Source organism: Miscanthus floridulus, chromosome 3 (assembly GCF_019320115.1).
Source record: "Miscanthus floridulus cultivar M001 chromosome 3, ASM1932011v1, whole genome shotgun sequence".
In the NCBI taxonomy this organism is placed as follows: Eukaryota; Viridiplantae; Streptophyta; class Magnoliopsida; order Poales; family Poaceae; genus Miscanthus; species Miscanthus floridulus.
The window spans coordinates 36718502-36789748 of NC_089582.1; the positions used below are offsets into that span (position 1 = coordinate 36718502).

Here is a 71247-nt window from a genome sequence, read left to right on the forward strand (position 1 = left end):
AAGCCATTAATCAATTTTCAGGAAATAGACATTTACCGGAAAAAGGAAAAGCATGAAAAAATTCATTATCTATTTTTCAGAAGCTTTTCTGGTTCATATCTACTTTTTGGAAAAATAACACGTTGGTGTAATTTTACCAGAAATTTTAAACCATTGAAATTCATTCGAATCAGCTTCTGAAATTAAATAAAACTTTTCTATACTCTTCTATTCATTTTGGCCTGGCCTGTAGGAACAGTACATAGCCCATCAGCTACAGTACACGCCCCGGCCTGCTAGAACAGTGCACTCGCACGCGCTCGCAGCACTTCCTCCCGCGCCCAGGCCGTAACCTAGGCCTGGGCCAGGAAAGTGGCCTAGCGCTCGCGCCCGCCTGGGCTGAAAACCGGCCCATGCATCTGGCGCCGTTAGATCCGATCGGACGGCTACGCGGCGTCTTTGGGAGAACAAAAATGCCCCCCCCGGCCGCGTCATCACGAACCCTAATTTCATTCGGCGCCTTCCCTTTCTCTCTCTTCGCTAGCTTCTGACTCAGCGCAGCGCAACCGTGAGCGACCGAGAGCGAGCGAAGGCAGTGGAGCGGGCAGCCATGGCGCCGTCGCTGGCCCCCTCGCCGGCGCGTGTGCTCCCCAACGGGTGAGTGCGCCGCTGTCGAGCGGCCTGGCCACAGCGCCCCCTTGGCCAAAGCCCGGCGAGCAGCACCCCGGCTTGGCCTTCTTCTCCCCGCGCGCCGGCGAGGCCAATAGCGCTGCGCAGCGGGAGCGAGGTAGGCCACCCCTTCCCCCTTCTTCCCATTTCCCCTTCTTCTTTTGGGATTAACCCAATTTGGGATGGGGTTAAAATTAGGGTTAGGGTTTCGGGATTTGCACTTTTCTTTTGATTTCTTTTCTTTTTGGAGTTCATCCGAATCGGTTCCCTTCCCCTTCTTCAGCGAGTTAGGGTTAGGGTTCGGTTGAACCTTTTCTTTTGATTTCTTTTCACGGTTTTGATTCCGATTGGGATGAGGATGGGTTAGTTCATCCGAATCGGGTTCACTGTTGTTCTTCCCGACGGTCTGTTCTTCTTCCTCACGGTTTTTCGTGGGTTAGGGTTCGGCTTCATGAGCCGAGGGCCCTTCCTCTTCACCCAGTTAGGGTTAGGGTTGGGGAACCTTCTATGTTCTCAGATCCGTACTGGATTAGTTCTTTTCTATTCTTTGCTTGCCGTGCGCCTACGAGGACGGCGGTGCGGCACTTTTCCCCGCGCGGTGGCGATGGTGACCAGGTTTCCAGTGACGTCCGCCACCCCCGGTCTCTTTTCAGTTTCTTTTACCCGGTTAGGGTTAGAGTTTCAATCCGAAATGGATTTAACCCATGTTCTTTCTTTTCTATGCTCTACCCGATACCGTCCTTGGCTCTGATACCATTGTTAGAATGTGGTGGGGCATCCAGTCGCTGGCAGCACACTGTAGATCGGATTAGGGTTTCTATCGGTGAGAGCATGGCGGTTCAGACCAACCTCATGACTCGAGCCGTGATCCCCACCTATCTTTATATGTGCTGTGCGACAGGGGCCCACCAACCTATTAGGGTTGGGTGCCCCCGATCAGGACGTAGAGGTAAGGGCCCAATAGGCTGTTGGGCCTATTGGTGGAGATCAACTAACAGATGTGTCATAAAACAACTTGGAAGGGCCTCTTCCAATAGGACATCTATTCCACAATGCCTCAGCAAAATGGTTCCTCCACAACAAAGGACTCTGTGGTAATATCTCTGGCCTGCCCACATGCTCTTCAACTCCAATAAAGGAATACCATAAAGCTAGAATTCACCACTTGGCCCTAGTTGCTTCTATCCCAGTGTGCGTAGTTATTATTCTCCCAATTGTTGTGTTAGTAATGATCCTTCGCAAAAGGAAAAGACCACAAATTACAGCAGTTACAGATACAAGAGATGTTCTCTCGCTATGGAATTTTGATGGGAAACTAGTGTTTGAGGACATCACTAGGGTAACAGAAAATTACAGCGATAGGTACATCATTGGATCAGGGAGTTTCGGCACAGTCTACAAGGCACAGCTTCAAGGAGGGAGATTAGTTGCGGTGAAAAAGCTTCACCCAACTGAAGAAGGGATTAGTGATGAGAAGAGATTCCTTAGTGAAATTGAAGTGATGACAAAGATACGGCATAGAAACATCGTCAAGTTGTATGGATTTTGCTCCCATCCAAGGTACAAATTTTTAGTGTACGATTACATTGAGAGAGGAAACCTTCACATTATCTTGGAAACTGAGGATCTTGCAAAGGAGTTGGACTGGCAGAAGCGAGTTGCCATTGCAAGAGATGTGGCTCAAGTTATCTACTACTTGCACCATGAATGCAACCCACCAATAATCCATCGTGATATAACAAGCAACAACATCTTGCTGAATGCAGCTTTCAAGGCTTATGTTTCAGATTTTGGAATAGCAAGGATGCTCAAACCTGATCCATCCAACTGGAGCAAACTAGCTGGAACATATGGATAGATAGCACCTGGTATGTAGTCAGTTAGCTTTTTCTTGCATATAGCAAATATATTCATGTGACCATTTGCAAATATGAAAATTTCACTTTGGTTTGTCACCATGTTTGACTGTTGTCAGTTGCTTTATTTTGATGCAGAGCTTTCTTACACATCAGTGGGGAGATACCCCAGAGAGCTACAGTCCATTGCTTCCATGGAACAGCATCATGAACTTGCAATAGAGGATATGTTGGACCAACGCTTGTCATCACCAACAACGATGGAGAAGAAAGAAATCTCTTTGCTTGTCGAAGTTGCATTTGCTTATTGCCTGCAAACTTCTCCTCAGTTCAGGCCAGAAATGTTGGACGTCTATCAGAAATTGTCTCTCCACAAACCACCTTCTGTCTCACCTTCTCATGCACATACACGTGAATAAAACAATTGATGGATAAGTGTAAGTTCATCTATGTTGTGTCAAGTATTTCAAAGTGTCTACGTACTGTATAGTGGAAGATATAATAAAAGCACCTGTATTGAGTAATAGCCCCAAAGGTAGGATATATCAGTATATAATATCTCCTATATAAATGCGAGGGTGCAATAGTGTTACATTTCAAAGAGTTGACAATCAGTACTCAGCTTAGAACTGTAAAACTGATAAATCCTACTGTACAATTATTGATGTTGTCGGCATATAATAAAGCCTTTGTAAATGTGTCTCCTTCCACCTAGCTTCGTGCGGTATCCCAATAAGCACAAAAATGCCCATGATGGATCAGGTTTTATAAGGTGAGTCGTGTGGTTGTGAGCTATATGACATGATACCCCAAAGCAAGATTACGACATGGCCCCAGAAATTTCCTGCAAGCTGCTCAGATCAACTTCCACCCAATGTCATTTGCTCTTTCTGTTCTTTCCCTTTCAGTATAATTTACCAATACGCATGAAGCAATAGACATGATGCCTGTCATGTAGTCTATAAATATGTGAAAATACATTGTTGTATGTGCTGAACCTAGAATAAAATGCAGGCAGCCAATGAGTTTGTTCGTCCTCTGTTTCTCAAATGTTCTGAGAGTAAAATGCTTTGTTTCTCTTGCTTTGTTTCTCCAATGTTCTGAGAGTAAAATGCAGGCAGCCAATAAGTTGCAACACTTAGCTCCATTATAGCTCAGACGTCCGTTGGTTGCCCTGTTCCTATGCAGCAGGTGACAGATGTTGAGGGACCTGTCAATCCGGAGCCACTCATGTTGAACGCCAGGACTTTGTTCAGATCCTTCTGACTAACCCTGCAATCTAATCACGCATGACCGGATAAAGTTAACAGTGAGCAGAGTCCGACATAGAGTGAACTCTTTCTTTGGTGGCAATCTCCAGTTGGTTCTTCTGTGGTAGGAGTAGTTACCAGTTGTTTCTTGAATCTTTAACCGTACCTGGCAAAAACAAACACTGTGAAAGTGATAGGTCTTATGGAATAGAGGGCAAAGAAGATGTGGAAACCAATTAAGAAAGGAGAGAAGACTCTTTAAGCCTCAAGTCTATTTAACTGTGCTGAAAAAGTTTGGTCCTGATCAAAGAATCCATACCAATCTCTTGTGAGGCACCGTCTCGTGAACGAATCTTTCTTGCCAACTGCTCGTGCGTAGGCTCCTCCTAGCTGATTCCCTCTCATGGTCATGGTTTATTGAACTTGAAGGTCGGGCGCTAATCGTAGGAATTTGCTGGTCGGCAACATAAGAGGTGGGTTTTCCTCTAATGATCTCGGAATTCAATCGTCTCCTAGGCTCAACCGTGGTTGCTTTGTTGGTTCTTTCGGGATTGCAGGGACGGTGTTCGTTGAATTGCCTCTGGGGGGTGGTGGGGCGGGGACCGGCCTGCATCCTCGACATGGTGTGGGCGGTGCTCGCCGGCTGGGTGTCCACCTGCTTGATGATCATCGCCAACGAGGTCGGCCGCGGCATGCGCAGCGGTGAGATCGGTCCATTCGTTGTCGGCTGAGCTATTCGGCCGGCTTATTAGCTGATCTGTTGTTTATATATCCTGACATTTCAAATGTTTTCGTTAGTTGGTATTATCGTATAGTACTAATATACAAAGTACTTGGAAGGGGGGAAGCAAATATCTATGGGGAAATATTCATAGGTGCTTAATTTTTTTATCTGCATTGGATGCAAACTAAATTTTGGTTTTCATTTGCAATGGTAACGAGCTGTCCAAATTATTCACAAAGCTAATAATAGTTAGCTACTCCTACTAAGCTTCCGTGGCTAAACAATGCCAAATTTTTTTGTTCCTTGAAAAAAGCAAACATTTTCTATTTAATGTCTCTTTTTTTTGAGAAAACAGGAGGGATCGAAGGCTGATCCCTAAAAGAACAAAAAAAGGAACAGAGAAACAAAGTTACAAAGAGGCAAAAGAAGAGGCAAATTTAATGTCTCTTGAATCCTGATTGACCTCAATGAACACTTACTTCCTCTGACTTTCAGTGGAAGAAGCTGAAATAGCTACTCCTGAATATAAACTAGTTTTCAACATTTGTGCTGAGCGCCAGAGCCCATCTTTATATTTGAATATTTGATACAGCATCAGTTGTGAATTTTATGGTTTTTGCTACTGTCGAGGGCATTCTGTATGGTTGTATGAAAAGAAGTCTTCATTATAGCTTGAGCATTCTTTAACAACAAATTTCGTTTCACTGTGCTGTTTGCATGTCAATAATGTCAACACGAAGGCACTATGTTTCTTTCAACATGTTGCTAGTTAAGTCTTCTTTACAACTTTATCTAATGATCTATCCCTTGTTGCAGTCTCGCAGATAGCCAGATAGTATATTTTTCTTTCCAGTACATGTACATTCATACACGGCATTATGTTGTACAGAGAGTCAGAGACCATAGATTGCATGGTGGCTTCAGCCTTCAGAAGTTGAGGATGACTTTCTTTTGTTTCTAGGAATTTGGAGTGTGTGGCAATGCTGAAAGTGTTTGTGCAATCACCCAAGAACAAATATGTGATGCACTTTCAGTGGCATAGATAGTCCTGTAAAATAATTTCAAAATTGACTTTTTCATATTTAATATTTTTTATTCTTGAAAATGGTGTGACGACATCTTTTCCTGGAGCCGCCACACTGGCTCCAATTCTCCAAATGCCATTGCTTGTTAGCAGTAACAACAAACGCTCTGGATTCCCCGAACTGTTGCTGAAGAAGACACTACATATAAACGCCTACCTGAATTCTGAAAGATTGGTTCAAAAATTGGAAAAGGCAGAAGTTTCAAAAAGCCTATAAGTAATTGGTTTATGTTGATGAACAATATGCAGCCTGTTCGGTTGGCGGTTCATATCGTTGCTGGTTTGTGAAGAAGTATTGCTGGCTGGTTTGTGTGAGAGAAAAATACTGTTCCAGTTGAAAATTTACGATCGTTTACGACAAGCCACAGTCAAACGAACAGGCTATGAATTCTTGGGTTTAAACAAATTCAATGGAGAATGGCCCATGTTGTGAATTTTAGGTCCATTTTGGTCGGAACTATAAGATATCATAATAATTTGTCTTTCAGCTCAGTCATCGATGCTCGATGGCTGACAACTCCTTGAAAATGTGCACTAATGTCTATAAGCTATTGATGGTCTACTCATTCACATACAGGTTTATTCAGCTACATACCCCAACGGTAAAAGTCTACATAACCCCCCAACTATCCATGGTCGACTACTTCACCCCCCAAACTATAAAACCATATATTCTGCCCCCTGAACTTTCCAAAACTATTCAAATAACCCCCAAAGTTGTTTTCGATAGTGGTTTTGCCACCGTGGCTGCTGACATGGATGACGACGTGGCGATGGCCCACATGTCAGCCACCCCTCTCTCTTCTCTCCTCTCCTCTATCCTTTGTGCCCATGCCATTATAGGGCACGGTGGCGTACCGGCCGCTCCGGCGCTCGGACGGCCTAGCTAGGGTTATGGTTTGCTCAGCGGAGCTCACAGCAACTTGCTCGACTACATGGTTGAGGCAGAGACGAAGCGAAGAGGGCTGCCGATGTTGAGGGAGAAGACGGCGACGCAAACCAGTGCTCGAGGCGGCATTCCAGCGTGTCCTGGGCTCCAGCGACCAAACGGACAAGCCTATGAGCAACACAGAATCGAGACGAAACCAAAACTAAAGATGAGAGGGCGAAACGTTCACTGGAGAGAGCTGGCCACGGTGAGGAGATTGCGGCGGCCATGGCGAACCGCGGCGGCGGGAACCGGCGACGAGGACGACTCCAGCAACAAGAGACGACGCAACCGAGCTCAAACGAGACGCAAGGACGAGGCGAAGCTAGAGACGCAAGCAATTGGGCATAGGTGGAGCAACCGTGGCGAATTTCACCAACGAGCTGGAGCGGTCGGTGGCGGCGCAGAGAGGGACGACAGTGAAGGAGCCAGCGCCACCGGTGGAGGAGCTCGGGGGAAGAGGCGCCACCGCCCCGCTCGGGCCCGCGCCCGCGCCGCCGCCTCGGCCTCGGGCGCACCCGCCTTGCTCGCACCGCCCGCCGCCAGACTGCCGCGCCCACGAGACCGCGCCGCCAGGTCGCCGCGCCCGCGAGCTCTTCCAGATTGAACCCGGTTTTTTCCCCTAAGGGCACGTGCCCTGCTATTTTGGACCACAAGATTTGCACTGAGATTCGTGCCCAGCAGGAGAGATGGGCACGATATTGTCTCTCTCCTGCTGGGCACGAATCTTAGTGTGAATCTTGTGGTCCACAGCAATACGACATGTGCCCTTAGGGGCAAATTTTACTTTACCCCTCCAGATCGGCAGTTGGTGAGGGAGAGGGAGATTGAGAGGGAGGCATGGGAGAGTGGGGGAGAGGTGAGGGGAGGGGGCACTGGCAGGAGGGAGTGGGGAGAGAAGAGAGAGGGGTGGCTGACATGTAGGCCATCGCCACGTCGTCGTCCATGTCAGCAACCACAGTGGCCCAGTTCGCTGGTCTGAAACTTGGCTGAAACTGGCTGAAAAACACTGTTCCGGCTGAATTGTTGTGAGAGAAAAATACTGTTTCGGCTGAAAAAAAGAAGCCGAACAAGTCAAATATGGGGTAAGCCGAACAGGACCAGTGGTAAAACCACCATAAAAAACCGCTTATTTGACCGGTTTTAGAAAGTTCAGAGGACAGAATATCTGGTTTTATAGTTTGAGATGAAGTAGTCAACCCTGGATAGCTGGGGGTTATGTAGACTTTTTTCTACCCCAACTGACAGACTGCCCTGCTTGAAGAGCAGGCTCCTCCAACTCCAATACTAGACGCCCAATGTTAGTAGGAAAAAGAAAAAAAAACAACTCTTGTTGCAGATGTTAATCATGCTACTTCAAAGTGACAAAAATCTTTAACAAACGATGTGACATCACAACATTGTATTATAAGAACCATAGTCCATTCTACACAATATCAAGTTTTCCATACAATACAGGTTTCAAGTTACAGCAACAGTCGGCAAGCTTATCTCAGGGCAGAAGCATTGTCTACATTTTTCTGTTCTGCTAACAGGCAACATCACTCGTTCACTCCTGCTGCTTCTGTGATGGTGGTGGAGGCGATGTTTGGATTTCTTCTTGTCCTTTTCCTTCTTTTTCTTTTTCTTATCTTTTTTCTCCGACTTCCTTTTCTTTTCTTTTTTGCTCTGTGGTTCAGAGCTTGATGGCCTCCCATCCAAAGTGTCCTTGTGCCAAAGATCATCAAGAGACTTACATCCCAAAAATGAAGGCTTCTCTGGGCCTTGTACTCTGCGTTCCCATTTTTCTTCCACACGTATGTCAGGACTAGGTCCGTTGTCCTGATGACGGGACAAAGAATCAAGGTATGGACCAGGCTCGTCCATCCTAGAACCAACAGCCCCACGTCCTCGCTTCGCCCTAACAGAACAGCAACAGTAAATATATTAGCAACAATTGCTGATATGTTAACACCAGGGAAATAGTTAACAGATGGAAAGGTTTGTAGCATAAACAAATTTCAATATGCCACATAATAGGATACCAGCACTTATCGATAGAATAATGTGGTACTATCGAAGAGATACACAGATCATGTGATTTTTCATATAAGAACTGGAGTAAAGATAATATTTAGTTATATATTCCAGGTGTTACAAGAAGAAAGAAATGGCTATTTCTCACATAAAAGAATAAATGAATGAATATTCTAACTAACCTTGAATGAAGAAATCTTTTAATTTCATCATCTCTGAGACCATCCTCCAGGTCTGAGTGTGAATTATTATGTGGTCCCTTCTTGTTCAACCCTTGAGCTGGAGCTATGGTTTCTCACTTCACTTTTGCGCTTCTCACCTCTAAAATCATCACAATCTTTACTTCTGCCTTACATTTTTTACTCCAACTACAGTTCCTTTTCCCTGGCACGCCACATTTCATTGACCTCCACAACACGATTTGCTGCAGGACAAACAGTGTATTTCAATTCAGAACAAAATATGAAAGTGCTACTTGATGTCATTAAAAAAATAGTGACATAGGGCCAGTATACTTTTTCCAAAGAATGTAAGGTCAATAGTCACAAGAAGGATTAAACGGCTTAACATGTTTTTCTAACATTGATTAGTTATGTCATTAAAAACTTAGTGACATGAGACCAGTATACCTTTTACATAAGAACGTAGGTCAATATACTCACAAGAGCCAAGTTTATACAGGATTACATGGCTCAACTGTTTTTCAATGTTGATTTGTTCTACAAGATCTACTCAAAGAAAATAGAAAATATAGAAAACAAGTGACAAGTGACGACAATGATGCACTGGCAGCACTGCACATCGCTAACCTTGCTGAACTCCACGATCTGTGGCTGTGAGGAACCGTGAGTTTGGACGATGCCTAACATTAGGTTTTCGCAGATATGCATGAACACCTTCCCTGTTAGCCTCTAATTGTAATCTCCGGGCCTCTTCAAGTAGTAAAGAAGCAAGACGATTCTCTGTCTCCAAATCCATTGTTTAACTCCAAGCTCAATAGCTGGCAATCCAGAAATGAAATCTTTAGTAATTGGAAACATAAGATAACATCAAAAGCAATAAACAAAAAAATTTGTCATACCACTCCACTCCATTAATGTTTGATAGAGCAAAAATAAAGGAACATTAACATTCTAGATTTCCATCATATAATCGATAATAATGTGCTTACCTCTATTATTTTGCTCAGCCATATGCGGCTAGGGCAATAAAAGAGCGTATACTATAATGCAAAGCCCAATGATTTCGTAGACCATGCAAAAGTATTGGATATCATTCACAGCCATTATCGAGGTGCGAAGGTGAAGGATTCAAACAGTCTCATTCACCATAGTGATGTGACAAGGTTGATGCACAGATCTGGACCATGCACAAACACAGAGGAACAGTACAGAATATTGTTTGGAGTATGCCACATCAGTTATCAGGTTATGTACTAATGTGAACACCACAAATATAGTTACAAATGATCCAAACATACATGGATCCAATACAACTCACCAAAAAAATATTATAACATGGACACTAAAAAATAGATATTCCAGAAACAGTTCATTAATGAGTAATTACAAACAATAATAGAGTAGAGGTGCCTCATATATATGCTTCCATCCCGATAAAAAAGATTATTAAAGCATTATTAGCCAAAAAGATTACTGTTCATCAATAAGTCAACAGTCAAGAGTGAAAGTATCAAATGTGGCACAGGGGCTTAATTTGAAACCCCCAAATTTTGGGAAATAACTAATACTGGTGGTGCTAGTTGTGATGAAAGAAGACTTGTGATCAGCAATGAATTAATAAAGCAATTTGTCACGAAATAGGTCAATTTGCATGGACGAATTAATAAGCAATTTGTCATGAAATAGGTCAATTTGCATGGATGAATCAATAAGCAAAAATAGGTCAATTTACATATGAATCAATAAGCAATTTGTCACAAAATAGGTCAACAACAGGCATGGACAACTAGACACATTCCACTTAACATAAACCTAGAATTCGTCGCATTCTGCAATAAAGCATAAACTGATCCTTTCAGCCTTTTAACTGTGTACCAAACTAGTAACGTCCACATATAGAGCAACTCTGTCATATACTACATAAGACGAAGATGCTGCCGCACCGCAAGAACAATATATCACGAGCACAGCCAAGAACGTGTAGCCGTGGGGGATCCAGTTCAGCCCCTAACTTCAATTGGCATGCAAATTTTAATTTCTTCGCAAAAATTTACTAAGCTTCTGGATTTGATTCTCACCGGTCGCAGCATAGGGAAAAAAAATCAATCCATACAAGCAACAAGCCAAGTTAGGGTTCTTTAGTCCTTACCCGGCGGAGAACCAACCGATCGAAGCCCGGACGGATCCCCTCCCAGCGCCGAGGAGGCGAGGAGGGCGATACGAGGACGCCCGCCCGCGCCCCAGCGAGAGAGGAATCGCTTCGACGGTCGACGGCCAGGCGTCCTGTTCCGCTGCGGCGGAAGTAGGCGCGGATCACCTAGGGCCAGATGCGGATCGATTCGTCGAGTCGGGAAGGAAGAGGCGCGGCTTCTCTCTTCCTCGGCGCCGGCGCCGGCGAGGGGAGCGGAGGGGGGATAGAAGGACTTTTTTTTGGGGTACAGCTGGGGAGCCTTGTGACCAGAATTGCCGTGTGGCGTCAGTAGCGTGCAAAATATCCTATCCTCTTTCTCTCCCACTTGGACTCACCTGATTCTCTCACTCCTCCATGGCCGCACCCAGGGGCAAATGCAGGGGCAGCACGGGCGGCGCTCCTCCATGGTCGCGCGCACCGGTGAGCTGGGGCGGCGCACGGGCATGCGGGGCGAGCTCGACAAGCCGCACGACTAGGCTGCGGGCCGGCAACGGGCCAACGGGCGGTGCGGTGGCGATGGCAGTGGAAGGGCGCTGTTTGGAACCATTTTTTTTATTTTTAACACTTTGTTTAAACTATTATCAAATCAGACATTGTTTAATTTTTTTTAAATCTAACACTTTTGGCAGCGACTATTCGCATGACGTGGCAAAATCACACTGCCGCACCATGCATGGCGGCGCGGCGAGGGTGCCACCGTGGCAGTCAGCCGCAACGATGACCGCTGACGTTGACGGGCTGCCGCGCCACCGATCAGAGCGCGCCACGCCGCACAGCACGGCAGGGCCGACTTAACGCCGCGCCACAAGCTCCTTCCCTCTCTCGGCCTTACTTCGAAAAGTCCTGGACGCCGGTCCAGGCGCCCCCGCCGCCACCTCCCGCCTCCTCCGAGGCCGCCCGCCGCTCGGCCCTCCCTTCTCGCCTCCCTCCCTACCTGCCCCAAGTTTCTCCTCGGCCTTGGTCAAGGTAACGATGGTCTTATTTGTTGTTTGAATGGTGAATTCAAATATTAGGATTGGTAGCTACGGTTTGGAGGAAAAGTATATTTGGGAACTATGGGTAGCTAGGGTTTGGAGAAAAATATTAGTTCCATTTTGTCAATGTTAAGGTTAATTAGTTAGTTAGAATATTGTTTGCCATGTTTAGTGTTTGGTAAAAAAAATTCGTAAGTGTAGGTTATATTTTTGGGAGAATTGGTTCTGTAGCATCAAAAAATCACAAGAATCGGAAAATACCACCGAAAAAGCTCCGTCATGTGAAATGCCATCGAAAGATGTAAGCGTTAACCGAAATTAGCATTCCGTCACGTTCAGTCAATTTTGGGGTAACCGCCGTCATCTCCGGGCATGCGCTGTGATGCGCCCTCCTTCCTCCTCCGTCCATTTGCTGCCCATGCTCGCCAGCTATGAGCAGTGTCACCTTCTTCCTCCTCCGGCAACCAGCACCAGAGGCTCCATCCGCTAGCCGCCCTATCCCCAGCTACTTCCCGTTCCACCCTGCCACTCACCCACGCGCCTGACCATGACGAAGATGGCGCCTCCGATGACGCCCTCTTGGCGCTCCTCCGCACCCATGACACCGATGCCGCCTACAGCCTCTTCTCCTCGAAGCCTTCTGCCCTCCCTTCCTCCCCCGCCACGGCCTCTCGCCTCCTCGCGCAGCTCTCCTTCAATTCCAAAGGCCCCGCGCCCGCCTCCTCCAGAGCCTCCGCGCCCGCGGCGCCCTCGACCTCCTTGACGCCAACTCCCTCTCCCTCGTGGCCGTGGCCGCCGCCCGCTCCCACCACGCCCGCCTCGCCCACTCCCTCCTCCTCTACATGCTCCGTCAGGGCCTCCTCCCCGACCGACGCGCGTACACCACCGCCGTCGCCCGCCTCACGCCGTCCACTAAGGCGCTCTGCCTCTTCGACGCCGTCCTCCGCCACCTCCACCGCGCGCCACCAGAGCTCGTCTACCCCTCCTGCCTCCCCGACGCGGCCGCATTCAACGCAGCGCTCAGCGCCTGCGCCGACGCCGGGGACTGCCGCCGATTCCGGCAGCTGTTCGACGCAATGAGCGAATGGAGCGCCGCCGCCGATGCGCTCACCTACAACGTCGTCATCAAGATGTGCGCGCGCCGGCCGCAAGGACCTCGTCGCGCGCGTGCTTGAGCGCATGCTCTCCTTTGGCCTCGCCCCCTGCGCCACCACTTTCCACTCCCTCGTCGCCTCGTTCGTCGGCTTCGGTGACATCACCACGGCGGAGAGGATCGTGCAGGCGATGCGGGAAGAGCGCAAAGACATATGCTCACTGCTCAGGGCTGTCGCTATGGATTGTGACGGTGCGACTAACGTCGAGGAGGGTGCCGTGCTGCTGGACGACATTGTTGCCGGGCCCAAACAGGGACAGGGCTCAGATGAGGTGCCGCTGCTCCCCAAGGCTTATCCGCCCAATGCCAGGGTGTACACCACGTTGATGAAGGGATACATGAACACAGGCCGCGTCGACGATGTCGTGGCCGTGCTGCGCGCGATGCGGCAAGAGGCGTTGACGGTACCCGCAAGCCGGCCGGACCATGTGACTTACACGACGGTGATATCAGCGCTTGTCGGTGCGGGCGATGTGGCGTGCGCGCATGCGCGTGCTGGGCGAGATGGACGTGGTCGGAGTTCCAGCCAACCGTGTCACCTACAACGTCCTGCTCAAGGGGTACTGCCAGCAGCTGCAGATCGGCAAGGCTAGAGAGCTCTTTGAGGAGATGGTGATGGACGCCGGCATCCAGCCCGGCGTAGTGACATACAACACCCTCATGGACGGGTGCATGCTCAACGACGACAGCGCTGGCGCGCTAGCCTTCTTCAATGAGATGCGGTCATGGGGCATCGCGCCGTCCACGATGAGCTACACGACGCTGATGAAGGCGTTCGCTGTGTCGGGGCAGCCCAAGGTGGCGCACAAGGTGTTTGAGGAGATGGAGCGGGACCCCAGGGTGACAGTGGATAGGGCAGCGTGGAACATGCTCGTGGAGGGGTACTGCCAGCTGGGGCTGGTGGAGATGGCGAAGCAGGTGGTAGAGAGGATGAAGGAACGTGGCGTGCAGCCGGATGTGGCGACGTACGGCAGCCTGGCGAAGGGCATCGCAATGGCGCGCAAGCCAGGGGAGGCGCTGGTGCTCTGGAACGAGGTGAAGGAGCGGTGCCTGGAGGAGGTTGATGAGGAGCTGCTGGGGGCGCTGGCGGACGTGTGCGTGAGGGCGGCCTTCTTCAAGAAGGCGCTGGAGACTCAGGGAAGGAGGGATGGGGTTGGAGGAGCTAGAGCGAGTAGCGCGTGCAGCATACCACGTGGTTCCTCGACTCCGGTGACCTCTAGCTCCTCGCGGACGACATGTGGATGGCGGTGCGGCACGGTGCTCGTGGGCGTGCGGACGGCGGCGTGGTGAGGTGACACTGCTCACAGCTAGAGAGCATGGGGCAGCAAATGGACAGAGGAGGAAGAAGGGCGCATCACAGCGCATGCTCATGCAGGTGGGAGATGACGGCCGTTACCCCAAAATTGACCGAACGTGACGAAATGCTAATTTTGGTTAACGCTTACATCTTTCGATGGTATTTCACGTGACGGAGCTTTTTCAGTGGTATTTTCCGATTCTTGTGATCTTTTGATGCTACAGAACCAATTCTCCCTATATTTTTTTTAGTTTTATTGCAAATGGTTCTCCTTTGCATTAATTTGTGATATTTTGATTGGTATTAAACTACAACTGTTTTGTTAGATGTAAGACATGTATCGGGAGGAGTTTTGATGAAAACGGGGTAAAAGGACCTAGGATGCCACCTACAGGGGGTGAATAGGAGTTTCTGAAAATTAACACCTTTAAAAGAGAAAACGATTTAGTAATGAGAGTTTCCGAGGGGAAACTCTAAATCAAAGTAATACAACCCCTCACAAGTTAGCCAACGAGTGAATAAACAATATTAAATAATCCTAGGAGCCTAGAACCTGCAACACAAGAGTTAGAACATGGATCAAATAAATTCAGCACTGAGCTCTAATACCAGACGTGTCCAGTAGGTATACACGTGTTCTGCAAAACAGCCCCAAACTTGCTCCTTTTTATTTCAATCTTCAGACCAACCTGTAGGCACCCACTTGAAAGGATCAAGATGCCCAAGAGGAGGGTGAATTGGGTTAATTCTAAAAAAATTTACAATAATTAAACCATATACTTAGCCCACTTTACCCCTTGTGCCTAGAATATGATTCTATTGATCTACCGCATAAAAGTTTAGCACCCTAAGTTCCAATCCTACTATAGCATGGCAATTATAAGAATGTAAATACAAGAATTGAATTGCTCAAATGTAAATGCTTTAAAGTAAAGAGAGGAAAAGAAACACGGTGATGTTTTGCCAAGGTAGCAGAGAGTCGTCACTCCCTACTAGTCCTCGTTGGAGCACCTACGCGAGGGTGTAGCTCCCCCTTGATCTGTGCAAGGATCAGTGCTCTCTACGAGCTGATTCTTTGATACTCCATCATGATGAATCGCCCACAACCGCTAACAAATTAAGTTGGGTCATCCACAAGCTCCGTCGGATGATCACCAAACTTCCGATCACCACCAAGCCGTTTAGGTGATGGCGATCACCAAGAGTAACAAACACAAACTCTCACTTGACCACAACAAGCCTAATGAGAAGGGTGGATGCACATTTGCTACTCTCCTTACACTAATGAGGCCTTAATCTTGGATTCTCAAATCTCAATTACCTCACTAGGCTCTTGCTCTTCAAAGCACTCTCAAGGGTGTTTCTCAGCTGATCAAATGGGCAAGAGACCTTCCTTGGATGAATAGAGGAAGTATTTATACCCCTAAATTCAAAACGAACTATTAGGAGATGGCGTCAGCACTCTGCAGGGTGGCCAGATGCTCTGGTCAAGGTGACAGGACGCTCTGATCAGTTCTCCCACCACAGAGCCATTAAGTTGTGACCAGACTCTGACCTACGTCAGGTCAGCACTGACCGGACATGTCCAGTCATGAAAATTGCTCTCTGGAACCTTACTGATGTTGACCGGACGCTAGAGCCTAGAGTCCGGTCATTTTGCTATGCAGCGTCTGGTCAGTAACCGGAACCTGACCAGCGTCCAATTAGCACTGACCGAACGCGTCTGATCAGGATTGTCCCTCTCTAGAACCTAACTGAAGTTGACCGGACTCTGGCACCCAGCGTCCGGTCACTTTTTACTCAGCGTCCGATCACAACCAGACGACTTCTCCTTGATCAAATGAACTAACCGAACTCTACTGCCTGCGTCCGATCACAATCGGATCAGCGTCCGATCAGCATTTGACCCTCCATTCACTTCCAACTCGATATCATATGTGAATGAAGTTTGCTCCAATTGATCTTAGGGCTACTCCTAAGCTACCTAGTGCTAGATTTGACAAATGTGCATCACACCTAACCCACTAGACTCACCTAGGTCAAGCTACTAGTCCATACCCCCTTAATAGTATGGCCAAAGGAAAAACAAAGTGCTAAACTACTATAAGTGTCTCTTCAACGCCAAACGACACTTAGAACTAGTCTGTCCTTAACCTTATCATCCATCCTTTGAAAACCAAAATGATTTCCATCATAGGGGCATGACAACCATGATTGCCCAATCAATTGCCATTACCATGACCTAACTTAATTGCCTCTACAAAACACACATTAGTCATAGTAATCACGTATTGTCATTAATCACCGAAACCTAACTAGGGGCCTAGATGCTTTCAATCTCCCCCTTTTTGGTGATTGATGACAATACAACCTCGAGTATATAGAAGAGATGTGGTTTTCAATGTGCTTGGTTCATATAAGCTTTTGACGATAAGAGCAATGAAGTTAGACAAGCTTATATGACCCAAGCCAACATGGTGTACTCAATAGATATGAAATAAGCATGAGTACAAGAAATAAAGCTCATTTGAATCAGAGTAAAACGTGGAAGCAAAGCAAATAAGCATAACCAAGTAACATGACATATAAATAGATCAAAGTAGAGAGCACACATGTCACATATCACATAAATATCATAATCACACATATGTAGTTCAATGCATGAAAGTAAACATGAATGCATAGTAATCTATCACACATAAAAAGCCAAATGTAATAAATAAGCTCCCCCTAGATCTAACATACTCGATCCATCTCCCCTTTTGGCATCAAGCACCAAAATCTAAGGGTCGGTCGATGGGGCTAGAGCAGATGAGTCGGGCACTGAGGTGCGGTGAGCGATCTGAAACGGGGTAGCATCATCCTCTGATCCAGAGCTCTGAGCTATCTGACCCTCTATCGTTGGAACTAAAGCTAAAGCGATCTGGGTCAGATCTGGGACTGGTGCGGCCTATGACTCTGTAGGTATCACTAAAGCAGGTAGCTCTGATGATGCAATAGATGAGGGGAGCATCTCTGTAGTCCTAGTGACTGGAGCAATGGTGGTAGGAGCAGGGATACATAGCTCTAGCGGTGTAGGCTGCCCTATCAACTCACTGAATGTAGCACTAAGGCTCCTAGAAACTGGGGTGTTAGTCATAAGCACTAAGGAGCTCTAAGCCGTTGTGAAGCTCATAACAATAGGTGTGAAATGCGGGGCTATCACTGGCGAAGCAAACCACTAGGACACCTTCTCTGTTGGTGAAGCAAACTGTGTAGCTGGCTATCCCTGACTCTGAAGCCCACTGGGCTATAAAGCTGGAGACACTAAAGTGGTGACAGGTTGGCCGAGCTGAGGTGTAGACGGTGGCGGTGCAACCCCAATAGAAGTGACAACGTGCTACATAAATCCAAGTAACTGTTGCTATTGCTGCTGTATGGTCTGCTGTTGTCGCTGAAACTCATCCTGTCTGGCCTGAACCTGTGCAAGGGCAGCTGCAGTCTCCTAGGCCTGGCAAGCCTGATCCTGCCTCATCTGCTCAAGAATAGCAAGAAGAGCGGGGTATGCCTGTGGTGGCTGGGGTGGAGCTAAGCTGGAGCCACCGGCCTCACTATCATATCGTCGAGGAGGCATCTGAGGGATATCCTAGTAGTCATCATCTAAACTATCACTGGGGTCGCTCTCGACCATACCCTCCCACTGAGCATCTAGCTCCTCCTCCTCTGTCGCTACAATGCCCCTGATGATCTCATCCTGCTAGGCTATAGTCTCTAGCACCTCTAGGCGACAGCGCGGCTGGCTAGGTGTCCTCGCTGCACTATGGCGGAGCATCTAAGTCATGTTATGTGGTGGAAACTCTATAGTAGCTCCTATGTACTCAGCCATAGTCTCTAGGGACTTCACTGTAACTGCCTTGTGAATCAAGAATGTAATCTAGTGAGCATAAGGCAGCTGACGATGGCCTCTGAACCCCTCTACAAGAGTGTCCTCCATCTCTAATAGAATAACATCCCAAATGTCAAATATTGTCTGCTGAATCAGGGAGTTCACTAACCATAGCTGGATGCGAGTTAATCCCTCGCGATAACCCATCCTCGGGAGCAGGGTCCTCCTCATGATAGCATCAAGTAGCCTCGCTATAGGAGTAAGATCTCTCGGTGTCCTGCTTGACCCCTCGCCAAAAGGCTCTGTGAAGTAGGGTCGGACCAGATCTGTAGGAGGCACAAGACCATCGTGAGGGCATCTGGGAGGCTCTGTCTGACCATAGCAAACCTCATGCAAGTGAATGGGTGCCTCTAGAATCCTGAGAATCTCTCTGACCCTGAAGCTCATTAGCCTATAGTCACGGCCTCTGAATGAAAAGTGTATGAACCTGTGCCCCGGGTCAATCCAAAGTATAGCGTAGAACTCATGGACCCATGATGGTATATATCAATCAGTCTATCCAAGTAAGTCTGTCAACCCTAGTAGATAAGATAGGTGAGGGCGAATATACTCTCCTCCTGCTGCAATAACTGACTCAATAGAGCTAACCCTCTGAGATCTGAATGCAACCCCACTGTTAAGATATGCAGTGGTGTATAGAATCCGTCTGAAGCACGCTCATCCCGCCTCGCCAGGAACCAGTCCTCAAACTGCATGAACCTAAGCTGATGCACTTGCTTGGCTATGGCTGCCCTCAAATCAAGGTGAGTCACTGCCTCACTGAAGGTGGACCCTATGGTCAGGGAGGCAGACGAGAACCCCTCTGCTGTGTCTCTAGCCTCAGTGTAACCTAAGCACGAGTACGACTAGAGCGTTGTAACTGTGGCTGAGGTGCCTGCTCTGTCTCCTTGGCCTGCTCTACCTCCTAAGTCTGCTCTATCTGCTAGGTGCCTTCTAACTACTATGCTGGTTGTGCCTACTGCTATGGCTCCTCCTGAGGCTGACTCTCCTCTAAAGTGACCCACCGTCCTTCAAGCATGACAGTCCTAGCTGCACTACCATGACGACGCTCAACCTGCTCGACGGCGGCCCTCTAAGCTAGTGAAAGCTGATCTACAATGTGAACACCACTACGGGCCCCTCCTCTCTCTACACGCTCTATGGCGGCTGCCACTGCTACTGCTCTCTCAGTATCAGCATCTACAAACTTTCGCTTCTTTGTCGTGGTCTTCTTTGCCTTGCCTTTCACCTTAGCAGACAGGCGAGGCAGAGGCCTTGGATCCTCATCACCTGGACCACCTCCAACATTCTTGACATGAGCCATTGATGGAGCTGAAAATAACAACTGTCATGAACAAGAATCAACTATCACTGACACTCGTGAGTCTTGGCCTCGATCCGTACTCGCGGGCTTGGCCCCGAGAAGACTAAGACACCGACTCGCTGCACGATAGAATAGATCAGATATATGAATAATTACATTATACATCTAGAGATAGGAAACCCTAAGAAGCAAGTAGTAGATACAAAATTAGAATCGAGGGCTTGCTATCTAACGAACTGGCGAACCAAAGAGAAGAGGAACGAATTGTAGGGAACCACCAGGTCGACAATTGGACGTCTAGGGTTAGGGTTGTGATGCGATGGCCGATCAATGCAAGGTAGGCACAGCGATGGAGGCACTGGTGATGGCAGTAGGGGCTCTAGCGTGGATTAGGTAGCGGCGCTGACAAAGGCACGGCGGCGCTATTGCAGGCACGGCGACGTGGAGTAGAGGCACGGGCATGGCGACGCTAGGGTACAATAGTGCGAGATTAGCGTGGGTGCGGCCATGCGGGATTGGCGCAGGCGGTGCAGTGCAGGACGTGCGGCGGTGCGTGGGCACGGGGAGGTGTAGTGCGGTGTGAGATAGCAACACTGAAGGCGGCGGCTAGGGCATGGGAGCGCGACGCGGGTGAGGACGGCGAAGTCGGCGCAGGTGGTTGCGATGGATGCGGGATAGGTCAAACACTGGCATAGTTATATGGTGTCCCCCACATGACAGATAAGGAAAGGAGAAAGAGTTGGAGACCCACACGATTTCTACTAACCGGACGCTCCGGTGGCAACGACTGGACGCTGCCACCTAGAGTCTGGTTGACTACAGAGAGGTCCAAAACCTCCTAAGTCGCGACCAGACGCGTCTGGTTAACCCTGACCAGACGCAGCCAGAGTCCGGTTGATCCTGTATTCATCTCCTTTGCTTGATCGAACATAGGACCACCGTCGGACCGGACACGAGGAGAACACTGTTTCGGTGTCCGGTCACCCCTTTGCGCTTCTGTTCACCTCTTGTAAACTGACCGGACGCTGGAATCCAGAGTCTAGTGCAGCGTCCGATCACCCTTTTTCAGCAAATCTTCAAAGTTCCTTTGTGTTGCCTGTTCCCAATCAAGTCCCAACTTCAATAAGACCCAAATAAATACCAATTGGGACTGATGTGAGTGACCTCTCTCAAACCCTTAAAATTTTCAAAATATTTTGCCTTAGGCTATACTTCTTTTTAAGAAAATAGGCAATAAAAGGGTAATCAAAAGGAAATGACAAAACAACACACATGCATATGAAATGCAATACTTGAAAGTAATTCTAGTTTCTTATCAAGTTTGATCCAAGGTTAAGCTTCTTCACACGCTTTTCGGCAGTTACCTTAACCATGTTTGACAAGCCCTAAATGCATTACCAAAAATTAAACATGTTGTATATTACAATGCAATACAAGGGACAACACAAGCTTATTTTCTAGTGAAGTTACTAAAATTAAGCACATTGAGCTCATTCCTTAACCAACAAAATGTCGCCTCATCTAGTGGTTTAGAGAAGATATCCACCAATTGATCCTCGGTCCTTACACCTTCTAGTGATATATCATTCTTAGCAACATGATCTTTAAGAAAGTGATGGCGGATATCTATGTGCTTGGTGCGAGAGTGTTGAACAAAATTATTAGCAAGCTTTACCGCACCCTCATTATTGTCACAAAAAATAGGTACCTTTTCTAGAACTACACCATAGTCTAGCAAAGTTTGCTTCATATAAAGTATTTATGCACAACAAGCACCCGCGGCAATGTATTCCGCTTCAGCGGTGTACAAAGCCACACTATTTTGCTTCTTGGAGGACCAAGACACAAGAGATCTACCAAGCAAATGGCACCCTCCAGATGTGCTTTTCCTATCAACTTTGCAAATGGCATAATCCAAATCGGAATAGCCAACTAATTCAAATCTAGCTTCTTTGGGATACCAAAGGCCAATGTTTGGTGTGTGCTTAAGGTACCTAAGGATTCTTTTAACGGCAACCAAATGAGCTTCCTTAGGATTGCTTGAAATCTAGCACACATACACACACTAAACATGATGTCGGGCCTAGATGCGGTTAAATATAACAAGCTACAAATCATAGAGCGGTAGAGAGTTTGATCAACCATTTTACCTTCCTCATCTAGGTCAAGATGTCTATTAGATGGCATTGGTGTCTTGATTGGATTACATTCATCCATATTGAACCTCTTGAGAAGATCCTTGGTATACTTTTATTGAGAGATGAAAATCCCTTCTCTCATTTGCTTGACTTGAAAACCAAGAAAGAATGTAAGCTCTCCAATCATTGATATCTCAAACTCCTTCGACATCAATTCACCAAACTCTTTGCAATAATCTTCATTTGATGATACAAAGATGATATCATCAATATATACTTGACAAATAAAGATTTCTTCATCAAGCTTCTGAATAGTGTGGTATCGACCTTCCCAATGGTGAAGCCCTTCTCAATAAGGAAATCCCAAAGGCGTTCATACCAAGCTCTTGGGGCTTGCTTAAGCCCATATAGTGCATTGGACAACCTATAAACATGATTATGATATCTAGGGTCTTCAAACCTGGGAGGTTGATCAACATAGACTAGTTCATTTATGAAGCCATTTAAAAATGCACTTTTAACATCCATTTGATATAATTTTATTTCATGATACGATGCATATGCAAGGAGGATACGAATGGCTTCAAGTCTTGCAATCGGTGCAAAGGTCTCTCCAAAATCCAACCCTTCAACTTGAGAGAACCCCTTTGCAACTAGTCTTGCCTTATTCCTCACTACAATGTCTTGATCATCTTGCTTGTTATGGAACACCCACTTTATTCCAATGACTCTTGCACCTTGTGGTCGCTCTTCAAGAGTCCAAAATTCATTGCGAGTGAAGTTGTTCAACTCTTCATCCATGGCATTTATCCAATCTGAATCTTGAAGAGCTTCTTCAATATTCTTAGGTTCAACACAAGAGACAAAAGAGTGATGTTCAATAAATAAAGCAAGTTTTTGAGATCGAGTCATTACACCCTTTGAAGGACTCCCTATGATGAGATCTTGTGAATGAGCTTGTAGTAGAGGTGAATTTCTTCTATCAACCACTTGAGGGGGAGGTTCTAGAGCATCAACATCTTGGCTTGTGCCACCATTTGATCATGAGAGACATGAGTATCTTCATTTTCTACTCTCTCATCTTTGTCACCATCTTGTGACACATTTGATGAAGAAGGTGGATCAATTACTTGTACATCATCTTCATCATCTTTGGGCTTGATGTCTCCAACCAGAATGTTCTTCATGGCCTCCCTCAATGGTTCATCACCTACATCATCAAGATTCTCATGTGCTCCTTGGGAGCTGTTAGATTCATTAAATTCCACATTATATGTTTCTTCAACTAAGCCGGTGGCATGATTAAATACTCTATATGCTTTGGACTTTGATGAGTAACCAATAAGAAAGCCAATATCACAATGTCTTTGAAACTTTCCTAGGTGTTGCCGCTTCTTATAGATGTAGCATTTACAACCAAACACTCGAAAGAATGAGACGTCTGGCTTCTTCCCATTGAGTAACTCATAAGGTGTCTTGCCAAGAAACTTTTGAAGGAATAGGCAGTTTGATGCATAACATGCGGTGTTCATAGCTTCCGCCCATAGAGCTTCGGGTGTGTTGTACTCATCAAGCATTGTTCTTGCAAGTGTAATGAGTGTCCAGTTCTTTCTCTCAACTACACCATTTTGTTGAGGAGTGTATGTTGCAGAGATATCATGCTTGATTCCAACTTTATCACAATAGATTTCAATGTTTGTGTTGTCAAACTCTTTTTCATTATCACTTCTTATCTTCTTGAGCTTCACTTCAAACTCATTTTGTGCTCTCTTAGAAAACTTCTTGAAACATGATGCAACTTTGGTCTTGTCATGAAGGAAGAACACCCATGTATATCTAGAGTAGTCATCAACAATAACAAGACAATAGAGATTGCCTCCCAAGCTCTTGTAAGTTGTTGGTCCAAATAAGTCCATGTGAAGGAGCTCTTGCACTCTTGTTATTGACATGAAAGCTTTTATAGGATGAGTGTTTGCAACTTGTTTGTCGGCTTGACATGCACTACAAAGCTTGTCCATCTCAAATTTTACATCCTTCAACCCTCTCACCAATTCATTCTTCATAAGCTTCTTGAGTGAACCCATCCCAATATGAGCATGTCTTCTATGCCATAGCCACCCAAGTGATGTTTTGGTGAATAGCCATGTCTTCAAGTTAGTATCTTAGGAGGTGAAATCCACTAGATATAGGTTATTGTATCTAAATCCACTAGATATAGGCATTGGAAGCCAAGATCACACAATTGTCCAATGGATAGCAAGTTGAAGCTCAATGAAGCAACATATAGGACATTTGAGATTGAATGCTCATTTGATATTGCCACTTTGCCCAATCCTTTAACTTTGCCCTTTGAGTTATCACCAAATGTTATCCTTTCTTGGCCATCAACTTCTTCATCTAGTGAGGTGAACATACGAGGATCACCAGTCATATGTTGAGTGCAGCCACTATCAATTACCCAATGACTTCCATTGGTCTTGTAGTTCACCTACACACAAGAGATCAAGCTTATTTAGGGACCCAAACTTGTTGAGGGCCCTTGACTTTCTCAACAAGTGACTTTGCAACCCAAATTTTCTTAGGCCTATTCTTGTTGGGAGGTCCTAAGAACATGACTTTCATTTTACCACTAGAGTCTTTTCTAAGCATGTAATGAGCATTGAAAGCAAAGGGTCTAGCATCCTTAGGCAAGGGTTGTGGTGGTAGAGTTTGACACTCATGGGCAAAGTGACCTTCTTGTCCACACTCAAAACACCTCTTTGGGTTTGGCTTTGGCTTTGACTTGTGTTGTTGTTGGTGTTGAGCTTGAGCCTTCTTCTCTTGATGTGCCAAGTATCCAATTCCACTTCTATCTATCTTTATGATAGTGTTCATTAGTAGCTCACTTTGAAGATGTTGACCTAAGCCAACATGGTGTACTCAATAGATATGAAATAAGCATTAGTACAAGAAATAAAGCTCATTTGAATCAGAGTAAAACACGGAAGCAAAGCAAATGAGCATAACCAAGTGACATGACATATAAATAGATCAAAGTAGAGAGCACCCATGTCACATATCACATAAATATCATAATCACATATATGTAGTTCAATGCATGAAAGTAAACATGAATGCATAGTAATATATCACACATAAAAAGCCAAATGTAATAAATAAGCTCCCCCTAGATCTAACATACTCGATCCCTCTCCCCTTTTGGCGTCAAGCACCAAAATCTAAGGGTCGATCGGCGGGGCTGGAATAGATGAGTCGGGCACTGAGGTGTGGTGAGCGATCTGAAACTGGGTAGCATCATCCTCTGATCCAGAGCTCTGAGCTATCTGACCCTCTATTGCTGGAACTGAAGCTGAAGTGATCTAGGTTGGATCTGGGACTGATGCGGCCTATGACTCTGCAGGTATCACTAAAGTAGGCAGCTCTGATGATGCAATAGATGAGGGGAGCATCTCTGTAGTCCCAGTGACTAGAGCAATGATGGTAGGAGGAGGGATATGTAGCTCTGGTGGTGTAGGCTGCCCTATCAACTCACTGAATGTAGCACTAAGGCTCCTAGAAACTAGGGTGTTAGTCATAAGCATTGAGGAGCTCTGAGCCGGTGTGAAGCTCATAACAATAGGTGTGAAATGCAGGGCTATCACTGGCGAAGCAAACCACTAGGACACCTGCTCTATCGGTGAAGCAAACTGTGTAGCTGGCTGTCCCTAACTCTGAAGCCCACTGGGCTATAAAGCTAGAGTCACTGAACTGGTGATAGGCTGGCCAGGCTGAGGTGTAGACGATGGTGGTGCAACCCTGTCGATAGAATATCGTCGACAGTCCACCTAGGGGTATCCCGCGATGGTAGATTTGTTGGTGGGGGTGTGCGTAATCAGGAACCAAATGGTGACACAAGGCACAGAGACAACGATTTAGATAGGTTCGGGCCGTCTGATCGACGTAATACCCTACATCCTATGTCTTTGGTGTATTGTATTGAGATGTAGTAGATAGATCTATGTATCCTGTCCGCTAGGGGACCCCTACCTCTCCTTATATAGTCTGGAGGGATAGGGTTACAAGTCGGTTAGATCTAAGAGATAACTAGAAAGTAATAACTGATTACACGAATCTAGGTATCATACATATCCTAACAGATCTCGCAGTATCTTCAGGATATCCTCCAGATGTCTTGCGGGAGGCGCCGAGCAGAGCTATGCCCCGTAAGGCTTCGTCTTGTGGGCTGGGCCACCCCTAGGGACGCAGCCCATGTGGTCTACCATGGGTATCCGGAGTCATACCCCCCACAAACCCCAATAGAAGTGACAACATGCTGTATAAATCCAAGTAACTGCTGTTATTGCATGGCCTGCTGCTGCTCCTATATGGCTTGCTGCTGTTGCTTAAACTCATCCTATCTGGCCTAAACCTGTGCAAGGGCAGCTACGGTCTCCTAGGCCTAGCGAGCCTGATTCTACCTCATCCACTCAAGAATAGCAAGAAGAGTGGGGTTTGTCTGTGGTGGCTGGGGTGGAGCTGAGCTGGAGCAACCGACCTCACTGTCATGTTGTCGAGGAGGCATCTAAGGGATATCCTAGTAGTCATCATCTGAATTGTCACTAGGGTCACTCTCGACCATACCCTCCTGCTGAGCATCTAGCTGCTCCTCCTCTATCGCTACAATGCCCCTAATGATCTCATCCTACTGGGCTACAGTCTCTGGCACCTCTAGGTGATAGCGCGGCTACCTAGGTGTCCTTGCTGCACTGTGGCGGAGCATCTAAGTCATGTTATATGGTGGAAACTATGTAGTAGCTCCTATGTACTCAGCCATAGTCTCTAGGGACTTCACTATAACTGCCTTGTGAATCAAGAATGTAATCTAGTGAGCATAAGGTAGCTGACGATGGCCGCTGAACCCCTCTACAAGAGTGTCCTCCATCTCTAATAGAATAACATCCCAAATGTCAAATATTGTCTGCTGAATCAGGGAGTTCACTAACCATAGCTGGATGCGATTCAATCCCTCGTGATAACCCATCCTCAGGAGCAAGGTCCTCCTCATGATAGCATCAAGTAGCCTCGCTATAGGAGTAAGATCTCTCGATGTCCTGCTTGACCCCTCACCAAAAAGCTCTATGAAGTAGGGTTAGACTAGATCTGTAGGAGGCACAAGACCACTGTGAGGGTGTCTAGGAGGCTGTGTCTGACCATAGCAAACCTCAAGCAAGCGAATGGGTGCCTCTGGAATCCTGAGAATCTCTCTAACCCTGAAGCTCATCAGCCTATAGTCACGACCTCTGAATGAAAAGTGTATGAACATGTGCCCTCTAACTGCTCTGCTAGCTATGCCTGCTGTTGTGGCTCCCCCTGAAGCTGACTCTCCTATAAAGCGACCCATCATCCTTCAAGGATGATAGTCCTAGCTAGACTACCATGACGACGCTCAACTTGCTCGACGGCGGCCCTCTGAGCTGGTGAAAGTTGGTCTATAATGCGAACACCACTCCAAGCCCCTCCTCTCTCTACATGCTCTATGGCGGCTGCCACTACTGCTGCTCTCTCAGTATCAGCATCTAAAAACTTCCGCTTCTTTGTCATGGTCTTCTTCACCTTGCCTTTCACCTTAGTAGACAAGTGAGGCAGAGGCCTTGGATCCTCATCACCTGGACCACCTCCGACATTCTTGACATAAGCCATTGATGGAGCTAAAAAGAACATCTATCACGGACAAGAATCAACTATCACTAACACTCGCGAGGCTTGGCCTCGATCCGTACTCGCGGGCTTGGCCCCGAGTTGACTAGCAACTAACAAAGTGACCTCAAAGACACTGACTCGCTGCACGATAGAATAGATCGGATATATGAATAATTACAATATACATCTAGAGATACAAAACCCTAAGAAGCAAGCAGTAGATACAAAATTAGAATCGATGGCTTGGTACCTGATGAACCAGCGAACCAAAGAGAAGAGGAATGAATCACGGGGAACCACTAGGTTGGCAATTAGACGTCTAGTGTTAGGGTTGTGATGTGATGGCCAATCAATGCAAGGTAGGCGTGGCGATGGAGGCACTAGTGATGGCAGCAGGGGCTCCGACAAGGATCAGGCAGCGACGCTGACGTAGGCACGGTGGCGCTGTTACGGGCATGGCAATGTGGAGCAGAGGCACAGGCACGGTGGCGCTAGGGTACAGCAGTGCAAGATTGGCGTGGGTGCGGCCATGTGGGATTGGTGTAGGTGGTGCAGTGCAGGACGTATGACGGCGCGCGGGTGCAGGAGGTGCAGTGCGGTGCGAGACAGCAGCGCTGAAGGCGACGGCTAGGGCACGGGAGCACAGCGCGGGCAAGGACAGTGAAGTCAGTTTGGGTGGTTGCGGTGGATGCGGGATAGGTCAAACACCGGCACAGTTATATGGTGGCCCCCATATGATGGATAAGGAAAGGAGAAAGAGTTGGAGACCCACATAATTTCTACTGACCGGATGCTCTAGTGGCAATGACTGGACGCTGCTACCCAGAGTCCGGTCGACTATAGAGAGGTCCAAAACCTCTTGAGCCATGATCGGACGCAGCCAGAGTCTGGTTGATCCTGTATTCATCTCCTTTGCTTGACCGAACGTAGGACCACCATCTGACCGGACGTAGGGAGAACACTGTTTTGGCGTCCAGTCACTCCTTTGCGCTTCTGTTCACCTCCTGTGAACTGATCGGACGCTGGAATCCAGAGTCCGATGCAACATCTAGTCACCCTTTTTCAGCAAATCTTCAAAGTTCCTTTGTGTTGCCTGTTCCCAATCAAGTCCCAACTTCAATAAGACCCAAATAAATACCAATTGTGACTGATGTGAGTGACCTCCCTCAAACCCTCAAAATTTTCAAAATATTTTGCCTAAGGCTATACTTCTTTTTAAGAAAATAAGCAATAAATGGGTAATCAAAAGGAAATGACAAAACAACACACATGCATATGCAATGCAATACTTGAAAGTAATTCTAGTTTCTTGCCAAGTTTGATCCAAGGTTAATCTTCTTCACACGCTTTTCGACGGTTATCTTAACCATGTTAGACAAGCCCTAAATGCATTACCAAAATCTAAACATGTTATATATTACAATGCAATGCAAGGGACAACACAAGCTCATTTTCTAGTGAAGTTACTAAAATCAAGCACATTTAGCTCATTCCTCAACCGACAAAATGTCACCTCATCTAGCGGTTTAGTGAAGATATCCGCCAATTGATCCTTGGTCCTTAAACCTTCTAGTGATATATTATTCTTAGCAACATGATCTCTAAGAAAGTGATGGCGGATATCTATGTGCTTGGTGTGAGAGTATTGAACCGGATTATTAGCAAGCTTTACCGCACTCTCATTGTCACACAAAAGAGGTACCTTTTTTAGAACTACACCATAGTCTAACAAAGTTTGCTTCATGTAAAGTATTTGTGCACAACAAGCACCCACGGCAATGTATTCCGCTTCGGCGGTGGACAAAGCCACACTATTTTGCTTCTTGTAGGACCAAGACACAAGTGATCTACCAAGCAAATGGCACCCTCTGGATGTGCTTTTCATATCAACTTTGCAAATGGCATAATCCGAATCGAAATAGCCAACTAATTCAAATCTAGCTTCTTTGGGATACCAAAGGCCAATGCTTGGTGTGTGCTTAAGGTACCTAAGGATTCTTTTAACGGCAACCAAATGAGCTTCCTTAGGATTAGCTTAAAATCTAGCACACATACACACACTAAACATGATGTCGGGCCTAGATGCGGTTAAATATAACAAGCTACCAATCATAGAGCGGTAGAGAGTTTGATCAACCATTTTATCTCCCTCATCTAGGTCGAGATGTCCATTAGATGGCATTGGTGTCTTGATTGGATTACATTCATCCATATTGAACCTCTTGAGAAGATTCTTGGTATACTTTTATCGAGAGATGAAAATCCCTTCTCTCATTTGCTTGACTTGAAAACCAAGAAAGAATGTAAACTCTCCAATCATTGATATCTCGAACTCCATCGACATCAATTCACCAAACTATTTGCAATAATCTTCATTTGATGATACAAAGATGATATCATCAACATATACTTGACAAATGAAGATTTCTCCATCAAGCTTCTGAATAGCGTGGTATTGACCTTCCCAATGGTGAAGCCCTTCTCAATAAGGAAATCCCAAAAGCGTTCATACCAAGCTCTCGAGACTTGCTTAAGCCCATATAGCGCATTGGACAACCTATAAACATGATTAGGGTATCTAGGGTCTTTAAACCCAGGAGGTTGATCAACATAGACTAGTTCATTTATAAAGCTATTTAAAAATTCACTTTTAACATCCATTTGATATAATTTTATTTCATGATACAATGCATATGCAAGGAGGATACGAATGGCTTCAAGTCTTGCAACCGGTGCAAAGGTCTCTCTAAAATCCAACCCTTCAACTTGAGAGAACCCCTTTGCAACTAGTCTTGCCTTGTTCCTCACTACAACATCTTGATCGTCTTGCTTGTTATGGAACACCCACTTTGTTCCAATGACTCTTGCACCTTATGGTCGCTTTTTAAGAGTCCAAAATTCATTGCGAGTGAAGTTGTTCAACTCTTCATGCATGGCATTTATCCAATCCGAATCTTGAAGAGCTTCTTCAACATTCTTAGGTTCAACACAAGAGACAAAAGAGTGATGTTCAATAAATAAAGCAAGTTTTTTAGATCGAGTCATTACACCCTTTGAATGACTCCCTATGATGAGATCTTGTGGACGAGCTTATAGTAGAGGTGAATTTCTTCTATCAACCACTTCAGAGGGAGGTTCTAGAGCATCAACATCTTGTGCTTGTGCCACCATTTGATCATGAGAGACATGAGTATCTTCATTTTCTACTCTCCCATCTTTGTCACCATCTTGTGGCACCTTTGATGAAAAAGGTGGATCAATTACTTGTACATCATCTTTACCATCTTTGGGCTTGATGTCTCCAATCGGAATGTTCTTCATGGCCTCCCTCAATAGTTCATCACCTACATCATCAAGATTCTCATGTGCTCCTTGGAAGCCATTAGATTCATCAAATTCCACATCATATATTTCTTCAACTAAGCCAGTGGCATGATTAAATACTCTATATGCTTTAAACTTTGATGAGTAACCAATAAGAAAGCCAATATCACAACATCTTTGAAACTTTCCTAGGTGTTACCGGTTCTTGTAGATGTAGCATTTGCAACCAAACACTAGGAAGAATGAGACATCTGGCTTCTTCCCATTGAGTAACTCATAAGGTGTCTTACTAAGAAACTTTTGAAGGAATAGGCAGTTGGATGCATAACATGCGGTGTTCATAGCTTCCGCCCATAGAGCTACGGGTGTGTTGTACTCATCAAGCATTATTCTTGCAAGTGTAATGAGTGTCCAGTTCTTTCTCTCAACTACACCATTTTGGTGAGGAGTGTATGTTGCAGAGACCTCATGCTTGATTCCAACTTTATCACAATAGACTTCAATGTTTGTGTTGTCAAACTCTTTTTCATTATCACTTCTTATCTTCTTGAGCTTCACTTCAAACTCATTTTGTGCTCTCTTGGAAAACTTTTTGAAACATGATGCAACTTTGGTCTTGTCATAAAGGAAGAACACCCATGTATATCTAGAGTAGTCATCAATAATAACAAGACAATAGAGATTGCCTCCCAAGCTCTTGTAAGTTGTTGGTCCAAATAAGTCATGTGAAGGAGCTCTAGCACTCTTGTTGTTGACATGAAAGCTTTTGTAGGATGAGTGTTTGCAACTTATTTGTCGGCTTGACATGCACTACAAAGCTTGTCCTTCTCAAATTTCACATCCTTCAACCCTCTCACCAATTCATTCTTCATAAGCTTCTTGAGTGAACTAATCCCAATATGAGCAAGTCTTCTATGTCATAGCCACCTAAGTGATGTTTTGGTGAATAGGCATGTCTTCAAGTTAGCATCTTCAGAGGTAAAATCCACTAGATATAGGTTGTTGTATCTAAATCGCTTGAATATAACTTGATCATTATCTTTCTTAGATACAACCATTTCCTTCTCGGTAAACAAGCATTGGAAGCCAAGATCACACAATTGTCCAATGGATAGCAAGTTGAAGCTCAATGAAGCAACATATAGGACATTTGAGATTGAATGATCATTTGATATTGCCACTTTACCTAATCCTTTGACTTTGCCCTTTCAGTTATCACCAAATGTTATCCTTTCTTGGCCATCAACTTCTTCATCTAGTGAGGTGAACATACGAGGATCACCAGTCATATGTTGAATGAAACCACTATCAATTACCCAATGACTTCCACCGGTCTTGTAGTTCACCTACACACAAGAGATCAAGCTTGTTTAGGGACCCAAACTTGTTGAGGGACCTTGACTTTCTCAACAAGTGACTTTGCAACCCAAATTTTCTTAGGCCTATTCTTGTTGGGAGGTCCTAAGAACATGACTTTCATTTTACCACTAGAGTCCTTTCTAAGCATGTAATGTGCATTGAAAGCAAAGGGTCTAGCATGCTTGGGCAAGGGTTGTGGCGGTGGAGTTTGACACTCATGGGCAAAGTGACCTTCTTGTCCACACTCAAAACACCTCTTTGGGTTTGGCTTTGACTTTGACTTGTGTTGTTGTTGGTGTTGAGCTTGAGCCTTCTTCTCTTGATGTGCCAAGTATCCAATTCCACTTCTATCTATCTTCATAATGGTGTTCATTAGTAGCTCACTTTGAAGATATTGACCTCTTGTGAATTTGCTCAATCCGGTCTTGAGATGTTCTTTTTATAACTTGAGCTTCTTGTTCTCTTCTTTGAGCTCATAATGATTTTTCTCCTTCTTGAGTCTATTGTTCTCTTTCTTAAGCTTCTCATTCTCAAGAGCTAGATCACTATCATGGTCAAGGTTCTCTATCACAAGGGTGTTGGTGGTTGATAGCTTTTTAAGATCTTTCTTGAGCTTCTCATTCTCATCCTTGATCTTGATATACTCATCATAGTTATCGGACTCAACCACTTGCTTGCCTTTGCTACTAGAACCTTTCTCAGTGCTCTCAATAATCAAATCATCACATGATGTAGCTATATCAATCTTAACAACATAGTTAGTAGCATCATGTTGCTCATTGGATAAAACCATGAGAGATAACAAGATTATCATGATTAACCTTGAGGTTGGTATACTCTTCTTTTAGCATATTGTAGCTAGTGATGAGCTCATTATGTATCCCCTCATGTTTATCATATTTTTCTTTAAGCTCTTTCTTAGAAGATTTGAGCTCCTTGTGTTTGGATGACATAGCATCATTTGCTTCTCTAAGCTCAACACTAGCCTTTTCCGCTATGTCACATTTAGCTAAAAGAGAGTCATTCTTAAGTTCTAGCTTTTCATTCTTAGCTCTTTACTTTCTAATGATCTTAGTGTATTGATTTAGCAATTTAACAAGATCAACATATGAACGTGATTCAAATTCATCATCATCACTATCACTATCATCATTGCTAGCATGATCATCACCACTACTTTCATCATCATTTGATACCTTTCGTTCACCCTTGGTCATAAGGCATAGGTGTGTAGAGGATGATGGCGGTGGTGTCGGTGAAGATGATGAAGAATCAATCACAATAGTGGCCACTTTCTCATTCTCACTATCATCATCGGATGAGCAACTTGATGAATCAATATCCGTGAGCCAATCACCAACGATGTATGTCTTGCCATTTTTCTTCTTCTTATGGAAATCCTTCTTCTTGCTATCCTTCTTCTTGTATGGCTTGTTTTTCTTTTTCTCATAATTATCTTCATCACTTGAGTCATCTTTCTTGCCCTTGTACTTCTTCTTGTACTTGTCTTTCTTGGGCTTGGGGCATTGATGAGCTAGATGACCAAGTTCTCCATAATTGTAGCAATCCATCTCCAAGATTAACTTCCTTCTATTGCTAGTGAAGAACTTCTTTTTCTTGCCATCAAACTTGACACCGTTCTTATTGAGCTTCTTTAGGGCATGTACAATGAGTCTTCAGAAGCCGTCTCTATGATGTATATTTTGCAAAAAGCACCCCACCGATATGAGGAGACGGGGTCGGCGTTGTCTCGTGAGATGACAGGGAAGTCCTATTGCCCGAGGCCGAGGCGACTTCTCCAGCAGCGTTGTACGGGCACTGCCGTCTCCAACCCTGAGGGCGAGGATCCATTGTGCGCGGTTCAGGGAAATCTCTCTCAAGAGATCTGTTCGTTCTAGGCCGCCGGAGAGGCCATCACGGCAGCGGGCATCTCGTTGCAAGCCGCTGGAGGAAGCAGCTGTTCCGACCATCACGATCGTTCGGTAGGTGGTGTCATGCGCCGTCGCCACTGCCAGAGAGCGCAACCTCCGTGGGATTCGGCAAACGTACAATGACTATTGGTCGACGAGTGCAATCCTGCCCAGCTATGGCATGTGCGTTCTTGATTAATCACTTGATCTTGTAAATTGAAGCTTGTTATGCTGTTTGGGATTAGTAGAATTGTTCCTTGATCATAGAACTTGATGTCTGATGAAATGTGCTTCATAGAATCAGGGTCGGCCCTGGCATTATGGTGGTCTGGGGCGAGTGAAAATTGGGGGTCTATTCCTAATATATATGTGCAATATTTTTTTTCTAATATATAATATAATCATTATATCGATGGTTTTGTAAAAAAATATTGTAATTATGTTGTTCTACAAGCGGTAGAGTCTTACCGCCTGTGATCGGAAGGTCCCAGGTTCGAGTCACAGTCTTCTCATATTACACAGGTGAGGATAAGGCTTGCCACTGACACCCTTCCTCAGACCCCGCACAGAGCGGGAGCTCTCTACACTAGGTGCGTCCTTTATGTTGCTCTTATTTATCCTTGATACATTTTCTATCAAATAACCATACAATGGTATACACAAATATTTATTTATAGTTGATCTTAGCTACATGCAGAGCATTAAATAGCTAAGAGACATAACTCCATCTGTGGGTTGTATGACCAGTCTTTATACTTGTCTGTATGATAGATTCAAGGCACTTATAGACGGGCCCTGTCTTCGGGTTGTATACGCCCTTAGCATCTTGGTGGTTCTTCTCACCATGAGAGCAAGACTTGCATCATCAATTTCATCATCACTTGAGCTCTCATACTCAACTCTTGCTTTGCCCTTCTCTTGGCTAGCCTTGAATGCCAAGTCTTTATCTTTCTTCTTGGTAGAAGAAGAGCCATCTTATGGTGTGATGTGCATATACATCTCATGAGCATTGATCTTTTCTAAGGTTTGAGTTGGTGTAGCGGTGGAAAGATCACCTTGATGAAGCACGGTCACAATGTGTCCATATTTGTCAATGGGAAGGACACTCAAGATCTTTCTTACAACATCGGATGGTTGCATTTGTATTAGTCCAAGCCCATTGAGTTCCTCTACAAGAACATTTAAGTGTGAGTACATTTTATTTGCACTTTCTTTAGGAAGCATCCTGAAAGAATTAAGCTTTTTCATGATAAGATGATAGTGTTCCTCACGCTCACTCTTAGTTCCCTCATGGAGCGCACCAATATCCGACCATAGTGCATAGGCATCCTTGTGGTTCCACACGGTTAAACACATCTTTGCAAATACGTCTAAAGTTGGTGTTTCTAACCTTTGCATTCCATTTCTCATAATTGACCTCATCGCCTTGAAGATGTGTGGGATCCCTAGGTTTTGGGAAGCCTTGAGAGGCGGCTCTAAGAATTCCAACATCTAGAGCTTCTAAGTACGCCTCCATGCGGATTTTCCAATAAGGAAAATCATCTTCCTCAAAGATAGGAGGAGGACCATCCCCATGGGACATCTTTCTCTAGGTGATTAAGCCTAAATACGTGAGCACGAGGCTCTGATACAAATTGAAAGGATCAAGATGCCCAAGAGGGGGGTGAATTAGTCTAATTCTAAAATTCTTTACAATAATTAAACCCTACACTTAGCCCACTTCACTCCTTGTGTCTAGAATATGATTCTATTAATCTACCACATAAAAGTTTAGCACCCTAAGTTCCAATCCTACCCTAGCATGGTAATTCTAAGAATGTAAATAGAAGATTTGAATTACTCAAATGTAAATGTTTTAGAGTAAAGAGAGGAGAAGGAACACGATGATATTTTGCTGAGGTATCAGAGAGTTGTTAGTCCCCACTAGTCCTCGTTGGAGCACCCACACGAGGGTGTAGCTCCCCCTTGATCTGTGCAAGGATCAAGTGCTCTCTATGGACTGATTCTTCGACACTCTATCGCGGTGAATCACCCACAACTGCTCACAACTTGAGTTGGGTCATCCACAAGCTCCGCCGGATGATCACCAAACTTCCGATCACCACCAAGCCATCTAGGTGATGGTGATCACCAAGAGTAACAAGCACGAACTCTCACTTGACCACAACAAGCCTAATGAGAATGGTGGATGCACACTTGCTACTCTCCTTGCACTAATGAGGCCTTAATCTTGGATTCTCAAATCTCAATTACCTCACTAGGCTCTTGCTCTCCAAAGCACTCTCAAGGGTGTTTCTCAGCTGATTAAATGGGCAAGAGACCTTCCTTGGATGAATAGAGGAAGTATTTATACCCCCAAATTCAAAACGAACCATTAGGAGGTGGCGTCAGCACTCTACGGGGTGACCGAATGCTCTGGTCAGTTCTCTCCACCACAGAGCCGTTAAGTTGTGATCAAACTCTAACCTACATCCGGTTAGCACTGACTGGACGCGTCCAGTCGCAAAAATTGCTCTCTGGAACCATACTAATGTTGACCCGGACGCTGCACAGCAAAGTGATCGAACTCTAGGCTGACCGGACGTGTCCGATCAGGATTCTCCCTCTCTGGAACCTTACTGGAGTTATCGAACTCTGGCACCCAGCGTTCGGCCACTTTTCACTCAGCACCCGGTCGCAACCAGATGACTTCTCCTTGATCAAATGAACTGATCGGACTCTACTGCCAGCGTCCGATCAGTATTTGACCCTTCATTCACTTCCAACTCGAAATCATATGTGAATGAAGTTTGCTCCAATTGATCTTAGGGCTACTCTTGAGCTACCTAGTGCTAGATTTGACAAGTGTGCACCACACCTAACCCAATAGACTCACCTAGGTCAAGCTACTAGTCCATACCCCCCATAATAGTATGGCCAAAGGAAAAACAAAGTCTTAAACTACTCTAAGTGTTTCTTCAACACCAAACGACACTTAGAACTAGTCTGTCCTTAACCTTATCATCCATCCTTTGAAAACTAAAACAATTTCCATCGTAGGGGCATGACAACCATGATTGCTCAATCAATTGTCATTACCATGACCTAACTTAATTGCCTCTGTAAAACACACGTTAGTTATAGTAATCATGTATTGTCATTAACCACTGAAACCCAACTATGGGCCTAGATGCTTTCAATCTCCTCCCTTTTTGGTGATTGATGACAATACAACCTCGAGTATGTAGAAGAGATGAGGTTTTCAACATGATTGGTTCATATAAGCTTTTGACGATAAGAGCAATGAAGTTAGACAAGCTTATATGACCCAAGCCAATATGGTGTACTCAATAGATATGAAATAAGCATGAGTACAAAAAATAAAGCTCATTTGAATCAGAGTAAAATGTGGAAGCAAAGCAAATGAGCATAACCAAGTGACATGACATATAAATAGATCAAAGTAGAGAGCACACATGTCACATATCACATAAATATCACACATATCACATAAATATCACAATCACATGTATGTAGTTCAATGCATGAAAGTAAACATGAATGCATAGTAATATATCACACATAAAAAGCCAAATGTAATAAATAAGCTCCCCCCTAGATATATCGCTCCCCCTAGATCTAACATACTCGATCCCTCTCCCCTTTTGGAGTCAAGCACCAAAACCTAAGGGTCGGTCGACGGGGCTGGAGCAGACGAGTCGGGTGCTGAGGTGCGGTGAGCGATCTAAAACTGGGTAGCATCATCCTCTTATCTAGAGCCCAATCAATTGTCATTACCATGACCTAACTTAATTGCCTTTACAAAACACATGTTAGTTATAGTAATCATGTATTGTCATTAATCACTGAAACCCAACTAGAGGCCTAGATGCTTTCACCACTAAAGATATTGCCACACACAGGTAACCTACACAAGAGCTAGAGCAACACAAATATCAAATAAAATATGAATTGAGACATGATATTTGTTTTATCGAAGTTCGGACTCGTTCGAGTCCTACTCTTCGTTGAGGGGGCTATGGGCGACCCAGCAAAGGTCAGCCCTAGAGGGTACCATGAAGGTCACTCTAGCTGGAGTCTTTTCCAACTTATTTTCCTCCTTCCACTAGTTGATTCCGAGGCGGCGGAATCGACCGTTACAAACTTTTTGAGGCACACCATAATCTCTCGGGTGCTCTCCGATGATACCTAACCGTCTAGGACCGAAGAGTCCAAGAGTAACAAATGCAAATTACGAGATTGACAATATACACAAGTGCTCAAGTGGTTGGATTGCTCTCTTTTTGAATTTCTCTCATCCCACTAATGGATTTGGCAATTTGGATCACACACTCACTAAGAGAGGGTTTAGAAGAGTTGGCAAAGCTCAAAAATGTGCTAGAGGATCAGCAGAATCAGCAACCTCTAAAGGTGGAGGCTTGAGGGTATTTATAGCCCCTTTGAAAAACTAGCCATTTTCTAGCCGTTGTCTGCATACCGGACACGTCCGGTATGACTTACACTGTGCCAACGATAACTGAATTAAAGTATGTGAGGTGTCAGAACTCCCGACGAATGCCAGAACTCCCGACCCTCAGCTTATTTGAAAACTAGCCGTTGGGCTCTAGCCTACTATACCGGACATGTCCGGTAGAATACTAGATACGTCCGATGTGACCAGGCAGTCAACTCTCCAAGTCAGTTAAGCACGAGACGTCAGAACTCCCGACGATTGCTGAAACTCCCGACGAGCCAACCCGAGAACAAGAATTGTACCATAGCTGGGCAAATACCGAACATGTTCGGTATCAATACCAGGGCCAGACTAGCGACAACCAAGTTAGCTCTTTTGTCTCTCAAACACTCAAAACTCACATAGGTTGACATAGGCACTTATGAATGATTATCTATCAACATGATGCATCCCTCTTAATAGTACGACATACCTACTAAACTCAAGATCAAAGGAAAAACGAATTTATACCGCTTGAGTTGATCACTTTTGAATTGATACCGTGTCTTTCAATCTTTATTAAGTGAGGGTGCCAACATGTCGATATTGATCTTTTTACTTGAGCATAGCCATCTTGAGCACGTGACTTGATTCCATTCATCAAATATGAATAATCCCAAATGTATCAAGTCACTTCCATCAAACACTCCAATAGTGATTTGATCCTCCACATCAATATGACCATCATAGCTTGATTAGTACATCAACTAAATGCAAGTACTTTCTTCTTCACCCTAGCTAGGTTCTTCAGTCGCCAAGCCATTGCTTGCCCTTCACCCTTGCTTAGTACCTCGAAGTATTTCCTTGCTATCTTCACCATCTCAAACCATCAAGTCACATCTTGTGTTGAATCATCCATTCATTTATATTGTTATCTTTTTTATTTCAATTTAGCAAGCTTCAAATATGAGACCATTCCATATGCAATCCCTCATGTCTCATTAATTAATTCTTACCAAGCTTGCTTTCACATAGTACATGAAAATTCCATAATAAATAAGTATTTGCATGAATTCTATTTGCATTATTGTCTTGTGCTTAAACTAGATTGTTTATACAACAATACATTATTTTGGTTTTCATTAAGTAACTGTGAGATAACCTATTACATGTCCATACTTATTAAATGGGTTAGACCTTTAATCATATTGTCATTCAATCATCCAAAACACACTAAAGGGCTAGATGCACTTTCACGGGGTTGTCCTAGAGAATTATATCTTGACGCGTCTAGCAAAGATACTCCTGTCCCTCCTGACCTGTCCATAGCTGTGACTGTGGTTTCACGACCCACATGTTTCAATCGAGACATCCAGACACAGTTGCGTGTTGCTTCTACACATGCAGTCATTTTAATGTAGTAATTGTTTCCTTATCTTTTTTTTCTTCATTTATGTTAGTAAATTTACTAATATTTTGTTGAAATCTTGTTGTGTAGGACCATGAGAGGTACTAAAATTCGAACAAACACGGGAATTTTCTTCGGTTTCTATGTTTTTTCTATGAAATTGAACTGATTTCCTATAAAATTCCTATGTGATTGTAAAATTTCTACGTTCCAAACATGCCCTTAAAACGCAGGTGCGCACATAAATTGTTATTTAAGACTCTAAACGCTAGGCTTTAGCTTTTGGACAACAGTAACGTAGACATACAAGCATGTTAGCATGAGACAATATGCACATTGTTATTGGTGGTCTCCAAACTCCTAACACACTAAGCACTCTCCCTCTCTGCTATGATTTCAAAGTCTAAACCCACGCTCCTAACACGAACATGGATGTGATTTCTAGCAAACATATGCGACATCAAGTAACTAAGAACATCTCCGAGCGCCACTCTGAATCATTTGAATAAAAATTGCCAGGTGCATTCACGTTGTGAAAGTGGAGTTTTAATACTTGGGACAATGTTTTTGATACCATAGAAACATATTTTACTGTTGTGGGAATGGTTGGCAATGTGTAACTTGATTTTACGCTTACGGAATGAGTTTTATTGTTGCAAGTTGAGACTTTGTGGTTGCGAGATTGGGAAGGGCTGGCGTGTGGAATATTATTTTAAGCGCTACATGTTGAATAGTTTTGTCATATATATATAATAATTAGTGACATGACTAACTCTCCATCTCGGTTAGGCTCGAGGGATATGGTGCTAAATAAGTATTGATCTTTTAGACATAAAAGTACTAAAAATGTTAATGTAGCTATTATTGTTAGATGTAATGAAGAATTAATCTCACATGCAAATTTTGTTGGAGATTGATTCAATTTAAACGGGTGCCCATCATGTTTACTACTTGCGAGGTTAACAAAGATAGAAAAACAAGCCATATGGTAGCATATGCGCTGAGTCGCGATATGAATAAGCTCAGACTTGACCGGCTAAACCATGACATGAGTGATGCATATTGTAATCGGCGTCTTGTAAGAAGATGATATAGCTAGCCCTGGGCCCAGTTTAGTTCCTCAAAAATTTTGCAAAATTTTTCACATTCTTCATCACATCGAATCTTTGGACGCATGCATGAAGCATTAAATATAAATAAAAAATAAAACTAAAAATCCATGACACGAATCTTTTAAGCCTAATTAGACTATGATTGGGCACTAATTGTCAAATAACAACGAAAACGCTACCGTGGTCATTTTGCAAAATTTTTTGCATCTAAACAAGGCCCTGGTAGGAATGAAAGCGAGAAGGGTGGGATTAAGAGGTGATGGACTGATAGCTGAAAGAAAATGTCATGAACACGAGTAGAACTAAACGAGGGCGGGAATGAGGGGCAATGAAATGAGGAACGGAAGAAATTTACCCTTTAACACTACGGTAGAACCATCCATGGTATCGACTTGACTCTATCGGCTCAATTTTTTTTGTTTTTTTTTGTGGTGCTTATAGAGATAGTGTGTGTATATATATATATATATATATATATATATATATATATATATATATATATAAAAGAGTGAATGCATATTCATGTATTTGTATTATGATTAAAAAAATTATATAAAAAATAAAAACTGTCAAGAACTATAAAAATAATGAAAAGAACCACCACACAAAATAGAAAAACACAAAGGAGAAAGCAAAGGAAGCGAGCGGCCGAGCGCCCCCAAGCCCCACGGCGCAGCGAGCCCCACGATAACACAACTTCCCCACCTCCGCCACCGCCACACACGGCCCGGCCCCGCCTCCGCCGCATTGCCGCGCGCCGCCGGCCGGCACTCGCCGTCCTGACGCGAGAGGGAAGAGGCTCCAGGAAGCGGGGGTGCTGGCTAGGGGCAGCCTGTGCCCCGCCGTGGGATAGGAGGAAGAGGCCGGGACGTGGGCATGTGCGATCTGGTGGCCCGCACGGGCCGGCACCTGCAGCGCTACGAGAACGGCCGTCGCCTTGTGGCCGGGTGCGTCCGTTGGGGGGGAGCCCCCCCCCCCCCCCCCCCCCCCCCCCCCCCCCCCCCCCCCCCCGTTCCCCACCCCCAACGACCACAACTCTCCTCCCTCTCTACCTTCTCGCATCCCCACCGCCAAAGAAATGAAGCATTTTTATCTGCCTTCGATTCGATCTGATTGGGTCAGTTCGGTTGCGCTGCTTGCTTGGTTGGGCAGCTTAAAGGTTTGCTATGCTTGGATCGTTTTGGTTAGCAGCTGGAATGGATGCATGTGGCCTTGTTGGGCTCCGATTATCCCCGTGTTGTACTGCTGCTTCTATTGGGAGTAGGGTCGACCTCTCTGGCTGGCTAATTGTCCTAGGATGGTCATAATCGGTGAATAGTAGCCTCTTTGTGTGTCATTAGTCATTAGTACATTAGTTTCTTGGCAGCTTACCATGTAAGGGCCCATTCGCCACTTGTTTACCATTTTATTCTTCGCTACTTGTGGACTACTAAATTTCATGTCATCACAAGGTACTGTCAGCATAAGGGAACATGTGTTTTGTCCAAAATTGCGCTATTGTAGAAGGAATCGCTTGTGGACTGATGGAACTATCAGAAGTAGTTGTGTAGAAGAGTCCATTAGACATTGGATAATGTAGGCATATGTTCCCTGTAGTGGATTCTTATTCTAGGTTGGCACAATCGGATTAGTTTTATGCTTGGCATGAGCTCAGTATGTCATGTTCCGTCCTTCTAGGTCGGTTTTATTTAAAATTCTGCAGTAAATTTTAGGAACGAAGGTCATTCTTTCTTTTCTTTTTCTTTTTTAATTTTGTGATGTACAAATAGTGTTGAAAGAAATAGATAGATTTCTAGATTAAAATACATAGATAGGTCCGCAACTCCAGCCAAATTGCAGGGATCAGTTAGACCATGGAAAGGACCCTGTAGTGTGTTGGCTGTTGGGAATTCCTGTTCCTATGTGTACAATTAGGTACTTTTATGAGTGGTTACATAAAAACAGGTAGAACATATGTTTTGTCTTCTTGCTGCTTCATTGTTTGCTGACCATTAATGCAATGGCCAAATGTCGCTGTTGTTGTTACGTTAATGTTTCCTGTTGGTGATGTGAGCATTCGTTGCTTTATACTTTTATTCTTTCAAGTGGCTATAGACTTAAGTGTGCAAATCTTTTGCAACACTATTCCAATATTTTACGAAGGTGTCTGGAAAACCATCACTTAGTTTATTCTGCTTGTATTGAACTCTGTTCTAATCTTACTCCTTGATACAAACATATGTTGCAGTCTACTGAGCACTGTAAACAAAGGACTTAAGTTTCTAGTTTCTACTGCTACGAAGTAATCAATGGTACCATCTTCTACAGTATATAGAAAGCATCTGTTTTTACTTCAGCGAATGGTTATGCGTACACTGCACCAAGAAATATACCGTGGGGGTTTTGCCAATACCTTTTAGTTGACTACGATTTGTGTATCTCTGTAATCTCGAGTCTTATGGTTGTAGGCCCAGTTTCTTGTAATAATGTGAATGTTGCAATGTGTTTTACTTGTCTCATGCTTCTTCCTTGTTTGTATATAGGTGCATACCATTCAGATATAGAGATATTAATGATGAAGCTTCTGATGATGAACAAAAGAAACTTGTTGAAGTTCTCATGATCAGCTCCCAAAGTGGACCAGGTCTTCTATTTCCAAAGGTACGATTGATGTAAATAAACAACTAAACATATATCACAAAGACATTCACATAATTGTATCAGTATGATGTACGGAAAATCAGAAATTTGAGTATATTTTTTTTTGTGATTTAGCTTAACAAAATGGTTTATATGAAATTAGTTAGGCTATAGAGATTTTTCATCAGTTCTGTTGAGTTTTTTTTCTTTGGTATCATGCCCATATTACTGTGATTAACTAGATACTAAGAAAACAGGTGCCAATTTGCGGTCACTTAAGTCATTCAGGTATCGCTGGAAGATATCCAAGTGCCAACCTTATGATGCTCTTGCATTTCAACCTCTACATTTACCCATTTGTCAATATGTTGTACGCAGTTCTCTTATCACCATGATAGTGCCTATTTGGTTAATGATTTTTAATTTCTTGATGCAGGGAGGCTGGGAGAATGATGAAACTGTTGAAGAGGCAGCTGCAAGGGAAGCTATCGAAGAAGCTGGAGTTCGAGGAGATTTAGTGGTGAGACATTGTTTCTATGTTTTTATTTGATACAACATTAGGCCCCCTCCCACCCCGTAAAAAAAGGAAAAAGAAAAGGTGGGTGGGGGGGTGGGGTTAAGTGTATCCTTCCGTCATTTTCAAGACATAAATGGCATACTTTTTTATTGATATATGGCCTATTGCCTTTTTATGGAAAAATACATGCAAGAAAAACTTTGTGGAGGATCAGATCTTTTGAGTTAATTTGGAATCCTGCAAACAGTCTGGAGTCTAGAACTTAGTCTCGAGTCTTAAACTTTCACCTCTAACGGCTATGAATTTGTTACAATTTCTTCATAGTACACAACAAAATTTTATTGACGACTACAGTACTAGCATGCTAATAATGGTTAAGAATTGATCTCAAATCTTAACTCTGAATTTTCAACGGACAGCTGGTATGTGTCCACTTTGGTAGATGCCTCTCCCATTTGTTGATATTGGTGATGCTAGTCCCCACTTGTTCTTTAACGGGAATTCAACACATTCAAATCGAGGACCATTGTCTTTAAGAACAAAGTGCCAAGGATAGCTTAGCTTATTAGCGTATAAGTCCTCTTGATTTCATTTGTTGTTTACTCCCTCAGTTCCAAATTGCAAGTCGTTTTGGCATTTCTACATACATAGCTTTTACTATGTATTTAGACATAGCGTATATATAGGTGCATAGCAAAAGCTATGTACCTAGAAAAGCTAAAACAACTTACAATTTGGAACTGGAGGGAGTAGTAGGCCACTAAATTTAGTAGAGGTTTTAGTGATATGTATATACCTTTTGATAATGATTCAGTTAATATCATTCTCAGTGTGAAATCTTAATACTTTGCTGTGTAGCAATGATTAAGGTTTTTAAGTCTAGCTTCAGACAATAGACATTGTAGAATGACATTGATTAAGGCTTGAGGTATAATAGCATTATTGCAGTTCGGTTGCCATAAATTGTGGGAGTTGACTAGTGGTTTAAGGGGAGGATTTTGTTGTAGTTAACATGATGTAGACCTGAACCATGCTTTTATATCATGTTCTATCGTCTAATACTATATCAGTGCTTATTTCTCTATCTAGTTATGTTACTTCCGTATGTTGGTGCTGATAATAGTTAGCAGTTATTTATACACAAACACACTTCCAACCAATGAAACATGAATAATATCAAATAAAAGTACGACGCGGATGAATTTATTTGGCATTTTGGAACTTGGATCATCAGTGAACTTTCTTGACCAATTTTATGTAGAAATGCATGCTAAGTTAAAAATTGTAGTTTTGCATTTGTAAAGCCACTTGCCTTCGTTTACGTGTCTGCATCCTAGGCTTCTATAGTCCTAGCAAGTCTAGGGCTCTAGGCAAATGTCATGTCTCCATCTATTCAGGTATTCCCTGAAGATATAACTGGAGTTCGATAGTTGTTTGTTTGACTTTTGACTTTCTGAGCATTGTTTTTATGCTCTTGCTAAAGAGCTCTTCAGCCTGTTCGGTTGGCTGGTTCGTGAAGAAGTACTGCTGGCTGGTTTGTGTGAGAGAAAAATACTGTTCCGGCTAGAAATTTACGATCGTTTACGACAAGCCACAGCCAAACGAACAGGCTGCTTATTTGCTTTCATATGTCCTGATATCACATTTTACTGATTGGGCTACTTGTTCTGTGCATAAGCAACTGTTGGGCTTCTATGATTTTAAGAGCAAGCAACCCGAAGCTATGTGCAGAGCTGCAATCTTTGCCCTGCACGTGAAGGAAGAGCTAGCCTCCTGGCCAGAACAGAACACCCGGCAGAGGAGCTGGCTCACTGTTCCTGAGGCAGCAGAGCAGAGTCGTTACCCATGGATGCAAGAAGCTCTTGTGACAGGCTTCTCTGCCTGGCTTGAGAACTGGAGAAATGGTGGTGGCTGTGTGGATCGAATTGAAAGATGACACCACCTTAAGCATCAGGGGGCCGGCATCTGCTATTTCTTGGTGTTCCCTTTGCAGTGGCGGATGTGGGATGCGGGATAAGGGGGGGCTAAAACAACAGAGATGTTGATTTGCACGAAGATTTAACGGTGAAATCAAGTTTTTGCTACAGTAATTAACATTGAAATCAAGAAATTAGGGGGGGGCTGGAGCCCCCCAGCCCCCCCTTTGGATCCGCCACTGTCCCTTTGTATCTTGCTTGGACTAAATTTCCAGAACCTGACAATACATGAGGGCTCTCTGATGCTCAGTAGTTTGTTGACTTTATTCCTTCACCCATCCTCAGGATTACAATCTAATCTGTGTCTTCAACTGACCCGAGGATTGTTGGAATTGTAAGTTGCTGATTCTCGTGGTCGCCATCTATTTAACTCTTGTATCGAGTCTTGTCCATCATATGTGTCGTGTTGCCTTACTATGGGAGTGTGTTTGTAATGACAATATCGGAAGTACTCGTGTTGTTCAATTGCAACTCTCTGCTTACCCTCGGAATATGTTCTTGGGAGCATGTCATGTGAAAGTACACAGAGGAGATGGAAATGTTAAAGGTTTAAAATTTGAGAATTCCTATGTTGAAAGGTCTGTTTGGGGATTTTATTCCGTGCCCTTCGGATGTATTCCGCCAGGCATTTATGTCGAATGGATTTAACTGTAAAACTGAACCAAAAGAGAGAACGTGTGAATTTTCTGTACTTACTGTTTAGATTTTTATTAAAAGTGATACTTGTGAGTAGTGCTTAATGAGCCGGTCAATTTGATTTTATAGAAAAAAAGATTATGCAGAGCTCAGATGAGATGTGCGTGCTGTCTTCTGTAGAATCAGACGGATGTGGTGGACCTAACAAATCACTTGTGCACAGATAAAGGCTTTTTTTGATACATTCATATACACATAAAAAAAGTCTACCTGTGTTGGAATATATTGGTCTGGTCGCATCCAAACGGGGCCCGGCGTCATTGATGAAAAGGGGGTATTTTGGTGCTTACATGCTGAAATCGTACTTTCAAGAGCACAAGGCGGCTTGCATATGGGCTATTATGGCGGTTGGGGTTATGTGATCTGAACTGAAGTTGGTCAGGGTGCTACGTACGGGGCGTCGTGGGTATATATACCAGTCCAATAAACCACTTCTCTGCGCCTGCATGTTTTTTTTTATTACAGTATCCGCTTGCTCCTGTTCCGTCGGCCGCCCCACTACTCCTGCTCTGAGGCCCGCTCCGCCGGTGGTCACCCCGCGCTGCTCCTTCCCCTGCTCCACCATGCCGCCCCGCTACTTCGTACTGCTGCTTCTGCTCTGCGGCCCGCTTTCGCCTGACGGCGGGCACCGCCACGTGATGTGTGGCGACCGCTCCCTCGACCGCCCAGCTAGCCACTGAGGCCGCTGCGCAAGGAGAAGCGTCGGGGCCCTTGCGCAGAAGCCCTCCGGTCTCGCCTCTTGCTATGGTCGTGGCTAGGCCTGAACGAAAAACTCGTAACTCGCTAGCCTTGCTCAACTCGCTCGTTAGTGGCTCGGCTCGAGCTCGGCTCGTTTGAATTTTTAAACAAGCTGAGTCAGCACTTTACTCGGTTAATTAACAAGCCAGCTCGATTCAGCTCGCGTGCCAAAACGAGCCAAGGTAAATCAGATGACAGCAACTTGAATCAACCCATATATGTCTAGTCCAATTGGCCCAATATGAAAAACCCTAGCCCCCACTCCCACGCTCCCACCCCTAGGCCCTAGACTTCAACCCATCCGTCGTTCTGCGCAGGCCTAACCGCCAACCATGCACGCTCGGTTGTTCCCCTCCTAAGCAGCACGCAAACTAAATGCAAGTACTTTCTTCTTCACCCTAGCTAGGTTCTTCAGTCGCCAAGCCATTGCTTGCCCTTCACCCTTGCTTAGTACCTCGAAGTATTTCCTTGCTATCTTCACCATCTCAAACCATCAAGTCACATCTTGTGTTGAATCATCCATTCATTTATATTGTTATCTTTTTTATTTCAATTTAGCAAGCTTCAAATATGAGACCATTCCATATGCAATCCCTCATGTCTCATTAATTAATTCTTACCAAGCTTGCTTTCACATAGTACATGAAAATTCCATAATAAATAAGTATTTGCATGAATTCTATTTGCATTATTGTCTTGTGCTTAAACTAGATTGTTTATACAACAATACATTATTTTGGTTTTCATTAAGTAACTGTGAGATAACCTATTACATGTCCATACTTATTAAATGGGTTAGACCTTTAATCATATTGTCATTCAATCATCCAAAACACACTAAAGGGCTAGATGCACTTTCACGGGGTTGTCCTAGAGAATTATATCTTGACGCGTCTAGCAAAGATACTCCTGTCCCTCCTGACCTGTCCATAGCTGTGACTGTGGTTTCACGACCCACATGTTTCAATCGAGACATCCAGACACAGTTGCGTGTTGCTTCTACACATGCAGTCATTTTAATGTAGTAATTGTTTCCTTATCTTTTTTTTCTTCATTTATGTTAGTAAATTTACTAATATTTTGTTGAAATCTTGTTGTGTAGGACCATGAGAGGTACTAAAATTCGAACAAACACGGGAATTTTCTTCGGTTTCTATGTTTTTTCTATGAAATTGAACTGATTTCCTATAAAATTCCTATGTGATTGTAAAATTTCTACGTTCCAAACATGCCCTTAAAACGCAGGTGCGCACATAAATTGTTATTTAAGACTCTAAACGCTAGGCTTTAGCTTTTGGACAACAGTAACGTAGACATACAAGCATGTTAGCATGAGACAATATGCACATTGTTATTGGTGGTCTCCAAACTCCTAACACACTAAGCACTCTCCCTCTCTGCTATGATTTCAAAGTCTAAACCCACGCTCCTAACACGAACATGGATGTGATTTCTAGCAAACATATGCGACATCAAGTAACTAAGAACATCTCCGAGCGCCACTCTGAATCATTTGAATAAAAATTGCCAGGTGCATTCACGTTGTGAAAGTGGAGTTTTAATACTTGGGACAATGTTTTTGATACCATAGAAACATATTTTACTGTTGTGGGAATGGTTGGCAATGTGTAACTTGATTTTACGCTTACGGAATGAGTTTTATTGTTGCAAGTTGAGACTTTGTGGTTGCGAGATTGGGAAGGGCTGGCGTGTGGAATATTATTTTAAGCGCTACATGTTGAATAGTTTTGTCATATATATATAATAATTAGTGACATGACTAACTCTCCATCTCGGTTAGGCTCGAGGGATATGGTGCTAAATAAGTATTGATCTTTTAGACATAAAAGTACTAAAAATGTTAATGTAGCTATTATTGTTAGATGTAATGAAGAATTAATCTCACATGCAAATTTTGTTGGAGATTGATTCAATTTAAACGGGTGCCCATCATGTTTACTACTTGCGAGGTTAACAAAGATAGAAAAACAAGCCATATGGTAGCATATGCGCTGAGTCGCGATATGAATAAGCTCAGACTTGACCGGCTAAACCATGACATGAGTGATGCATATTGTAATCGGCGTCTTGTAAGAAGATGATATAGCTAGCCCTGGGCCCAGTTTAGTTCCTCAAAAATTTTGCAAAATTTTTCACATTCTTCATCACATCGAATCTTTGGACGCATGCATGAAGCATTAAATATAAATAAAAAATAAAACTAAAAATCCATGACACGAATCTTTTAAGCCTAATTAGACTATGATTGGGCACTAATTGTCAAATAACAACGAAAACGCTACCGTGGTCATTTTGCAAAATTTTTTGCATCTAAACAAGGCCCTGGTAGGAATGAAAGCGAGAAGGGTGGGATTAAGAGGTGATGGACTGATAGCTGAAAGAAAATGTCATGAACACGAGTAGAACTAAACGAGGGCGGGAATGAGGGGCAATGAAATGAGGAACGGAAGAAATTTACCCTTTAACACTACGGTAGAACCATCCATGGTATCGACTTGACTCTATCGGCTCAATTTTTTTTGTTTTTTTTTGTGGTGCTTATAGAGATAGTGTGTGTATATATATATATATATATATATATATATATATATATATATATATATAAAAGAGTGAATGCATATTCATGTATTTGTATTATGATAAAAAAAATTATAAAAAAATAAAAACTGTCAAAATCTATAAAAATAATGAAAAGAACCACCACACAAAATAGAAAAACACAAAGGAAAGAAAAGCAAAGCAGAGGAAGCGAGCGGCCGAGCGCCCCAAGCCCCACGGCGCAGCGAGCCCCACGATAACACAACTTCCCCACCTCCGCCACCGCCACACACGGCCCGGCCCCGCCTCCGCCGCATTGCCGCGCGCCGCCGGCCGGCACTCGCCGTCCTGACGCGAGAGGGAAGAGGCTCCAGGAAGCGGGGGTGCTGGCTAGGGGCAGCCTGTGTCCCGCCGTGGGATCGGAGGAAGAGGCCGGGACGTGGGCATGTGCGATCTGGTGGCCCGCACGGGCCGGCACCTGCAGCGCTACGAGAACGGCCGTCGCCTTGTGGCCGGGTGCGTCCGTTGGGGGGGAGCCCCCCCTGTTCCCCACCCCCAACCACCACAACTCTCCTCCCTCTCTACCTTCTCGCATCCCCACCGCCAAAGAAATGAAGCATTTTTATCTGCCTTCGATTCGATCTGATTGGGTCAGTTCGGTTGCGCTGCTTGCTTGGTTGGGCAGCTTAAAGGTTTGCTATGCTTGGATCGTTTTGGTTAGCAGCTGGAATGGATGCATGTGGCCTTGTTGGGCTCCGATTATCCCCGTGTTGTACTGCTGCTTCTATTGGGAGTAGGGTCGACCTCTCTGGCTGGCTAATTGTCCTAGGATGGTCATAATCGGTGAATAGTAGCCTCTTTGTGTGTCATTAGTCATTAGTACATTAGTTTCTTGGCAGCTTACCATGTAAGGGCCCATTCGCCACTTGTTTACCATTTTATTCTTCGCTACTTGTGGACTACTAAATTTCATGTCATCACAAGGTACTGTCAGCATAAGGAACATGTGTTTTGTCCAAAATTGCGCTATTGTAGAAGGAATCGCTTGTGGACTGATGGAACTATCAGAAGTAGTTGTGTAGAAGAGTCCATTAGACATTGGATAATGTAGGCATATGTTCCCTGTAGTGGATTCTTATTCTAGGTTGGCACAATCGGATTAGTTTTATGCTTGGCATGAGCTCAGTATGTCATGTTCCGTCCTTCTAGGTCGGTTTTATTTAAAATTCTGCAGTAAATTTTAGGAACGAAGGTCATTCTTTCTTTTTCTTTTTTAATTTTGTGATGTACAAATAGTGTTGAAAGAAATAGATAGATTTCTAGATTAAAATACATAGATAGGTCCGCAACTCCAGCCAAATTGCAGGGATCAGTTAGACCATGGAAAGGACCCTGTAGTGTGTTGGCTGTTGGGAATTCCTGTTCCTATGTGTACAATTAGGTACTTTTATGAGTGGTTACATAAAAACAGGTAGAACATATGTTTTGTCTTCTTGCTGCTTCATTGTTTGCTGACCATTAATGCAATGGCCAAATGTCGCTGTTGTTGTTACGTTAATGTTTCCTGTTGGTGATGTGAGCATTCGTTGTTTTATACTTTTATTCTTTCAAGTGGCTATAGACTTAAGTGTGCAAATCTTTTGCAACACTATTCCAATATTTTACGAAGGTGTCTGGAAAACCATCACTTAGTTTATTCTGCTTGTATTGAACTCTGTTCTAATCTTACTCCTTGATACAAACATATGTTGCAGTCTACTGAGCACTGTAAACAAAGGACTTAAGTTTCTAGTTTCTACTGCTACGAAGTAATCAATGGTACCATCTTCTACAGTATATAGAAAGCATCTGTTTTTGCTTCAGCGAATGGTTATGCGTACACTGCACCAAGAAATATACCGTGGGGGTTTTGCCAATACCTTTTAGTTGACTACGATTTGTGTATCTCTGTAATCTCGAGTCTTATGGTTGTAGGCCCAGTTTCTTGTAATAATGTGAATGTTGCAATGTGTTTTACTTGTCTCATGCTTCTTCCTTGTTTGTATATAGGTGCATACCATTCAGATATAGAGATATTAATGATGAAGCTTCTGATGATGAACAAAAGAAACTTGTTGAAGTTCTCATGATCAGCTCCCAAAGTGGACCAGGTCTTCTATTTCCAAAGGTACGATTGATGTAAATAAACAACTAAACATATATCACAAAGACATTCACATAATTGTATCAGTATGATGTACGGAAAATCAGAAATTTGAGTATATTTTTTTTGTGATTTAGCTTAACAAAATGGTTTATATGAAATTAGTTAGGCTATAGAGATTTTTCATCAGTTCTGTTGAGTTTTTTTTCTTTGGTATCATGCCCATATTGCTGTGATTAACTAGATACTAAGAAAACAGGTGCCATTTTGCGGTCACTTAAGTCATTCAGGTATCGCTGGAAGATATCCAAGTGCCAACCTTATGATGCTCTTGCATTTCAACCTCTACATTTACCCATTTGTCAATATGTTGTACGCAGTTCTCTTATCACCATGATAGTGCCTATTTGGTTAATGATTTTTAATTTCTTGATGCAGGGAGGTTGGGAGAATGATGAAACTGTTGAAGAGGCAGCTGCAAGGGAAGCTATCGAAGAAGCTGGAGTTCGAGGAGATTTAGTGGTGAGACATTGTTTCTATGTTTTTATTTGATACAACATTAGGCCCCCTCCCACCCCCTAAAAAAAGGAAAAAGAAAAGGTGTGGGGGGGGTTAAGTGTATCCTTCCGTCATTTTCAAGACATAAATGGCATACTTTTTTATTGATATATGGCCTATTGCCTTTTTATGGAAAAATACATGCAAGAAAAACTTTGTGGAGGATCAGATCTTTTGAGTTAATTTGGAATCCTGCAAACAGTCTGGAGTCTAGAACTTAGTCTCGAGTCTTAAACTTTCACCTCTAACGGCTATGAATTTGTTACAATTTCTTCATAGTACACAACAAAATTTTATTGACGCTACAGTACTAGCATGCTAATAATGGTTAAGAATTGATCTCAAATCTTAACTCTGAATTTTCAACGGACAGCTGGTATGTGTCCACTTTGGTAGATGCCTCTCCCATTTGTTGATATTGGTGATGCTAGTCCCCACTTGTTCTTTAACGGGAATTCAACACATTCAAATCGAGGACCATTGTCTTTAAGAACAAAGTGCCAAGGATAGCTTAGCTTATTAGCGTATAAGTCCTCTTGATTTCATTTGTTGTTTACTCCCTCAGTTCCAAATTGCAAGTCGTTTTGGCATTTCTACATACATAGCTTTTACTATGTATTTAGACATAGCGTATATATAGGTGCATAGCAAAAGCTATGTACCTAGAAAAGCTAAAACGACTTACAATTTGGAATGGAGGGAGTAGTAGGCCACTAAATTTAGTAGAGGTTTTAGTGATATGTATATACCTTTTGATAATGATTCAGTTAATATCATTCTCATGTGAAATCTTAATACTTTGCTGTGTAGCAATGATTAAGGTTTTTAAGTCTAGCTTCAGACAATAGACATTGTAGAATGACATTGATTAAGGCTAGAGGTAATAATAGCATTATTGCAGTTCGGTTGCCATAAATTGTGGGAGTTGACTAGTGGTTTAGGGGAGGATTTTGTTGTAGTTAACATGATGTAGACCTGAACCATGCTTTTATATCATGTTCTATCGTCTAATACTATATCAGTGCTTATTTCTCTATCTAGTTATGTTGCTTCCGTATGTTGGCGCTGATAATAGTTAGCAGTTATTTATACACAAACACACTCCAACCAATGAAACATGAATAATATCAAATAAAAGTACGACGCGGATGAATTTATTTGGCATTTTGGAACTTGGATCATCAGTGAACTTTCTTGACCAATTTTATGTAGAAATGCATGCTAAGTTAAAAATTGTAGTTTTGCATTTGTAAAGCCACTTGCCTTCGTTTACGTGTCTGCATCCTAGGCTTCTATAGTCCTAGCAAGTCAAGGGCTCTAGGCAAATGTCATGTCTCCATCTATTCAGGTATTCCCTGAAGATATAACTGGAGTTCGATAGTTGTTTGTTTGACTTTTGACTTTCTGAGCATTGTTTTTATGCTCTTGTTAAAGAGCTCTTATTTGCTTTCATATGTTCTGATACCACATTTTACTGATTGGGCTACTTGTTCTGTGCATAAGCAACTGTTGGGCTTCTATGATTTTAAGAGCAAGCAACCCGAAGCTATGTGCAGAGCTGCAATCTTTGCCCTGCACGTGAAGGAAGAGCTAGCCTCCTGGCCAGAACAGAACACCCGGCAGAGGAGCTGGCTCACTGTTCCTGAGGCAGCAGAGCAGAGTCGTTACCCATGGATGCAAGAAGCTCTTGTGACAGGCTTCTCTGCCTGGCTTGAGAACTGGAGAAATGGTGGTGGCTGTGTGGATCGAATTGAAAGATGACACCACCTTAAGCGTCAGGGGGCCGGCATCTGCTATTTCTTGGTGTTCCCTTTGTATCTTGCTTGGACTAAATTTCCAGAACCTGACAATACATGAGGGCTCTCTGATGCTCAGTAGTTTGTTGACTTTGTTCCTTCACCCATCCTCAGGATTACAATCTAATCTGTGTCTTCAACTGACCCGAGGATTGTTGGAATTGTAAGTTGCTGATTCTCGTGGTCGCCATCTATTTAACTCTTGTATCGAGTCTTGTCCATCATATGTGTCGTGTTGCCTTACTATGGGAGTGTGTTTGTAATGACAATATCGGAAGTACTCGTGTTGTTCAATTGCAACTCTCTGCTTACCCTCGGAATATGTTCTTGGGAGCATGTCATGTGAAAGTACACAGAGGAGATGGAAATGTTAAAGGTTTAAAATTTGAGAATTCCTATGTTGAAAGGTCTGTTTGGGGATTTTATTCCGTGCCCTTCGGATGTATTCCGCCAGGCATTTATGTCGAATGGATTTAACTGTAAAACTGAACCAAAAGAGAGAACGTGTGAATTTTCTGTACTTACTGTTTAGATTTTTATTAAAAGTGATACTTGTGAGTAGTGCTTAATGAGCCGGTCAATTTGATTTTATAGAAAAAAAGATTATGCAGAGCTCAGATGAGATGTGCGTGCTGTCTTCTGTAGAATCAGACGGATGTGGTGGACCTAACAAATCACTTGTGCACAGATAAAGGCTTTTTTTGATACATTCATATACACATAAAAAAAGTCTACCTGTGTTGGAATATATTGGTCTGGTCGCATCCAAACGGGGCCCGGCGTCATTGATGAAAAGGGGGTATTTTGGTGCTTACATGCTGAAATCGTACTTTCAAGAGCACAAGGCGGCTTGCATATGGGCTATTATGGCGGTTGGGGTTATGTGATCTGAACTGAAGTTGGTCAGGGTGCTACGTACGGGGCGTCGTGGGTATATATACCAGTCCAATAAACCACTTCTCTGCGCCTGCATGTTTTTTTTATTACAGTATCCGCTTGCTCCTGTTCCGTCGGCCGCCCCACTACTCCTGCTCTGAGGCCCGCTCCGCCGGTGGTCACCCCGCGCTGCTCCTTCCCCTGCTCCACCATGCCGCCCCGCTACTTCGTACTGCTGCTTCTGCTCTGCGGCCCGCTTCGCCTGACGGCGGGCACCGCCACGTCGATGTGTGGCGACCGCTCCCTCGACCGCCAGCTAGCCACTGAGGCCGCTGCGCAAGGAGAAGCGTCGGGCCCTTGCGCAGAAGCCCTCCGGTCTCGCCTCTTGCTATGGTCGTGGCTAGGCCTGAACGAAAAACTCGTAACTCGCTAGCTTGCTCAACTCGCTCGTTAGTGGCTCGGCTCGAGCTCGGCTCGTTTGAATTTTTAAACAAGCTGAGTCAGCACTTTACTCGGTTAATTAACAAGCCAGCTCGATTCAGCTCGCGTGCCAAAACGAGCCAAGGTAAATCAGATGACAGCAACTTGAATCAACCCATATATGTCTAGTCCATTGGCCCAATATGATAAAACCCTAGCCCCCAACTCCCACGCTCCCACCCCTAGGCCCTAGACTTCACCCATCCGTCGTTCCGCGCAGGCCTAACCGCAAACACATGCACGCTCGGTTGTTCCCCTCCTAAGCAGCCGCACGCAGCACACGCGTAAGTCGCCCTGCACGATGCATGTTGCAAATGTACATTTCAAATGTTTTAGATGTTTTAATTTAGAGGTATGTTGCAAGTGTTTCATAAGGATGTTGCGCATATGCTACAAATAAACATATGTTTTAAGTGTATGTTCCAAATGTTTCATCTGTTTCAGACATTTGATGTTGCAAAACTAGAACGGGATATTACATATATATGCAAGTGTTTCAAGTGTTTTGATACGTATATTGCAAGTGTTTTATTTTGATGTTTGCAATGGTTACACATGTGTTTTAAGTTTTTTCTAGTGTTTTGTAAGTGCTTTATACTGTATGTTGCAATTGTTTCAGCTGTTTCAGACGTATGTTGCAAGTGTTTCATCTGGATGTTGCAAAAATAGATCGAATGTTGCACATGTTGCAATGCGCGTGAGAAACGGAGGGGGCACGAGTGGCCCCTGCATGAGATTAGAAGTTTAACTGCCCATAGTTTTTGTATCTTGTTCTATTAGTTTTTGTCCATGTGTTTGTAACAAAAAAAAGTAGATGTGATACAGAGTTGCGTAAAACTTTTGCGTATTCGAGAGAAAAAAAATATATGTAAAATGACGAAGTTCAGATGTAGGAGTAAGGGCAATCGCAGCCTATTGTTTCCAGAGTTCAGATGTAGAGGAGTATTTTGCTGATGTAGTGAGGGAATGAGAGAGAGAGAGAGGGGGAGCGAATAGCTTCGTGTGGCGAGGCAAGGCCTGAACATCATGCGTTTTGTGAAGCACTAAAAAGTAGTTTCGGTGGCATCTTGACTATGGAAAACAAAAACAGTCGTAGTTTTGTGACTAGGACAGTTGCAGCGCACTAATTGTTTCTTTAAATGGCACAAATTGCCGCATAACCAGTTTAACGGAATTAGATTTCTCTAAACATAAATGTGGAACGAATGTACATTGTGAGCTCTGTTAAGTAGGTGGAACGAATGTGCAAAATCTAGTGTAAGGGGGTGTTTGGTTCTACAGACTAAATTTTAGTCTATATCATATCGGACGTTCGGATGCTATTTAGGAGAACTAAATATGAGTTAATTATAAAACTAATTACATAGATAGAGACTAATTTACGAGACGAATTTATTAAGCCTAATTAACCCGTCATTAGCATATGTTTACTGTAGCACCACATTGTCAAATCATGGACTAATTAGGCTTAAAAAAATCGTCTCGTAAATTAGTCACAATCTGTGCAATTAGCTATTTTTTCGTCTATATTTAATACTCCATACATGTGTCCAAACATCCGATGAGATAGGGACTAAAATTTTACTGTAGGAACCAAACAACCCCTAAATTAAGGGGGGAAAAAACTTTTAAAGGTGAGCTCACTTATCATCTGTAGTCTGATGGACCCAACCAATCATGGTAAGCGCAGAAATCTGTCGTCGCTCTGGGGGTGAGAGAGGCTCGAACTCTCCACCTTAGAGCATCAGCAGTGTATGGAACCAGCCCCGGTTCTATAGCCTGATGTGACTTCAGCTGATAAATTGGCCACAATTGGCCTGTTCGTTGGTTGGTTTCTGGGCTGGTTTGGGTTGGCTGGTGCTGGTTTATTGTGAGAGGAAAACACTGTTGGTTGGCTGATTTGGGCTGGCTGAAACCAACAAGCGAACAGGCACAATGTATAGAACCACACTTGATCCTATAAGTGGGGCCCACGTAAATAAAATATCCATCCCTTCATCTGCAGGAGCACCAACGGCAAGAGAGAGAAGACGATGGGTGATTGCGAAGGAGCGGTTCGATGCAAAGGACCGGGGTCTCCATCGAATCAGCTTCACGGTGTATCGTACCCGGTTCCATCATCTCATTTATTGTATCGATCCAACTTCAAACCGCACACTGATGCTCTTAGGATCACTCGCATTTCAGCTATGAGACCCTCCTATCTACCCATCCACATTCCACAAACAAACAGGCGTGGACAAGGACAAACATTTTTGCTCTCTTCATCCTTGTACAAAGCAAAGAAAAAAATGTTTCTCGTATTTTGTAGCGTCCGTTTGCGACGTGCCAAGAAGGGCTGTTGTTAGCGTATCCACAAAAAATTTGGGCTATTTATAATACGACGACGACGACGATGGTGTGGCGCTGCAGGTGCCCGCGCCGGGGCTTATATCATACGGCGACGCTCGCCGGCGCCTTGCCGACGGAGGCGAGGATCTTGTCGTCGAGGTCGAAGGTCATGGCCTTCTCCCCGCGGCCGCTGGCGGCGTACTCGGCGTACCGCTCCTTGAGGTCCTCCGGCAGGTTGGTGCTGCTCGTCCACCCCAGCGCCTCCTTCGCCGCCCGGGGCTCCGCGTAGAAATGCTGCCGGCGCGCGCAATTCAGTTCAGTCAGCAGCATTAATGGAAACAAATGGAATCACTCGCTTATATTACCATGTTGCGGAACGGGAAGGCCTTCTTGGCGTCGACGCCGGCGGCGGCGGGGTCGTAGAGGACGATATCCACGGCGGCGACGCCCGCGGCCGCCGCGCACAGCTTGGCCATGCCGCTCAGCGTCACGGCGCGGTCCGACACGCAGTTGAAGACCTTGCCCGACGCCGCGCCGGGCTTCTCCACGGCCAGCGACAGCATGCGCGACAGGTCCCGGACGTGCGCGATGTTGGTCAGCTGCATCCCGTTTCCCGGGATCGGCACCGGCCGATTCCGCACGATCCCTGCAATTGGAGATCGTCGTCGGAGAAGATAAGAGAAGAGAAGACGACTGAATCGAATCGAGTGACGGGCTGCTGATTGATTATTACTGTCGAAGAACCACTCCTCGCAGTCCTTGTTATTGCCGGAGCCGATCATGTACTGCGGCCGGAACGACGCCCAGCTGCCGAACTGCTCCGCGATGTACTTCTCCACGCCGACGTGGCCGGCGCTCTCCTTCACGGCGTCCTGCGTGCGCCATTGTTTGTTTGGCAGGCAGTCACTCAGTCAGTCTATACAGTTCTGATTCTGCTCGTGTGTCACGCTGAGGCTGAGCGCGTGGCCGTGCATTACCCCCTCGACGTGCGGCGGCTCCTCCGTCGGCTTGTAGATGCCGGCGCTGCTGATGAACAGGAACTGCCCCACGCCGGCCGTCTTCGCCCAGTCCGCCACCGGCCTGCGCACGCACAGTCACCATCACCATGGAGATTCATTCCTCGAACACCAGGGCCGAAAAGCAGAGGCGCGAGGAGTCTCATACGTACTTGACAGCGTCGAGGTCCTTGCCGTTGTTGTCGAGGACAACGTCGAACGCCGCGCCTCCCACGGCCGCGCCGACGTCCGCCGGGTCACCCCACACCGTCTTCCCGCCGGCGCTCGTCAGCTCCTGCGCCACGAGCAAACAAACAGTCCAGTCCAGTCCATCGAAAGCTCGACCAAGATCGAAACCAACCGCCAGCGCCTAATGCAGTGCAGCAGACCGAGCCCGACACCGACGCGGCGGCAGAGGTTACGTACGCACGTACCGAGAAGCGAGAGAACGGGGGCTTCTTCATCTTGTCGGAGCCCTCGTCGCCGACGGTGAGCACGGTGACGGCGTGCCCGGCGCCGAGCAGCTCCTTGGCAAAGTAGAACCCGATGACGGCGTGCCCGCCGCTGTTGGTGCTCACGATCACCACGCTCTTCTTCTTGGCCTCCGCGCGCACCGTGACGCCCGCCCGTCGGGCCGCCGCAGGCGCCGCCGCGCGCCGCCTCCTCCTCGCGGCGACCGCGCGCGGGAACGCGCCGACGAAGGACGGCAGCGACGTCGAGGAGGGGCCCCGCGGCCGCGCGGTGGAGGCCGACAGACTGCTCGACGCGAAGGCCGTGGCTGTTGAGGCCGCGGCGGCGCACAAGGCCATCGCTGGCGGGGTGGCGGGGGAGGAGAGATGACTAGATGAGTGAGCGGGCAGTGATGAGTGGTGCACGCAGGATTGGGTGGGGGATCGTCCATCACACTGTGGAAAAGGAGGAGCATTGGAAGAATAATGAAAGCTTGTGTCATACTCCATAGTATGGTAGTCGTAGATGAAAAAGATGGTGAAATTGGGTCATCAATTCGTTTCAAAAAAAAATTGGATCATCAATTGCTCTACCTCCAGAAGTACAAAAGGGTGGTGGCCTAAATTTCTCTGAAATTTTACATAGAAGAACCGATATCCATCATCAACCAACGCATACCCAACTGAAAAAGAAGACTTAATTAAACATACTCCATCTGTTTTAAATTATAAGTCGCTTAAATTTTTTTGTTCATCTATTTTATTATATATCTAGACATATATATAGATGCATAGCAAAATAAATATACCAAAAAATCAAAGCGATTTATAATTTAGAACGGACGGAGCATATGGCAAAAGTTTGCTAATAGAAGAAATAATTAGTGTGCCTGCAATATCCTCTTTCTTTTACATGTAAGATATAACAGTTCATTAGGTTTTTTTAACGTCTCTCATTTAGGTACAATTATAGTATCTGTTCATTAACAGACACACACCAACACTACACACGCACACCTATATACACAAACAGACCCTACAACTAGAGAGACTGCACCGTTAATATGGGAAAAACCCCGATGTAAATCGTGAGCAAGCAGAGCTCGAATCCAGGGACCGACCGCTCCTCCATCCACCTGGCGCGTTACCGCTCGAGCTACTGCTCGATCCCAATTCATTAGATTTATTATTGTTTGTCGTACCACACTCATTAACATACTGGTCAATTTCTTACAGGTGCCTGTTGGGGTTCTTCCTCAAGACCTAAGTATCATCGACGGCTGCTGGTTATAAGGAGACGTGGCTAAATAAATTGGTAAACTGTCGGATGCTAGATTTATTTCTAAGTCATTAGTGTAATAGCCCGAATTTTTTGTTTTTAGCTCTTTTTTTGAATTTTTTTTACAAATATGTCCCTGGAAGTATTCTTTTAAAGACCCTTAGCTCGGCACCATCGTTGGTGGCGTCCAAGCTTACACGTCTTGGCGCCATAGATTTTAGGCGCCTAGGTCTTGGGCTCGGTGCAGACATGGCGGTGACTTGGCAGGCACCTTGGCGTCGTAGATCTTAGCGACGTGGTTATTGGCGCCAAGCCCTGTCTTACGTATGGTCTCTCCCTTCCTTTCTCTCTTCCTCTCTCTCTACCGCTCCTGAGCTAGAGCGCCGCCTAGCACTACCGCACCCCCGCGCCCACGCCGGCCACTGCGCCCGTGACTGCGCATGTGCCGGTCCCCGCACCCGCGCACGCGTCGGCCCCCGCGCCCGTGCCGGCCCCTGCCGTGCCGGCCGCCCGCGGCCCCAGCCCGGTCGCGCCACCTCGCCGCGCGGACCGTCAGCCGTCCCGCGCCGCCTCGTCCGTCCCGGCTCGCCGTGTCCGCCGCGCGCATAGGCACTCCCTCCAGCGACCCTGGCCGCGACACGGCCCCTGCTCCCAGCGCGCCGTGACCTCACCGTCGATCCTGTCCTGCTTCGGTCCCAGCGTCCGCGTCCACGTCGCATCGTTGCATTGACTTGGACAGGTGAAAGCTCTAGTTTAGGTTTTGGTGAATTGATGAAACCCTAAGTGCTAACCTAATTTATCAAAGTTATCATGAGATAGGTAGCACATTCCAAGTGGTGAAGCAAATGAAGATCATGACATGATGATGGTGATGCCATGGTGATGATCAAGTGCTTGGACTTGAAAAGAAGAAAGAGAAAAATAAAAGGCTCAAGGCAAAGGTATAAGTGGTAGGAGCCATTTCGTTTCGATGATCAAGACACTTAGCGAGTGTGATCATATTTAGGTTCAATAGTCATACTATTAAGAGGGATAAAACTCATATCGAAATATGGTTATCAAAGTGCCACTAGATGTTCTAACTCATTGCATATACATTTAAGATCTAGTGGAAAGCTAACACCCTTGAAAATGTTTGTGAAAATATGCTAACACACATGCACAAAGGTGATACACATTGTGTTTAGCACTTGGGAGCAAGGGTTCAAAACTTCACCGGCGGAGTGTCCGCCCATAGAGAAAAGACTAGAGTTTCACAGAGTGCACCGGACGCTGTCCTCAGTGGGACCGAACGTGTCCGGTGGCTAAACCTAGGCATCGGTCAGTTAGCAGAGACTGACTAGACTCTGAGCGAGTCCGGTCATGTGTGACCGAACTCTAGAGAGCAGCATCCGGTCAATTATAAAAGAAAGTGGTACTCTCGGCCTATGACTGGACGTAGGTGACCGGACTCTGGCTGAACACTGTTCAACGTCCGGTCCTGCTGATGTTGCGGCGTACAGAGAAGAGGGTAAGTGATCGGACGCCGGGCGAGTTCGGTCGGACGTGACCGGACACTGTCCGATCGTGACTGGAACCTTACTAGAAGTGACCGGACGCTAGGGTCCTGTGTCCGATCCTACACTGTAGAGCGTCCGGTCACAACTTAAGTGCACTGATGACTGTTGAGATCGAGCGATCAACATTTGAAGCAGGGGCCACATGGCGTGTATCGCGTGACCGGACGCTGGGGTCCTACGTCCGATCAATCTGACCGGCGCGTCCGTTCGCCCTGATTTTTCAGTGAACAGAGAGCCAACGGCTCTATTCATGGGGGGGCTCTCTATTTAAGCCCCATGGCTGGCTCAAGCTCAGCCCTCTTGGCCATTTGCATTGACATAGCAACCTTGTGAGCTTAGCCAAAGCCCTCCCACTCATCTCCATCATCGATTCATCATCGTTGTGAGATTGGGAGTGAATCCAAGTGCATTGCTTGGGTGTTTGCATCTAGAGGCACTTGATGTTCGTATTTCGCTGTGGGATTCACTTGTTACTCTTGGTGGTTGCCGCCACCTAGACTGGCTTGGAGCAGCAAGGATCGTCGAGCGGAGGTTGGTGATTGTCTCTAGCTCCAATCATGGTGATTATGAGGGGATCTTGACCTTTCCCCGGCAGAGAGTCAAAAGGTACTCTAGTAAATTGCTCGTGACTTGTGTGATTCCTCATCTTGTGTTGGTTGTGCGGCACCCTATTGAGGGATTTGGCGTGTGATGTTTATTAGCGCGTGAACCTCCAAGTGAGTGAATCGCCACAACTGAGGACTAGCTTGCCGGTAAGCAAGTGAACCTCGGTAAAAAATCATTGTGTCATCATTTGATTCCGAGGTGATTGGTATTCATTCTTGTGATTGATTGGTTCATTCCTCGACTCAGCGGTATAACCATCTTGCTCTCTCTCTTTACATTACCACAAACTGGTTGTCAAGCTCTTTAGTGTAGCTAGTCGTGAGAGCTTGTTAGTTTGGTTCGTGTGGCTCTTTAGTTAGCCATTGAGAGCACACTAACTTAGTAGTAGTGACATAGCCATTGTGTGGATAGAGACTATTGAAAGGTCCTAATATGGCTAGAGGGGGGTGAATAACCTATTTAAAAATCTACAAGTCAACTAGAGCAATTTGATTAGTATGACAAATAGCGTAATGCAAACTTGCTCTAGTTCTACAAGGGTTGCAAGCCACCTATCCAACAATTCTAGTTGCAATGATTACTTAGGCACCCAAACTTGCTATGTAACTACTCACTAAGAGCTCAACTAGATGAATGTAAATAATAAAGCAAGCTCTCAATTCTAATTACACTAAAGAGCTTGTATCAACTAGTTTGCAAGAATGTAAATGAGTGAGTAGGATGATTATACCGCCGTGTAGGGGATGAACCAATCACAAGATGAAGGTCAAGCCAATCACCGGGAGAATGCAAATGACAAGAGACAATCGATTTTTCTCTCGAGGTTCATGTGCTTGCCAACACGCTAGTCTCCATTGTGTCGACCAACACTTGGTGGTTCGGCGGCTAAGAGGTGTTTCACAAACCTCGTCCACACGATAGGACACCGCAAGAACCAACCCACAAGTGAGGTAACTCAATGACACGAGCAATTTACTAGAGTTATCTTTCGGCACTCCGCCGGGGAAGGTACAACTCCCCTCACAATCACCAAAGGCAGCCACGAACAATCACCAACTCGTGCCGATCCTTCACCGCTGCTCCAACCGTCTAGGTGGTGGCAACCACCAAGAGTAACAAGCGAAATCCGTAGCGCAACACGAATACCAAGTGCCTCTAGATGCAATCACTCAAGTAATGCACTTGGATTCTCTCCCAATCTCACAATGATGATGGATCAATGATGGAGATGAGTGGGAGGGCTTTGGCTAAGCTCACAAGGTTGCTATGTCAATGAAAATGTGCAAGAGAGCTCCCTTGAGCCGGCCATGGGGCTATAAATAGAGCCCCAATCAAATAGAGCCGTTATACCCCTTCATTGGGCAAAACGCGCTCTGACCGGACGCTCCGGTCATACTGACCGGACCCTGGACTCAGCGTCCGGTCGCCCGATGGACGCCACGCATCACTTGCTTCAAGCACTGTTTGTCAGATTCCAACGGCTACGAAACTGACCGGACGCACCGGCAAAACTGACCAGACGTTGAAGCCCCAGCGTTCGGTCGTTTCCAGTAAGCTTCCTGAGGCGTATTTCTTCGACTGGACGCGTCTGGTCCACCTTGACCGGACCCAGACCAGCGTCCGGTGCAATACCCTAGGTTCTGTGCCGACCGACCAGTTCGACCGAACGCACGCTGCCAGCGTCCGGTGCTTTCAGACCCAGCGTTCGGTCAGTTGACCGACGCCAGCGTCTTCGCGACCAACTCGTTTTCACTTCTAACTTCTTTACCCTTGCTCCAATGTGCCAACCACCAAGTGTATCACCTTGTGCACATGTGTTAGCATATTTTCACAAATGTTTTCAAGGGTGTTAGCACTCCACTAGATCCTAAATGCATATGCAATGAGTTAGAGCATCTAGTGGCACTTTGATAACCGCATTTTGATACGAGTTTCACTCCTCTTAATAGTATGGCTATCTATCTAAAATGTGATCACACTCACTAAGTGTCTTGATCACTAAAATAAAATGGCTCCTACATTTTATACCTTTGCCTTGAGCCTTTTATTTTTCTCTTTCTTCTTTTCCAAGTTTAAGCATTTGACCATCACCATGCCATCACCATTGTCATGATCTTTGCCATTGCTTCATCACTTGGAGTAGTGCTACCTATCTCATAATTATCTTGATAAACTAGGTTAGCACTTAGGGTTTCATCAATTATACAAAACCAAACTAGAGCTTTCAACTATACAAACTAGAATTGTGGTAGGTGGCTTACATTTTTAGTAGGCTAGCGCAACACTCACTTCACCTCATATTTATCTAACCGGCTTGCTAAGTGTTGTTGTAGAAAATTTTATAGGCCATTCACCCCCCTCTAGCCATTAGGAATTTTCAATAGGTAATTTTTTTGAATATGCAATATAGGTACTTAGTTGGCTTGAATTGTAGTGCTGCTTTGATTATTTAGTAGTTTCTAGTAAATTTGATGATGTAGGTAGTTGATTTAGTTAGTGAGATAGATATAGTTAGATAAATATAGTTAGATAGCTAGTGACATAGGTACATAGATATAGTTATTAGATAGCTAGTTGATTTAGTTAGTTAGATAAATATAGTTAGATAGCTAGTGACATAGTTATTTAGGGTGTAGTTGGTTAGTATCTATTAGAGAGGTACTATATAGCATCTACTTTGGACTAAACTGAACTGTATTTCAATTTTTGTTTGAACTACTAGATGGACAACCTAGTGAGCATATATCATGGAGGCACCATGGAAAGAGATCGCTATGGATATGTTGAGTTTGTTGAGATGCAAAGCGTGCCTGTGTTATTCAACGAGAAGCCTTCATTTAGTGAGTTGGTTGCAAGGGCTCGGGAGGAGCTACATTGCCATGGAGCTGATGATGATGATGGCATCGCAGTGGAGGGTGTACTTCACCTAGGTTCCCCTCCCAACATCCTAAGGAAGATGATCCCAATTATGTGTGTAGACCAGTGGGAGAACTATGTCAGATCGGCTATGAAGTGCTAGTTCTAAAGTTTGGACGTGGTTGTGCGTCGGGTGTTAGTTGATCCCATAACTCATGGGTTTTCCCCACCAATGGGTCAGCAGGCACACTTCGACCCTCCCGTCCTAGAACCTAAAATGGATGTGGAGGTTGCACCTACGGTTCCTGATGCTCAATCTGCCCCCTAATGGGCTAGTTGGAGATGCTTGTCAGACTCATGATGTTGTGGCAGATCCTCCTCATGAGATCCTTTTAACATAGAAGCATCCGAGTAAGTGTCTTATCTGCATGGTTATTGGGAGCTTACCCCCTTCCTTACATCCATTTTTTCATGCTTTCCTCATTTTTTACTTATGTTGCAGGAGATATTCCTGATAATGTGGATGTGCCCACTGTTGCTACGCAAGTGCACTATGGAGATGGATTTCGTGGTTCCAATAGTGTTGAAATTATGAATGATTCGGAGCCATATGAGATGTCAAGGGCTCTAGATTCTGATGATGATCGTCCTGTTGGAGAGCTGACAGAGAGTGATGTTGAGATGCTGAGGCGTATCTTTCCCTGGCCACCATGATCCAAGAGTTCACGAGTTCAGCGATCTTACTCATTCCGATCAGGCGTGTGTAGAAGGACATGATGATGAGCTCCTAGAAGCTCATGAGGCCGGCCCTAATATGGTAATTGAGAAGGGTAGGGTATTCAAGGACCTCCCTGCATTGAAGAGGTGGTTGTAGGCGTTTGCAGTGATACAAAAGAGACCTTACATGGTCTTGCATTCATATGTGTAGCACCGTTACACAGTTGTGTGTGACAAGGAACGCTACCCATGGAGGGTTTGTGCAAGGAAGCAAAAGGTCACCGAAAAGTGGAAGATCACAAAAGTTGTCGGGCCACACAATTGTGCTAACCATATGCTGACACTAAAGCATCGGCAGTTACATCTACCCTCATTGCCAAGCGGTTGATGGGAATATTGCAAGGAGAACCCAACATGAAGGTTAGGACAATTATCAGGACCGTTGAGGCGTTGTATGGAGGTTATGTGATAACTTATGGTAAAGCTTAGAGGGCTAAGCAGCGAGCATGGAAGATAATATATGGGGACTGGGAGGATGGGTATGAGTAGCTGCTAGTACTTTTCAATGCAATCAAAGTGGTGAATCTAGGCATGCATTATGAGTACATCCCCAAACCAAATGCATGGAAGGATGGGAGACAGATATTCTTCCATGCTTTCTAGTGCTTCCCTCAGTGTGTCGAGGCCTTTAGGCACTGTCGTCTTATCTTCTCCATTGATGGTACGTTCTTAATTGGCAAATACTAGGGCACACTTCTTATAGCCATATCATGTGACGCGAACAACAAGTTGGTTCCTTTGGCATTTGCTTTGGTTGAGAAGGAGAACAATGACAGTTGGGGATAGTTCTTGAGGCTAGTCCGGATACATGTGGTTGGGCCTGGCAGGGAGGTTGGCTTCATATCTGATAAGCAACAGGGCATACTTAATTCCATGTGAGAGCAGATAGAGGGGTATGCACCTTTGCACCATCGTTGGTGTACTCGGCACCTTGCCGAGAATCTACTCTAGAAGGATGGTATGAAGGATAACTTTGATCTGTTCTAGGAGGCTGCTCGATAGCTTGAGGACAAGTACTTTTGGAAAAAGTTAGAACAGATCAGAACAGCATCAAATACAGAAGGTAGACAATGTCTCACAGGTTTGATGTGGGATTTTGAGAAATGGACAAGAGCTCATGATGCCGGTGGATGGAGGTACGAGTTTTAGTGCAGCAACATGACGGAGTCATTCAATAAGTTGTTATTGGGGATACGTGGTATGCCCGTGAATGCAATCGTTCAATTCACCTTCTACAAGCTTGTTGCCTAGTTCAACGAGATAGACACGCCCATGCATTGAAGTTGCGGAGTGATAGAGAGATATGGGCTCCTGAAACCAAAGGCACGCCTAGAGAAGGCAAATGAAAGGGCTGACACACATGAGGTTACATGTTTTGACCATGCCATAGGAACTTATCAGGTCGAGCATAGGGGCGGTACAACGTTCGACAGTGAGGTCCGAGAGTCGAGGATGCATGTGGTAATCCTCCAAGATTTCACATGCACTTGTGGTAAACCAAGGCAGTACAACTTTCTATGTTCTCATTTGGTGGCAGCAGCTAGGCATCACAACTTTAATATCGAGAGCTGGATACCTCACGAGTTTCAGTGTTGGCACGCTTGTGCACACATGGAACCCCCGCTTCGTGCCTTTCTAGGACCCTAGAGAGTGGCCTCCATATGATGGGCCAAAGTACATTACGGATCTAGCTTACCGTTGGAACAAGCGTGGATCAAGGAAGAGGACGAGGCACATGATGGCTATGGATCAGATACCCAGAAGAACGAGGCATGGGAGAGGAACCCTATTTCTTACTGTCGGTGTTTCTGACCGGGGGGTCCTCAACCGACTAGTGATTTTGTTCTGCGTGCTCCCTATTCCGAATGGTGATGCAAAGAGACACAAGATTTATACAGGTTCAGGCAATCGGTGTCCCTACGTCTAGTCTGAGATATCGAACTTGTATTCCTGGCACCGAAGCGCTCGTAGTAGGGGGTTACAAGCTAAGGGATAGAGGGAACTAGTCCCAGATCTCGGTAGGGTGTCGTGTGGGCCATCTGAAGACGTTGCTCTCAAGCGGCTGGGATGTGTGCGTGTGTTACCCGGTGTCCCCTCCCTAAGTGGCCCAAGTCTTCTCCTTTTATAGTTGAAGGGAGGACAAGGACAGTACATGTATTACTATGCGGCGTCGTGCCAATAGGAGTGGTACTGTCCGAACCCTTGTGGCCTGTTCCTGTGGCGGCGTGGTCAGTAGGAGTGGTCCGTCCTTGAAGTACTGGGGCGACGTGGTTGTCCCATCAGATCCTGTGCGTCGTGGGAGTCCTAGGAATGTCTCGGAGCGGACGTGGCGGTGAACGTGCAAGCCATGGTGGACAGATTGTGCGCGAGGCTGAGGCCTGGTCGGTGCCGAGGCTCATACTGCGGTGGGGGGGTCTCGGTAGGCACGAACCCCGAGATCACCGAGGCCTCAGTGTACAGTGTCGAGGCCTTGAGCGGGCGGCTGGTCGTGGGTACAGCGTTAGGACACAGTGGCCGGTAACCCCCGTCGTACCCTATCCCAGCCGGTATGACGCTGATCGTGGACACAGTGGTAGGATGCAGTGGCCGGTAATCCCCGCCGTGCCCTATCCCGGCCGGTATGGTGCTGATGCGACCTCGGGCCGCGTCGGCCATTCTGTGGCGTTGAGTCGCCGTCCGGCTGAGATTGCGGGAGTGGTTGAAGCATTAATAAGACATGACACGCTGTCGGGAGGGTCGGCCGAGGCGGGGGGGCGACTGACCGCGGATGAGTCGGCCTCGAGCGACACGGAGAATGAGGCCTCGCGCGAGACGGAGATCAGGCTCCTTGCCGAGGCCTTGCGCGAGAGGCCTCGCGCGATACGGAGAACGCGCCTCCTGCCGAGGCCTTCCATGGGGAGCCTTGGGCGAGGCGGAGATGGCGTTCCCTGCCAAGGCCTTCCCTAGGGAGCTTCGCATGAAGCGGAGTTTGCGTCAGGATGCCGAGACCTCCTACTCGAGGCTCGAAGCGAGGAGGGGGAGGACCCAGTGGGCTCGGTCGCGGTGGGTGAGGGGCCCATGACTTACCTTCTTGCTTTTATTATTTTTACATGAGACTTTGGCAACCCATTTGATGTTTTGCTTGGGGTACCCCATTCTAAGGTACCCGACAGTAGCTCCCGAGCCTCGGGGGGAGTGCGTGCACTCCCCCTGAGGGTTTGCCGAGGCTTGGTTTATACCTGCCCCATAGGAATTGGGGTTTGTTTTTTGAGGTTCCGGTGGGTGTGCGCGAGCACACCCGCCGGGTGTAGCCCCCGAGCCCTCGGAGGAGTGGAGTTACTCCTCCAGGGGCTTTCTTCATTTTCGTGTTTGAATGAGTAGTTCTTATTGCATTTGCTGAGCCCCCAAGCGCAAGTTCGGGTTGCGGGGGTCTCGGCGAGGCTGCAGGAAGAAGCCCTCTAGCCTCCGCACGGAGCAAGAGGTTCGTCAGGGGTCCCCTGACTTTGGGTATGATCCTCACGCTTCCTTTCGCTCGGAAGGAGGGGTGGAATGTGCCAGGCTACCCTCGATGGGCACGAGCGTGGACACTTCCGGTGAGCTGTTAGCGGGTAGTCCGAGTGGAGGCCCGAGCCCCATTCGCTGGGGGACGGCTAGTGGTCCAGAGACGCACTCCAAGAGTACCAAGGGGTTTTTCTAGTGGGTGCCGAGGCCGTTCGCGGGCCTCGGTGGCTCGGTGCCTCCCTACGGTGGGATCCCATTCGGATACTTCCCCGCCGGTCTCGGACACGACTTAGGACGCCCCGAGCGACCGTTCGCTCGGGCCTGGGCCATTCGTAGGCTTGCCCCGCTGTCGTCCCTGACTCTGTTGCCCTGGGGCGGCTGTCGAAACCTTTTGGAGGCCCAGCCTTCGAACCCCTGGACCGTAACGGGCTTGGTGCCCTTTTTATCGTGTTTGTAGTGAAACTTCTAGCGTGGTTTTGGACTGTTTGTCTTTGTCTTGGGTGTTCTGGCCCTTTCATCTGATCTTCACATGTCCTTTTTGTTTGAACGGAGGGTTAGTTTGCCGAGCCTATTCTGGTCTCGGCAAGGTTGCAGGAAGAGCCCCTAGCCTCTGCGTGAGAGGGCTGTCGGGAGTTCTCCTGACTTTTTATACGCCCCTCGCGCGTGAGGGTTTGTTTGCCGAGGCCCCTTTGGGCGCGAGCCCAGGGTCGTGGGGTCTCAGGCATATTTGCAGGAGGAGCCCCCTAGCCTCTGCATAGGGCGAGAAGGCCATCAGGGGTTCCCCTGACTTTTTATGCGACCCTCGCGCTTCCTTTTCGCTCGGAAGGAGGGGTGGAATGTGCCTCGCTACCCTCGATGGGCATGAGCGGTGGCACTTCCGGTGAGCTGTTATCGAGTAGTCCGAGTGGAGGTCCGAACCCCGTTCGTTAGGGGACGGCTAGTGGTCCAGAGACACACTCCAAGAGTACCAGAGGATTTCTCTAGTGGGTGCCGAGGCCGTTCGTTGGGCCTCGGTGGCTCGGTGCCTCCCTACGGTGGGATCCCATTCGGATATTTTCCTGCCG

At 45.4% G+C, this 71247-nt stretch overlaps 4 protein-coding genes and 2 pseudogenes across 4 annotated transcripts; 4 read left to right on the forward strand and 2 right to left on the reverse strand.

The window, feature by feature from the left end:
* Positions 1-589: 589 nt before the first annotated feature.
* On the forward strand, positions 590-2506 carry LOC136543532 (MDIS1-interacting receptor like kinase 2-like). The gene is made up of 2 exons (XM_066535956.1): positions 590-636; positions 1894-2506. The coding sequence occupies exons 1-2, from the start codon at positions 590-592 to the stop codon at positions 2504-2506; spliced, it is 660 nt and encodes a 219-aa protein (XP_066392053.1).
* Positions 2507-7863: 5357 nt separating this feature from the next.
* On the reverse strand, positions 7864-11379 carry LOC136545459 (uncharacterized; annotated as a pseudogene).
* Positions 11254-14296, forward strand: LOC136543533 (pentatricopeptide repeat-containing protein At3g09650, chloroplastic-like; annotated as a pseudogene).
* A 27234-nt stretch (positions 14297-41530) lies between these two features.
* On the forward strand, positions 41531-46572 carry LOC136541570 (nudix hydrolase 16, mitochondrial-like). The gene is made up of 4 exons (XM_066533503.1): positions 41531-41840; positions 43416-43533; positions 43949-44032; positions 45708-46572. The coding sequence occupies exons 1-4, from the start codon at positions 41770-41772 to the stop codon at positions 45963-45965; spliced, it is 531 nt and encodes a 176-aa protein (XP_066389600.1). The 5' UTR covers positions 41531-41769; the 3' UTR covers positions 45966-46572.
* A 3605-nt stretch (positions 46573-50177) lies between these two features.
* On the forward strand, positions 50178-54891 carry LOC136541572 (nudix hydrolase 16, mitochondrial-like). Its single transcript, XM_066533505.1, has 4 exons — positions 50178-50514; positions 52048-52165; positions 52580-52663; positions 54203-54891. The coding sequence occupies exons 1-4, from the start codon at positions 50444-50446 to the stop codon at positions 54458-54460; spliced, it is 531 nt and encodes a 176-aa protein (XP_066389602.1). The 5' UTR covers positions 50178-50443; the 3' UTR covers positions 54461-54891.
* A 3196-nt stretch (positions 54892-58087) lies between these two features.
* LOC136541571 (chloroplast stem-loop binding protein of 41 kDa a, chloroplastic-like) lies at positions 58088-60086 on the reverse strand. Its single transcript, XM_066533504.1, has 6 exons — positions 59612-60086; positions 59351-59472; positions 59160-59262; positions 58916-59054; positions 58548-58828; positions 58088-58476 (listed from the first exon to the last, which is right to left on the reverse strand). Exons 1-6 carry the CDS (start codon positions 59984-59986, stop codon positions 58285-58287), a joined length of 1212 nt encoding a protein of 403 aa, XP_066389601.1. The 5' UTR covers positions 59987-60086; the 3' UTR covers positions 58088-58284.
* Positions 60087-71247: the final 11161 nt, after the last annotated feature.

Coding starts and splice junctions, on each gene's coding strand:
- LOC136543532 (XM_066535956.1), top strand. CDS start 590: ATGGCGCCGTCGCTGGCCCCCTCGCCGGCGCGTGTGCTCCCCAACGG. Junction 637..1,893: donor GCGCGTGTGCTCCCCAACGG/GTGAGTGCGCCG, acceptor CCTTCGCAAAAG/GAAAAGACCACAAATTACAG.
- LOC136541570 (XM_066533503.1), top strand. CDS start 41,770: ATGTGCGATCTGGTGGCCCGCACGGGCCGGCACCTGCAGCGCTACGAG. Junction 43,534..43,948: donor CAGGTCTTCTATTTCCAAAG/GTACGATTGATG, acceptor TTCTTGATGCAG/GGAGGCTGGGAGAATGATGA. Junction 44,033..45,707: donor GAGTTCGAGGAGATTTAGTG/GTGAGACATTGT, acceptor TCTGTGCATAAG/CAACTGTTGGGCTTCTATGA.
- LOC136541572 (XM_066533505.1), top strand. CDS start 50,444: ATGTGCGATCTGGTGGCCCGCACGGGCCGGCACCTGCAGCGCTACGAG. Junction 50,515..52,047: donor GGCCGTCGCCTTGTGGCCGG/GTGCGTCCGTTG, acceptor GTTTGTATATAG/GTGCATACCATTCAGATATA. Junction 52,664..54,202: donor GAGTTCGAGGAGATTTAGTG/GTGAGACATTGT, acceptor TCTGTGCATAAG/CAACTGTTGGGCTTCTATGA.
- LOC136541571 (XM_066533504.1), bottom strand. CDS start 59,986: ATGGCCTTGTGCGCCGCCGCGGCCTCAACAGCCACGGCCTTCGCGTCG. Junction 59,473..59,611: donor CCCCGTTCTCTCGCTTCTCG/GTACGTGCGTAC, acceptor CTCGTGGCGCAG/GAGCTGACGAGCGCCGGCGG. Junction 59,055..59,159: donor AGCCGCCGCACGTCGAGGGG/GTAATGCACGGC, acceptor TGGCGCACGCAG/GACGCCGTGAAGGAGAGCGC.